A 72,089-nucleotide genomic window follows, 5' to 3' on the forward strand; every position below is an offset into this window, starting at 1 on the left:
AGACCATACCAATGGTCAAGTTAGGCCAATGTGTGCCTTGGATCCAGTAATTAGAGCAGTGCTGTGTGCTTGCTCGGGGTTAGTGCGTGACTGATCAGCAGCCTAACCTTGGTTTTTAAAACTTAAAATGAATATCCAATTCTAATGATTAGTTGAAAAGAAACTTGATTCTTTTGAATCATCTCATTTGATCATTGTTTAACCTCAGTTATCGTTATCATGACTTGCTGAGCTAGTTAGCTCACTCTTGCGAATCTTTTTATATATGTTACAGTTGAAAAGGATATGAATGATAGTGAAGTTCCTCAGTCCACAGTGCGGGCTAAGGTTCCAGTTGAGTTGGATCGAGCTAGCAGAAGCTTTATGGGGTAGAGAGATAGTCCAATTGTAAGAATACTTTTATTATCAGTTGTAAGTTAAATTAAAGGGAAATTTGGTACCTTGTAATAAAAGTTAAGGTTGTGGCTTGTTTTCATACTTTAACCTGTTGCGATCCGTGGTTTTATGAAGCAGGGTCATTATAAATAATATTTCTTATACAGGTTAATATAATGTGTTTGTGTTGTGGACCCCAAACTTCTGACCTGAGTTTGGAGGGCGCCACAAGCAGCGTCCTTGAAGGAGGGACACCCGCGGGGACAACCCAAACAATTTCGTCAACCGTGGAGGTGCCTCCACATTCAACCTATGCCGTCACCGAAGGAGGAGCCCAGGTAGAGGCAACTGAGCCTCAACCTCAAGGGACGATTCCCACGGCTCCTCAAGGTACGAATCCCTATCTTCAACAACTACATACACCTGTGAATTCTCGACCCATTGGGTACGAATATTCAACTATTGTAACCACTAACCCCCCTTATGGGATGCCCCTTTACCCCGAGGTTGGAGGAAGTGAACATGCTGGATGGAGTGAAGCACGAGGGCGATCGCCCCCTATATACAAGGTTTGGCTCCTATCCCTGAGGATCAGGAATTTTATGGTCCTTACACTGAGAGAGACTCCGAATCTTCAGATGATGAAGTGGACCCAAGAAGGAGGCATGCTGGTAAAGAGCCGATGGATGATGGTCGCCAACATCCTAGGAGCACCCAAGGGATGAATTCCCAAGAAGTGCAGGAAAGGATCAGGGCTCATGAGGCTGAGATTCAAAGGCTAAAGCGTGACTTGGTGGCACACCAGAACATCAGACCCCCACTACCTCCAAGGGGGAGGAATCCTCCCCCTATCATAGACCTGGATGGTCCAATACAGAGAAGGGTTGTTGTCCCAAGGGCTGATCCAAGCAATCTTCTTCCCCTTGGAGATCCTGATGATCCTAACCCACCATTCACTGAAGAAATAATGAATGCCCATATCTCAAGGAAGTTCAAGATGCCCAATATTAAAGCTTATGATGGCACTGGAGATCCCGCCAATCATGCCAGGACATTCTCTAATGCACTGTTGCTGCAGCCCGTGAATGATGCTATTAAGTGCCAAGCCTTTCCTCAAACCCTGTCAGGTATGGCTCAAAGATGGTATAGTCGTTTACCCCTGAACTCTATTGGGTCCTTCAGAGAATTAAGTCAGGCTTTTATTAAGTAGTTCATCAGTGGGAGAGTGCATGAGAAAAGTTCAGCATCCTTCATGAGCATTGTGTAGGGAGCAAAGGAATCCTTGAGAGACTACCCGAATCGTTTCACAAAGGAAGCTTTGAAAGTACCGGATCTTGATGACAAGGTAGCCATGATAGCACTACAACAGGGAACTAGGGATGAGTTCTTCAAGATGTCCTTGGCCAAGCGCCCCCCTGAGAGCATGTTGCAGCTCCAAGATAGGGTCGGGAAGTACATCAAGGTGGAAGAGAGCATGAGGAAGACCGTAGTGAGCAACAAGCCCGCTGGAGGCAAGAAGTGGAAAACTGATCTGGAGTATATCTCTAAGGACAAGTATCCTAGAACTGAGCAAAACCCTGATTCGACCCCTAAGAAGGGAGGACCTGGGAAAAATTTCGCCGAATACGCTAAGTTGAACGCTCCTAGAAGCCAGATCTTGATGGAAATCGAGAAAGACCAAGATATTCGTTGGCCTAAACCCTTGAAGGCAGATCCATCCAAGCTAGACAAGAGCAAATATTGTAGATTTCACAAAGCTGTTAGTCATGACACCGATGAGTGTAGGCAAGTGAAAGAGGAAATAGAGTTCCTCATTCGGAAAGGAAGATTAAACAAGTACACTGGGGAAGGAAGAGATAGGAATAACAATGGGAGAAAGACCTTCGAAGATCGTAGGAGGGACCAAGACGATCAGGGGCGGAATCCCCAACCTAGGGGACCAGTGATAAATACAATCTTTGGAGGACCACGACCCCGAGGACCTGTGATAAACACAATTTTTGGAGGACCGACTGCTGCTGGATTATCCAAGAACTCCAGGAAAGCTTATTCCAGGGAGGTTATGCATATTGTTGGAGAAGCCCCGAAGAGGGTCAGGACAGGAGTAACAATGGCCTTTGATGATTCCGACCTAGAGGGTGTGAAATTTCTTCATGACGGCCCGTTGGTCATAACACCTATAATAGGAAACAACTTGGTTAAGAGGGTCCTTGTGGATAATGGTGCTTCAGTGGATATTTTTCTCCATGACACCTTTTTAAGGATGGGATATAATGACTCCCAATTGACCCCAACCGACATGCTGATATATGGATTTGCGGGAGTGGAGTGCTCCGCGGAAGGGATAATCAAGTTTCCAACAACCAAAGGACAGGAACCAAGGCAAGCAACACAGATGTTGGACTTTGTGGTAGTAAAAGCTAGTTCAACTTACAATGCTATCATGGGGAGAACAGAGATACATGCCTTCAAGGTAGTCCCTTCTTCCTACCATTCAGTTATGAAGTTTCCCACCCGTAATGGGATTGGAGAAGAGAGAGGAGATCAAAAAATGGCTAGATATTGTTATGTAGCCTCTCTGAGGGCAGATGGAGTTGGGGGGCAAGTTCTGCCTATTGAAGATCTGGATATTCGATAGAATGATGAGAAAAGAGGAAAGCCAGCTGAAGACTTGGTTTTGATTCCTTTAGTTCCTGAGGATCCTGAGAAAGTTACTTTTGTTGGAGCCACACTAGAGGAGCCCCTTAGAGGGAAGTTAATGAAATTTTTGCAAGAAAATAGTGATGTGTTTGCATGGTTGGCAGCTGATATGCCAGGGATAGGCCCGGAACTAATTACTCACAAGTTGAATGTGGATCTGAGTCGGAAGACGGTGAAGCAAAAGAAAAGAAGTTTTGCCCCAGAAAGGCAAGAAGCTATAAAATAGGAAGTAGAGAAGCTCTTAGAGGCTGGTTTCATTGAGGAAATACAATTTCCAGAATGGTTAGAAAACCCTGTAATGGTGAAGAAGGCCGATGGAAAGTGGAGAATGTGTGTGGACTTCACTGATCTGAATGACGAATGCCCTAAGGACTGTTTCCCGTTGCCAAGGATAGATACTTTGATAGATGCCACTGCTGGACACGAGATGTTGAGCTTCATGGATGGATTTAGTGGATACAATTAGATCAAGATACACAAGGATGACATCCCAAAGGTATCATTTATCATTGACTTTGGTGTTTATTGTTATCTAGTTATGGCATTTGGTCTCAAGAATGCAGGAGCCACCTATCTTGGTAAATAAAATTTTTAAGGATCTTATTTGCAAGACCATGGAAGTTTATGTTGATGACATGTTAGTCAAAAGTCTAGTAAAGACTGACCATATAACCCATTTGAGGGAAGTTTTTGAGGTCCTGAGATACCACAAGATGATGTTAAATCCTACAAAGTGTGCTTTCGGAGTAGGATCTGGAAAGTTTTTGGGATTGATTGTCTCCAAGAGAGGAATCGAGGCCAATCCCAATAAAATAAGGGCAATCCTGGACATGGAGCCCCCAAAAACTATCAAAGATGTTCAAAAGCTCACTGGAAGAGTTGCTGCATTGGGACGCTTCGTCTCAAAGTCTGGAGACAAGTGTTTGTCGTCCTTCAAGTCTTTAAAGAAAGTTAAGGATTTTGTATGGAGTGAAGAAAGCCAGAAGGCATTCAAGGAATTAAAGAAATATATAGCTCAGGCCCCGTTGCTGGCCAATCCAGCTTCGAATGAAGTTTTATACTTATACTTGGCCGTTTCAGAGAGTTCTTTGAGCGCTGTATTGGTTAAGGAGGAACTAAAAATCCAGAAACCCGTTTACTATGTCAGTAAAATTCTGCATGGAGCTGAGTTGAATTATTCAACTATTGAGAAGTTTGCTTTAGCCTTGGTAATGGCTTCGAGAAAGTTGTGTCCTTACTTCCAGGCTCATAAGATTGAGGTGCTAACAAATCAACCTCTGAGAAATATCATTCATAGTCCCAAGGCTAGTGGGAGGTTGATCAAGTGGGCAATAGAGCTGGGAGAATTCAATATCAAGTATAAGCTATGAATGGCAATAAAAGCCCAAGCATTGGCTGACTTCGTGGTGGAATGTACCATACCCAACCAAGAAGTTGGGGGGCAGGAGGATACCATACCTCAAGACAAGGAAATTGATAAGGGGGACAAGGAACAAGATGATAAGGAGAAAGAATATTGGGTTCTCTATTTTGATGGAGCATCAAAAACAAATTCAAGTGGAGCAGGTTTGGTTTTACAAAGCTCTGATGGGTTCTTGATTGAGTATGACATGAAGTTAGACTTCCCGACCACAAACAATAAGGCAGAATATGAAGCTCTGATAGCTGGCCATGGCCTAGCAGGGACACTGAGAGTCAAGAACTTGAACGTCTGTGGAGACTCGAAGTTGGTTATATCCCAGGTAAAGGGAGAGTTTGAGGCAAGGGATGATAGATGGCTAAATATGTTCGCCAAGTAAGGGCTGTGTTGACCCAATTCGATGAATGCCATGTTGAGCACATTCCAAGAGAGGAAAATGCTAAGGCAGATGCCTTATCAAAGTTTGTTTCATCCGAGATAGAGGAAAGTTCAGTAAGTGTATACTTCCGCGTTCTGAAGACACATAGCATTGATGTTAAGCTTGTAGCTCCTATAGGTTTGGGGACATCATGGATAGATCCCATTAAGACTCATGTTCAAACCGGTTGTTTACTTAATGATGTTACTGAAGCGCGGAAGTTTGCAGTTCGAGCATCAAGATACTCCTTGATAGATGGGATTTTGTATAAAAGATCTTATGTAGTTCCTTAACTAAGATGTCTCAGGCCCGATGAGGCACGCTTGGCTCTTGAAGAAGTGCATGAAGGTATCTGTGGGCAACACTTGGGGGGCAGGGCCCTAGATCATAAGATAATCCGTTTAGGCTTCTATTGGCCAGAAATGATGGCTGATGCCAAAGAATATGTGAAAAAGTGTGACTGCTGTCAGAAGTATGCACCTGTCGTTAGACAATCCCCCGAGATGCTGACCTCCATCAACTCGACCATCCCCTTTGCTATGTGGGGAATGGATATACTGGGGCCTTTCCCCATGGCCACAGCACAAAGGAAGTTCCTGATTGTAGCCATTGATTATTTTACTAAGTGGATTGAAGCCAAACCTTTGTCCAAAATCACAACTAAGCAGGTTGCACAATTCCTGTGGGAAAATATCATGTGCCAGTATGGAATTCCCCGCATCCTAGTCACTGACAATGGAACACAATTCAACAATGAGGAATTCAAGAAGTATTGTGAGGAGAATGAAATTGAGTTACGATTCACCTCTGTGGCTCACCCGCAAGCTAATGGGCAAGCGGAAGTGGCGAATCGAATAATCCTGGATGGACTAAAGAAGAGTCTCGAGAAGTCAAGGAATAACTGGGTGGATGAAATACTCCCAATACTATGGGCCAATAGGACTACCTGTAGAGTCACGATTGGAGCAACTCCCTTCATGTTAGCATATGGGGCAGAAGCAGTTGTTCCTGTAGAGATATCACATTCCTCCCCCAGGATTCAAGCTTTCAATGCTGAGGAAAATAAGGAAGGGCAAAGGTTAGCCCTGGATCTAATTGATGAAGTGCGAGATGAGGCACATGCGAAGATAGTGGAATATCAGAAAAAGGCTACATTCTACTACAACCTAAGGGTTAATGAAAGGTTTTTCAAATAGGGTAACTTAGTCTTAAGGAAGGTGGAAGCTTCTGGTGTAGGGCAGAAAGGGAAGCTTGCCCCAAATTGGGAAGGGCCATACAAGGTCTAGAGTGTTCAAGGTAGAGGAACCTACAAGCTTGAAACTATGGATGGTTTTGAAGTCCCGAGTACTTGACATGCACAAAACCTGAAGATTTACTATGTGTGAAATGGTTGAGCACGATTCTCACTTGTCAAGATGACAACTAGGTTGAAAAGCACCTTGAAGCTTTTCTTGCTTAGGATTTACATATTTTAGTTTTGTTTTGAGGTGTAAGGGATGAATCCCAACAATTTGTGAAACTCAGAAAGTTTTCAAAATATATTTTGAATTCCAGTAACAGTACAAGTAAACTAAGTACATGAGATGAAAGCATAAAGTTCGATAAATAAAACAAGTTCAAATAAATATTACAAAGTCTGATAAATAAAGTCTCGAAGACAAGATAAAATATATAAGCCACGCAGGGCTGGAAAAGCTCTAAGGAGCAGATGTGCCCTCGGCATCCACATCATCATCTCCTCCGCTCTCACTGGAAGTCTCTGTCGTCTCGGAGGAGGAAGAGCTATCATCCTCAGCCGGCCTGGAAGATGATTTGGGAGGAGGAAGAAGCGGGTCCTGGGGGATACAATCCGAGATAACCACTCGGGTATGAAACCTCTATAGTAAAGCCTCGTCATCAGGACAGACATAGTCCGCTGGGTTAATATCAGGACATGCCTCGTTCACGGACCCAAGGGCCGTGTCCCAGCCAGTCCTAAAAAATCCAGGGAAGACTGAATCGTCTCTCACCCTCATGGACTGGGTAAACTCCTCCGAGTCCAAACAGTTGTCAATCGCCTTATCTTTCTCCGCCTTTAGCAACACCAGCTCAGCGTTGGACCCTCCGAGCTCCTCCTCCTTACGCTTCAGCTTCCGCCCCAAAACGGCGTACTTCTTCTGTTGCCTCCTGAGGGCATTATCAGCTTTGTCAGAGGCCCTCTTCCAAGATTCAGCTTGCCTCACAGCGCCTTGGAAGTAGGCATTAGACTGAAACAAAACGATAAACAAAAGTGTAAGGCAAGTGAATGCTACAAGTAAGAAAGAAAAATTTCAAGAAATAATCATACCGAGGCTAAGGACTAAGCTCCCATGAGCTTTATCCTCTCCAAATCAGGAGTAGCCACCACATCGGTGAAGTCCTTGGGAGTTATGCCATGGTAAGACCAATCCCAGGCGTGCTTCGTGGTCCAACCATGGTATCCCCTTGGTGGAATCCCCAGAGATGCTGAAAGGCGCCCGTAGCAGCAGAGACATGAGCAACAGTAGTGATAGGGGCACTGTGGCCCTCAACTCCCTCAGCCGGAACCTCCACCATGGGCTCATTATGCTTCCGTAGGAAGCTAGGCTCCGTAGCCTTTCCTCGAGTATCCAGGCCTGTAAGGCGAGCCTTCTTCATCCTGGCAGTCTCCTCAATGAGAGGCACATTATCCTCGTTGATCTCCTTAGCAGCTGCAAAATAAGAGAAAAAACAAAATAAGTGGTGTCAATAATGCATGAAACAAAATAAAAATGAGAAGGGAAGAAAAATAACCTATTGAGAAACAGAGGATAGCCACACTTGGATGAGGGAGAACTCCTCTAAAAGAGTCCTGCTGATAGTGACACCGTCATCCCGAGTAAGCTCATCATAAATGATAGTTTCCTCGGGGCTTAAGTGAATGGATTTGAGGCTACCATCACTAACCTTCCCGAAGGAAGATCTGAAGAGGATGCCCCAGTCACCATTCTCCCACCTTAACCCGACAAAACTATTCCTCCAATTTTGGTTATTGTCGGGAATGGAGGCGCTGTTAAAAATGTGCTTACACTTGGGCCTTTGTTTAAGGTAGACCCAACCATAATTACCAGAAGAACTGTTGTAACATTGAAAAACCTTCCTAAAAATAACTACAGATAAGGGAAAACCTCCCCGAAGACAACAAACCATGAAACATAAAATATTCCTCCAGGCGTTTGGAGGAAGCTGACAGGGGTTTATTTGCAAATCAGCTAGGAGGTGCGGAATAACGGGGTGAAAAGGAAACCTAAGCCCAATATCAAGGGCATCCGTGTAAACAAAAAGAGGATCGGGTTTTCAGTGGCAGGTACGGTCGCCACCAGAAACTGGAACTAGCCTAAGGGGAGGACGAACATTGTAACGGGCATTTAACTTATCATAATCTATATTGTGCCTTGTGTTGCAATGATTAAAAGAGTCGAGATGTGCAGTCGAAGGATATTCGCCCCCTAGTATTAATCACATCTATCAAAGACATGTAAGAAGAACATATTTCGACATCTTTAACTCGTTTTCAAGTCGAGGCAATCTTGGCCGCTCTCTCAGCACCTTTGTCTGTCATTGATGGAGGTTGAAGGAAACCTTAAAACTTTGGATGGAAGGAAGGAGGCCGGAAAAGGCTTGGAAATGGCTGGAAAACTCTTAGAGAAAGAAGAATGTTGAGAGTATTGAGAGAAGAGGAAGGTATTTGAGAAATGAGTGAAGTGAGAAGTGTGAGGAAAACACTCTCCCATCCCACTCTTATATAGGCACAAAGAAGGCTAATTGGGCCTAGGAAAGTCCATTTGGGCCCAAGAAAAGAATACTTTGGAAAGTTCTAGTAGATTTTGGAAAAATCCAAGTAAATCCTAGAAACAAATAGAAGATTCTAGAAAAATCTGGAGTTTGGGCCTAAAAAGAAGGCCCAACCCAAACTTTATTGGGCCTAAAAAGAAGGCCCAACCCAAACTTTATTGGGCCTAGGGGGAATAAAAGCCCAGAGTAAAAGTCCAGCTCAAGAAAAGTAATGTATTTAAATCTTGTTGGGCTTGGAAATAAACAAAGCCCAAAAAAAAGGCCCAGGAAATTGAAATTAAAGGCCCAAAGAGACAAAGCCCAGTAAAGGGTTGGCCCAACAAAAAAAAGAGGCCCAGGAAAATAGGGACAAAAAATTGTTATTTTCTAACCTAGTTCGACCAGGATTAACACTATGTTTTTGGTCTAGTGGTCTAGGTCGAAATTACCTTCGACCAGGGCTAGAAGGGGAGTATAATTCGGTCAAAACAAAAATTCCTGCTCAAAAAAAATTATATAGGGTGAAAATCCTGGCTGAAATTCGACCAGGATTCCTGCTCGAATTGGTCTTGCTCGAAAGAGCTTCGATCAGGGCAATTAGGAGCCTAATTCGACCAGATATAAATTCAGCAATCAATTGAACTAGTATGACAAACAGATTGTCATACCGAAAGTCATGCTAGTCCAAACAGATTGTCATACCGAAAGTCATGCTAGTCCAAACAGATTGTCATACCGAAAGTCATGCTAGTTTAAACAGATTGTCATACCGAAAGTCATGCTAGTTCAAACAGATTGTCATACCGAAAGTCATGCTAGTTCAAACAGATTATCATACCGAAAGTCATGCTAGTTCAAACAAATTGTCATACTGAAAGTCATGCTAGTTCAAACAGATTGTCATACCGAAAGTCATGCTAGTTCAAACAGATTGTCATACCGAAAGTCATGCTAGTTCAAATGCATTAGTTATGGAATTGTCTTGCCATTTCAAGGTAAATTGATCAGAGACATAAAAAAAAGAGAGAATTAAGGAAAAATCTCAGAATTAAGGGAAAAATTCCTGGAAATTAAGGAAAAAACCCAAAATTAAGTGAAAAATTCCTGGAAATTAAGGAAAAATCCCAGAATTAAGGGAAAAATTCCTGGAAATTAAGGAAAAATTCCAGAATTAAGGGAAAACTTCCTAAAAATTAAGGAAAAATCCCAGAATTGAGGGAAAAAATCCTGGAAATTAAAGAAAAATCCCAGAATTAAGGGAAAAATTCCTGGAAATAAAGGAAAAATCCCAGAATTAAAGGAAAATTCCTGGAAATTAAGGAAAAAAATCCAGAATTAAGGGAGATATTACTGGAAATAAAGGAAAAGTCCCAGAAATTCAGGGAAAATTCCTGAAAATTAAGAGAATTCCTAAATAATAGGGATAAAAGCAAATCGTTATAAATGTGTAGGTCGCTCCACACCTTACGCAAAAATGATACCCTGTAAGGGAACAAATGAACTTAACTTCTGCAAAACCTAGTCACTGTTTCCCAAAAGTTGGGGGGCAAATGATAGGAAAAAAAAATAAGGCATGGGTATGTAATTAATGTTGCATTAATCATATCAGAATTGGGCCAACATCTAGGCCCATTTGAGAAGGCCCAAAACCCTGAATATTAATTAATTTCGTATTTAATTAATAAGGGATAAGTCAGCTGATAAGATGAGTCCTAGTGGAGAAATAAATCCTTGTAGATTGACCTCCAAGGAACCTGGTGGGATAAGGAATTAGCTTCCTACTTCTTAGGACTCCAAAGTCCATTCTAATTCTGAGACTTGACCACCAAGTCTCCTAACCCAAGTCCAATTGAAGGACTCCCTACATCTATATAAGGGGCCTCACCCCACAAATTAGAACTACGTTTTTGACTTGATCATTAGCAATCAGCAAGGTACGTAGGCACCTTGTTAAGGCAGATTGAGTCACGAAATACAAGAGCAGTCAAATCGAGCCTCGAAGCTCACGTTCCCTAGTAATAAACACAGCAATTATTATACCTTAGTTTTTGATCCATAACAATAACGCTAGAGAGTAGCATTGTATATATGATGAGTATATTTTAGATCGAGGATCGGTCAGTATGATTTTATGAAAACTCGGAAGTATTCCAAAGGTGTTTTATTTAAGAATACAAACGCTATAGTAGAGCGTGATATATAAGTTATTGTTGGATTTTTAACGCAGCGGGGCATGACAAAACACTTTTACACATACAAAAATCCAAATAAAAGCATATAAATCGTGAATAAAAATTCGAGGGATCGAATCTAACCTTTTAAAATAATTCGGAGACAACGATCAGAGATCCTTAGCAGTTGCTCCTCACGTGTGAAGCACTCCACCGGTATCCACCAAGAAAACGATGTTAAGGAGGAGGAAGGAGGTGGAGAGAATTGGGTTTTCCAAACTTTTTGGGTTTTGTGTTTGATGTGGGTTAGAATAAAATTAGGGTCTATAATAGTGTATTTATAGGCAAAATTTTCAGCTGAAATTTTCCCATAAATAATATTATTATTATCCCATTTATTATTCTCATTAATAATTAAAACACCTTTTAATTATTAATCCTTTTTCTAAACACTTTAGGATTTAATTCTCTCTCTTGATTTAATTTCCAAAAATTAAATCCTTAATTAATAATATTAAGAACTTTTCTTAATTAATTTATAATCAATTAAATCTCATTTAATCAATTATTAAATTTACCAATTAATTATTTATTTCATAAATAAATAATTATTAGCCATTATTAATTAATTCCTCCACCATTAAATCATTCTCTTTTTATGGTGTGACCCTGTAGGTTCAATATTAAGCCGGTAGTAGAAATAAATAATAATAAAACTATTTTATCATTATTTATATAAATTCTCTAATTTATTAAATATGATTAATTAATTAATCATATTTATTCTACATCGTGAGGGATATTTCTCAGCATATCGCGACTATCCGGATAATATGAATTCACTGCTTAGAATATCAAGAACCTATTCAGTGAATAGTTACCGTACAATAACCTCCTTCTACCCTACAATGTCCCGATTAAATACAAGGCATGGATCTCGTGTCAAGCCTATCTAATTCAATCACTTGCTTACCATTTACTATGTGTAGTTCTATGCAAATTAGAAACTCCTTTCTAATTTCATTCACTCTGGCCAGAGATTCCTGAACTAGCATAAGTGGATCAGCCTTGAACATTCGCTTCCTTCACTGGAAGTGGTAGATCCTTTATTGATCATACACTATCTTCGTGTACAAATTCCTATACCCAGAAGAGCCCTAATAATTGTCCCTGGAGACTAAGAACTAAACCAAAGCATAGTTCAGTGTACACAAGATGACTATGATGACCTCAAGTCTAAGGATACTTGTACAACTATCACTATGTGAACAACTGCTGACACGTGAGTGAACTCCATCAGTTGTTCAGCTGTGCGAGTCATGTTCAGTGAACTTATTCTATAATAAGCACCTACATACTAGCTATAGTGTCACCACACAAATGTCTATAAGAACAGACATCCTTCATAATGAAGCAAGCATAGTATGTACCGATCTTTGCGGATTATTAATTACCAGTTAGTAATCCTATGACCAGGAACTATTTAAGTTTAGAGTTATCATCTTTTTAGGTCTCACTATTATGATCTCATCATAATTCATAAAAAGCTTTACTCTAAACTATGGTATATCTTATTTAAACACTTAAATAGATAGAGCCCGTAATAAAAACAAAACAAGTCTTTTATTAATATCAATGAAATCAAAACAGATTACATAAAAGTTATTCCTAAATCCTCATACATGATTGGACTTAGGACATATTCCTTTCAATCTCCCACTTGTACTAAAGCCAATCACTCTGGTATCTAATACCCATCTTGTCTTTATGACGATCAAAGTGACTTTCAGAAAGTAGCTTTGTGAGTGGGTCTGCTATGTTGTTATGTGTGTCAACTCTAATTCAATACAATACAAGAAATGTTACCGCGCTCCCACTAACCCTTTTGTAGACGCATGGTTCATCTTCGTTTTTGATAAAATCAAACTCTTTGATTGTCTCATCAAAATGAATGTTCCATCTTTCGAGAAGCTTGCTTTAAACCATATATGGTTCACAATATCTTACACACTAGGTTTTCATTTCTCTTGGAAAGAAAACCATCTGGCTATTTTCCAGATCTCATAGTCGTAGTAAGCAGCAATCGCAAGCAAAATCCGAACTGATTATAACAGGGTTATAAGTAAAAGGTTTCATCAAAGTCAATCCATTGCCTTTGTTTGAATCCTTTTGCCACAAGCCTGGCCTTAAAGGTCTCCACCTGGCCATCTGCTATAATCATTCTTTCGTATACCGTATACATAGATTCCATTCCGGATTTCATGGTACTTTGCCATTTCTCTGAGTCAACACTACTCATAGCCTCATTATAGGTCACAGGGTCGTCATCATCAATGATCGACAACTCATTGTCATTCTCAATGACAAGGCCATATTACCTCTCAGGTTGGCGAGACACTCTCCCTGACCTATGAATGGGCTGTTCCACAAAAGGTTGTTCAGTCAGAACATGTGTTTCCATTTGATCCGTAGTAGTTTGTGCTTCTTGAACTTCATCAAGTTCAATTTTGCTCCCACTGTTTCCTTCAAGGATAAACTCCTTTTCCAAGAAGGTAGCATGTCTGGAGACAAACACCCGATGATCGGTGTAAAAGTAATACCCTAAAGTCTCTTTAGGATATGGCACAAAACTATATTTTACGGATCGATATTCCAGCTTATCTGGGTCAACTTTCTTGACATAAGCTAGACATCCCCAAATCTTAACGTGTTTAAGACTTGGTTTCCTTACTTTTCATATCTCATACGGAGTTTGAGGAACAGATTTGGAAGGCACCTTATTCAGTAAATATGCTGAGGTTTCCAATGCATAACCCCATAGGAATACTGGAAGATTTGCATAGCTCATCATGGACCGAACTATGTCTAACAAAGTTCGATTTCTCCTTTCAGATACCAATCTGGAGGAGTCCACTGGGAGACTATACCATTTATTTTGAGATAATCTTGAAACACTCCATTAAAGTATTCACCACCTCGATCTGATCGAAGATTTATAATACTATATTTGGTTGTTTCTCCACTTCATACTTATATTCTTTGAACTTTTCAAAGGCCTCAGACTTGTGTTTCATCAAACACATATCTGAATCCAGATCTATCATCTATGAAAGTAATGAAGTATGAAAATCCACCCATGGCTTGCGTAGACATTGGTCCACATACATCTGTGTGTACCATTCCTAGCAAATTTGCAGCCCTCTCTCCATGTCTACTAAATGGAGACTGCAGTGCCACAACGAAGTGAGATTTTCATCATCCCTTTTCTTTTATTAGTTTGTTCAATCTGAAGTAAATTATGTAACATATATTCAGACCATTATTTAAAGTACCACGTCCATAAAGAATATTATCTCTAAGAATAGAACATTCATTATTCTCAATAATAAATGAAAATCCAGCCAAGTCTAACATGGGAATAATATTCCTCACAATCGAGGGAACAAAATAACAATTATTTAAAACAATAGTCTTGCCCATAGGCATATGTAAATGAAATAATTCTACATCTTCAGCAGCAACTCTTGCTCCATTTCCATCAGTAGAATCACCTCCTCTTCCTCAAGAGTCCTACTTCTCCTTGGTCCCTGCAACAAATTGCAGATATGAGAACCACAGGCGGTATCTAATACCCAAGTAGAAATGATATATTCACTTCTATCATGAACATACCTGAATCAGAAGCGGTAGTCTCACTACCCTTCTTCTTCAATTCTGCAAGGTAAACCTTGCAGTTCCTCTTCTAGTGCCCCCACCTTATTACAGTGAAAGCAAACAACTTTGCTCTTGGGGTCTTCAGCTTTTGGTGGAACCGGCATTTTCTCACCTACTTTCTTCTTCTTGGAAGAGTTCCTCTTCCTTTTCTTAGGATTGGAACCTTCACCAATTAGAAGAACAGAACTCTTCTTAGGGGGAAAATTTGATTCCGCAGTCTTCAACATGTTGTGGAGTTCAGGCAGGCTGACATCCAACTTATTCATGTGAAAGTTCACAACAAACTGCGAGAACGAACTCGGAAGCGATTGCAAGACCAAGTCTTGGCTCAGCTCCCCATCCATGGCAAAACCAAGTTGTCCAAGACGTTCAATCAAATTGATCATCTTAAGTACATGGTCATTCACAGATGATCCCTCAGACATCCTACAACCGAACAGCTCCTTCGATATCTTATATCGAGCTGTCCTCCCTGCCACATCATACAACTCTTGTAGATGCATGAGGATAGTGTGAGCATCAATATGCTCATGTTGCTTCTGTAGCTCAATGTTCATGGAAGCTAGCATGATGCATTGAGCAACATTTGCATCATCTATCCACTTACGATACACAACATGTTCATCATTATGTGCATCACTAGCAGGTTCAGTAGGCTTAGGTGAGTCAATCACGTATTCCAGCTTCTCAATCCTGAGAACAATTCTCAAGTTTCGAAGCCAGTCAGCATAATTAGGACCAGTCAATTTGTGAGCATCTAGTATGCTCCTGAGTGATAGTGTAGAAGACATAACGTACAAAGTAAATCTGTAAATGATAAACACATAACAACACTTAGCAAATATTCGATTTCATTTCAAAACACTATATGAATCGGGTCTTTATTCATAAGTGGCTCCCACTAGTTTTCCTAATTTATTCAACCCCTACGTGAAAAATTAAGCATTCATAATGCTAGTGGGAATAGGGATCCTACATTCCATTACACGACCCCGGCTGTAGCACGAACCGCCATGTAATGTTCAATAGGCAGTCAACTCTTGTCAATTACATCTCATGTTATTCCCTAATCAAACTTTAGCCTCTTGAATAATTGAGTCTCGGCTGTAGCACGACAAACTCAATATTCTAAGTCAAGTCTAACCCAACATTCCGTACAGTTGAATCAGTCCCCAAAGGCCCACAGCTGTAGCACGTACCGACCTTTAGATTCTTAGTCAAAGTACACATCTCTATGTAATAGACAAGTATTTCTTATTTTGAAATCAAAGCCCTCGGCTGTAGCACGAACCGACAATGATTCAAAAATAAGAACTACTTTTCTATCATGTTGGAAGGCTATGACCGACACAAGCCCGTTGTATCATTGGCCAATTACTACTTGATATTATTTAATTTTAGAGGGATTATATTACGTTACAATCATAATCATATTATAAAGAGATTCTTCCTTTTAAATTAAATATTTCAAATCAATAATCAATAATCAGATGATTCCCAGATCGGGTGGAGCATTGTCAAGAGGCGTCACTTAATAACCCTTTCTTACAGATAGAAATCTGTTGTTGACAGAATCATCCTTTCTCTCATATCGAAAATTCATATTCAATTACGTGTTTCACAAACACAAGAATCTCATGATTGTATTCATAATATTATTCTTAAGGTTATGAAACAATTTCACTATACTAGGTTGTCTAACAAACGCCTTATGTTCATTTAAGTTCACCTAAATCTATCATCGCATGATAAACTAAGCATATATCACATATATTGTAACACCCCCAGATCCGGGGTCGGGGATCCGGGTCGTCACGGTCTTTCTTTCCACAATATCACTTCACTTAATTAATAATAAATAACCTTATGCTGTGACCCCACACTAACACACACCACAACCCGTTATAGTCTCAGAGATGAAATTTAAATAAGTACAAGTCTTTGAATCCACAATTTAAAAGTTATTACAACCCAAAATGATTACTTGATAAATTTACAGTTAATTGCCATTATCTGCCACAAGTTATAATTATACATAATTGATTCTCAAAAGTAGATGGTCTGATCTACAATAGATCTACCTCTGCAGCTATAGCAGCTACAACATCAACGGGAAGACGCGGGACGCTTCCCACGCGCTTGCGCTGGGTCTGCTGGAGTCTGGCCATCTTTCCTAACTGTTGTTGTGTGATGAAGAAATAAAGCAAGGGTGAGCAGCAAGCCCACCAAAATAATATGTATAATGATTTACAATATATGAGCCTACTCATAATACTCATGAAAGTCTTGGTCAAAAGAAATGAACCAAGTTTGATATCTTAATGCGATGAAGTCGCAAAATATTCAGTATATATACATATATACTTTTCAAAATATTGGAAGTCCTCTTCCATGCATAATATACACAAAATCCCAGTGTATAACTGTATATATAAAAAAAATATCGTTGCAAGGTGATCTCATACATCTAACCTTGTCTCAACGTTTTTCTGAAAATCTTTGTCATTCATAAGACAATTATTAACTAGATATAAGTTTAAAAGATGAGGTTACCAAATACCCCAATATACTTATATCTTTCCCAATACTACTTGAACTACCACCGTTCAAGTTATAATCAGTTTCAAAAGTTCATCACATAGATGAGACTACAAGACAAGATTTGAATAGATTCAATCTTTGAAATATTATTGAATGAAAAAGTTATGAGATACTTTATTTAGTCCCGATATATATATATCCACATATATATCTCTAAAACATTTCCTGGAACCTCTGTTATGTAAAGTATGAACAGAGTTGCAATATCCAATGAATTTGGAAGGAAAAGAAAACCTTTGGCATAAACCAGATATCTTGCTGATCATGCAAAGATACCCATAAGTAACCTTTTCTACTAGTAGATGGACGAATTCCCCACTGGTCATCACCCTGGTCATAATTAGGACCTTATGCTGGACTGCCACTCAGCCACTTATGCATTTGATGGACTCCCACTGAGCCACTTACACTATCATGGACGCCCACTGAGCCCATGTTGCTTATGCCGACTCAATAGATGGACTTACTTCCCGAACGTTGGGTAAGTAATCAATTCATTTACCAAAACTGCAACCTTGTTGCGAATATAAAATACACCACAGAGCCGGATCCCTCAGGTTTTAAGCGAGTATTTAAATCCCCTTAAAAAGGAAGATCTTAAATATAAAATTTAGTTTTGGGATCCGCTCTAACTTTTAAAAATCATTTTGAAGACTCGAAAACACTTTATAGAGTGTTTGGAGTAAAGCTGATTTAATGAAGTAAATCAGTCCCCAGAATATTTAGAAAATGACTGAATATTATTATTTAAATAATATTCCCATAAGAATAATCTTTATAAAAATAATTGAAGTAGAAGTTTTAAAACTTATACTTGAAACGAGTATAAAATAACCAAAGATATACTTATATGAAAGTATTATCTTTATTTGAATAATCGAAAATAAGTTTGATTATTAACACCTTATTCTTTAATAAAATAAAGAATATATTTCAGCAAATAATCGGAGTCATAGATCCTCAAATGAATATTCAAATAATATTCATTAAATAGTATAAACTGAGTCATAAGCCTTCGAATGAATATTCAAATAATATTCAATAAATAATATAAAAGAGTCATAAGCCCTCGAATGAATATTCAAATAATATTCAGATAAATAAATAAAAGGAGTCATACGCCTTCGAATAATATTCAAAATAATATTCAGATAAATAAATAAAAGGAGTCATAAGTCCTCGAATGAATATTCAAAATAATATTCAATAATAAAATAAAGTTAAAGTTATCGAATAAACCTTATTCGATTAATAGTTTTAAAAACTATATCCATATATATATATATAAATAAATATATATATATATAATATACTCGGGAACATCGACTCCCGGTTTAGAAATATGTTCACCCTTTATCCCCTATACTAAGGGTATACGCAACTACTTGCTTATTTCTAGCATAGGTATTATGCAACTATAAGCATTGAAATCAACAGATAGATAACCAGATTACGAAACAGACATGCATATATACCATATTAGCATGCTCCAATATATCGCAAAATTTGCTAATAACAATCATGCAATATCACAAGATAATGCATATACATATATTTACATCACAGCAACAGTATAACGGGTAGAAAACTTGCCTGAGCGACTGGGGTTACGAATGGCTCGGGACGAGTTTGGTAACCTATAAACAACAAGTAAGTTGGAATTAAACCAAAGTCACTTGTAAATCTATACTTTAACTAACTTAGACTCTAACGCTTGTTTTGCGCTCACTGATTCGCTTAAGTCACTCGGGTACCCTCGGCTCCACCATTTTTAATAATTTAACCTTTACGAGTTTTAAAGCGATTCCTTCGCGAGTGTCTTACCAACTACCTAACACACTTACCATAAATGTTTCATACATTAATTAACCCTTTTTGGTCTTTAACCTATGTTTCAAAGTAAGGCGAGGGAAAAAGTTTCGTTCGCGAAACGCCGTTACTTGAAACGGTCGTTTCTCCTAAACCGTGCATCGGAATCGAACGTACTACATATCAAAACGAAGCTCGTAACATGAGCTATCTAAACATGGCAGTGGTCATAATCTAACAGGGGGTTCTCGGGTCCTAATGCTATGCACAAAAACAGTCCAAAGAAAATCAGACATTACGACGGCTATGTTTACGCGATTACCAATATTTATACCACTCCAATTCTTTACCAATTCACTACAAACCACCCAACCATCATCAATACATCAAACACAACTTATATCAAGGCAAAGTCAGTCCATAATCTCAAGGTTTTCCAACTTATTCAACCACAAACATGATCTACTAACCATAACTTAAGATTCATTAACCATTAACCAAGATTCATATCCAAAATCACCACAAATCCAACCAAACTATCTAACATACATGGATCTTGCTATATATACATGGATATTTCTATATATACATTAATCCATCCATAAACTCATCAAAACTCAAAGTTCAAACTATAAGTTAAAGGTGAGAGTTGTTTATACCTCCTTGAAGCTTCCTAACACAACCCAAGAGCTTTGAATGCCTAAAAGAACCTTGATCCTTGCTTGTATAACCTTAATCTTTCATAAAATTTCAAGAAAACTAAAGTTATTTCTTGAAGGTTACTATTCACCATCTTCTTCCTTGATTTATTGGAAGAGATTGTGAAGGAATTAGGAGCTTAAACTTATAGCATATCCATATCTATGTACAAGGAAGCTTAGATAATTACCTTGTGATTTAACAATGCTTGGAACTTGATTTTTGAAATTCTTGCCCTTGAAAAAGATGAAAAGCCGAGAGCAAGATGATGAGAATGAAATGATTTTGTGTTTTTTGATTTGTTTGGCTTAGCTTGGTTGTTTTTTTGTTTTGTTTTTGGTTAATTACCTTAATAACCTTATATTTGTGTGGTTATAAACCAACCACACCTCCTCCTTCCCTATGTCATGCTTACATCACATTGCTATGTCATCCTCCCTTCCTTGTCCTCTTCTCATTGGTTGGGTGACATCACTTCCTCTAATCCCTTTGCTTAACTTCCTAATTGTTTGCCTAATGACCGCTGATCTGTTATACGGTTCGCTTAACTTTCGTTTTCGTTTATCGTTTGAGGGATCATGCCCGGGATCTTATTACTTAGGTTCCCTTAACCTTTCTCAATATATTATATTCCTTTTATGATCCTCTCCTATAATCCTTTAATTTAAATCCTTTTTATCCTGTTACCTTATACTCAATTCTCTCCGTATCTAGTGGATTTCCGGGAAAAATCAAAGTGTTCGGATTTGGATTCTGACGATCTTTACATACACTTATATCCCATATAAAGTACTAATAAAATCTCAGAATATCCATATCAGAACCCCTACATAGTGTGGCATGAAAAGTTTTCTCATTCAGCAAAAACACTATTCATAAGGGTTTCAAAAATTTTCCAAAAATTGGGGTTATTACAGTCTCCCCTTCTCAAAAGGATTCCGTCCCGGAATCAGATAGAAATGAATAGGGATACTTTCTTAGTATTGCACTTTCTAACTCTCAAGTCAATTTTCCCACATTGTGGTTCTACCATCAAACTCTGACTAGTTTGATAACCCTTCTCCTAAGCACTTGTTCCTTTTCACTCTATAACCCTTCCTGGTTGCTCCATATAGGTTACGTCGGGTTGCATATCTATGCGCTCATATGCCTCTATTTATCTGGCATCTGAATTACGCTTCCTTAACATTGATACGTGAAACACGTTACGACCTGCTACATGTTCGAGGTTAGGGCTAGCTCATATGCTAACTTCCCAAACGTCTTAATATATCCAAGGGTCCAACAAATTGTAGACTTAGCTTTCCTTTCTTTCCGAACCTCATCAATCCTTTTTCAAGGGTTTCCAAGGGGATACCTATAACATTACTAGGCCCCCTATTTCATACTCTTTATCCTTTCGTGTCAAATCAACATACTTATCATGTCCATCTTGGGCTACTACCAGCCGTCCTCTGATTAGATCTATCATATCCTTGGTCCTTTGGACTACTGCGGGTCCGAGCATCTTACGCTCTACAACTTCATCCTAACATAAGGGAGATCGACATTATCTTCCCTCAAGAATCTCATAAGGCGACATCTCGATAATGACATATGATCTATTGCTACGAGTCGTTAGGGTTTCCTCATACCCAACTCCCTTATCATACCTCAAACTCTATTGCCGTTATATTCCTTTCCACTTCAATTTCTTTTTTTTTCCTTCTCTTATCATTATTTCATGAACCAACACAACATAAGCATTGATTTCAAACATCCCGTCATTCTAGATTCGTGTCTTCAGAACGAATCTTGATAACTTTTACCACTTAGATTCATAATTCATCATACTCGTCTGCCTTTGTTCTGGCTCTAAAGCTTTTACACTATTCCATAACCTTGGGAATTACTTTCCCGAAAACAATTGGCTGAACTTTAATCAGTTTATTATAATCTCTTGCTCCGTGCCTTCCTTGGCCTTTCACCAGCGGGTGGTCTCTCTCTTGGGAGGGTAAGTGACAAAACAGTCTTTTGTGGTTCGTCAATCATTTAGAATCTCAAATGATTCATCTATTTCCTTTAGCCAGGCTCTTGCCTCGACTGGGTCAGCTTGTTCCTTGGAACTCTGAGAGCTTAGCGACTTAAAGGTCATGAAAGAATTTCCTACCGCATTGTTTCCTCAAGGTGGTGGTTAGGGATAATAGTCTAAGTTCTTTTTAGGCAGGTCCATGAATTTCCGTATAGGAGTACCGTCTCGGGTCTCCTTATCTCGCTCGACTTTTGTTTTCTCCGTCTAAATATTTCTTCCTACTCCCCATACTTGGGGTTATCTTATACGTTAAAATCCTCATTTTCCACTTCATTATGTTATGGGTTCCTTCTATCTTGATGGCGTCCTCCCTGACTATCACATTCAGGGTTTGCCCTTAATCTTATTCCTTGAACTATGACTTTCATCTAAGATCTCATCTTTAAGCTCTTGAACATTTGGAATCCAAATTCTATAGGAATACCTCATTATTCCCTTATCATCTTTCTCGGTATTAATCTCATATTTATTTGTTGGCTCTCTGCCTTCATTCATCACCTTTCTCTGGCACCGTATGCTCTTTTCCAATAATTCGGTCTCTATTGCAATCTCAAACAGCTTTTCGGTACCGGCTCCGGTTACCTTCACTACTATTTCCAAAATCTCTTATAAACTCTCCCAAAGACATTATCATCTTGAGTCTCTCCTTTTTACTAAGGGCATCAGCCACCACATTGGCTTTCCCCGAATGATAAAGAATCTCCCAATCATTATTCTTGATTAGCTCTAACTGCCTCCTCTGGCATATGTTGAGCTCTTTCTACGTGAAAATGTACTAGAGCACTTATGGCTTAGGTAATTCTCGCACTTCTCTCCATACAAGTAGTGCCTCCAATCTTTAGGGTAAAACTATTGCCACGAGCCTAAGCTCATGGGCGGGGATATCGAACTTCATATTACCTTAATTGTCTTGACATGTACGCGATTATCTTGTTGTGCTGTATAAGAAGCACCCTAATTCCTTATGCGAAGCGTCTCTTCCAAATCACAAAATCTCCTTTTTCCATCCGGCAACGCCAACATAGGGGCCGTCACCAACCTTTGCTTCAGTTCTTAACAGCTGTTCTCGCATTTCTCTGTCTATTCAAACTTCTCATTCTTATGAGTAAGCCGCGTCAAAGGGGCTGCGATCTTCGCAAAGTCCTGTACCAATCTACGATAGTAGCCGACCAATCCTACCTCTGGGAGTTGCCCTAACCATGGTCATCAATTCCTCAGTGGTCCTTTATTCATTCTTGTCAGGATCCTTCACGGAATCCTCCTCAGCAACAATCCCTTCTAGGATAACATCCTCAACCGTTACATCCTCAATATCAACATCATCCGGTCCTGCGTTAGGACACTCTATCGGATCCACAATCCGATCTCCAATTAGTAATAAAATATCATCGCACTGTTGCTCCTCAACCTCAGGGTTCGGAGTCCCGCTACCATATACGATAACGAACTACGCTCCTATCACGATATTTATAAGGGTTCCCATAAGGGTTTTAACTGTCAGTACTACGTTAGGTAGCCCGACTATGAACTTGGCAAGAGTTCTTATTATCTTAGTGAACTTATTATCTTAACGTCCCATCATCTCTGAGGTTTATAACGCTTAGCTCTGATACCATTTCTGTAACACCCCCAGATCCGGGGTCGGGGATCCGGGTCGTCACGGTCTTTCTTTCCACAATATCACTTCACTTAATTAATAATAAATAACCTTATGCTGTGACCCCACACTAACACACACCACAACCCGTTATAGTCTCAGAGATGAAATTTAAATAAGTACAAGTCTTTGAATCCACAATTTAAAAGTTATTACAACCCAAAATGATTACTTGATAAATTTACAGTTAATTGCCATTATCTGCCACAAGTTATAATTATACATAATTGATTCTCAAAAGTAGATGGTCTGATCTACAATAGATCTACCTCTGCAGCTATAGCAGCTACAACATCAACGGGAAGACGCGGGACGCTTCCCACGCGCTTGCGCTGGGTCTGCTGGAGTCTGGCCATCTTTCCTAACTGTTGTTGTGTGATGAAGAAATAAAGCAAGGGTGAGCAGCAAGCCCACCAAAATAATATGTATAATGATTTACAATATATGAGCCTACTCATAATACTCATGAAAGTCTTGGTCAAAAGAAATGAACCAAGTTTGATATCTTAATGCGATGAAGTCGCAAAATATTCAGTATATATACATATATACTTTTCAAAATATTGGAAGTCCTCTTCCATGCATAATATACACAAAATCCCAGTGTATAACTGTATATATAAAAAAAATATCGTTGCAAGGTGATCTCATACATCTAACCTTGTCTCAACGTTTTTTCTGAAAATCTTTGTCATTCATAAGACAATTATTAACTAGATATAAGTTTAAAAGATGAGGTTACCAAATACCCCAATATACTTATATATTTCCCAATACTACTTGAACTACCACCGTTCAAGTTATAATCAGTTTCAAAAGTTCATCACATAGATGAGACTACAAGACAAGATTTGAATAGATTCAATCTTTGAAATATTATTGAATGAAAAAGTTATGAGATACTTTATTTAGTCCCGATATATATATATCCACATATATATATCTCTAAAACATTTCCTGGAACCTCTGTTATGTAAAGTATGAACAGAGTTGCAATATCCAATGAATTTGGAAGGAAAAGAAAACCTTTGGCATAAACCAGATATCTTGCTGATCATGCAAAGATACCCATAAGTAACCTTTTCTACTAGTAGATGGACGAATTCCCCACTGGTCATCACCCTGGTCATAATTAGGACCTTATGCTGGACTGCCACTCAGCCACTTATGCATTTGATGGACTCCCACTGAGCCACTTACACTATCATGGACGCCCACTGAGCCCATGTTGCTTATGCCGACTCAATAGATGGACTTACTTCCCGAACGTTGGGTAAGTAATCAATTCATTTACCAAAACTGCAACCTTGTTGCGAATATAAAATACACCACAGAGCCGGATCCCTCAGGTTTTAAGCGAGTATTTAAATCCCCTTAAAAAGGAAGATCTTAAATATAAAATTTAGTTTTGGGATCCGCTCTAACTTTTAAAAATCATTTTGAAGACTCGAAAACACTTTATAGAGTGTTTGGAGTAAAGCTGATTTAATGAAGTAAATCAGTCCCCAGAATATTTAGAAAATGACTGAATATTATTATTTAAATAATATTCCCATAAGAATAATCTTTATAAAAATAATTGAAGTAGAAGTTTTAAAACTTATACTTGAAACGAGTATAAAATAACCAAAGATATACTTATATGAAAGTATTATCTTTATTTGAATAATCGAAAATAAGTTTGATTATTAACACCTTATTCTTTAATAAAATAAAGAATATATTTCAGCAAATAATCGGAGTCATAGATCCTCAAATGAATATTCAAATAATATTCATTAAATAGTATAAACTGAGTCATAAGCCTTCGAATGAATATTCAAATAATATTCAATAAATAATATAAAAGAGTCATAAGCCCTCGAATGAATATTCAAATAATATTCAGATAAATAAATAAAAGGAGTCATACGCCTTCGAATAATATTCAAAATAATATTCAGATAAATAAATAAAAGGAGTCATAAGTCCTCGAATGAATATTCAAAATAATATTCAATAATAAAATAAAGTTAAAGTTATCGAATAAACCTTATTCGATTAATAGTTTTAAAAACTATATCCATATATATATATATAAATAAATATATATATATATATAATATACTCGGGAACATCGACTCCCGGTTTAGAAATATGTTCACCCTTTATCCCCTATACTAAGGGTATACGCAACTACTTGCTTATTTCTAGCATAGGTATTATGCAACTATAAGCATTGAAATCAACAGATAGATAACCAGATTACGAAACAGACATGCATATATACCATATTAGCATGCTCCAATATATCGCAAAATTTGCTAATAACAATCATGCAATATCACAAGATAATGCATATACATATATTTACATCACAGCAACAGTATAACGGGTAGAAAACTTGCCTGAGCGACTGGGGTTACGAATGGCTCGGGACGAGTTTGGTAACCTATAAACAACAAGTAAGTTGGAATTAAACCAAAGTCACTTGTAAATCTTTACTTTAACTAACTTAGACTCTAACGCTTGTTTTGCGCTCACTGATTCGCTTAAGTCACTCGGGTACCCTCGGCTCCACCATTTTTAATAATTTAACCTTTACGAGTTTTAAAGCGATTCCTTCGCGAGTGTCTTACCAACTACCTAACACACTTACCATAAATGTTTCATACATTAATTAACCCTTTTTGGTCTTTAACCTATGTTTCAAAGTAAGGCGAGGGAAAAAGTTTCGTTCGCGAAACGCCGTTACTTGAAACGGTCGTTTCTCCTAAACCGTGCATCGGAATCGAACGTACTACATATCAAAACGAAGCTCGTAACATGAGCTATCTAAACATGGCAGTGGTCATAATCTAACAGGGGGTTCTCGGGTCCTAATGCTATGCACAAAAACAGTCCAAAGAAAATCGGACGTTACGACGGCTATGTTTACGCGATTACCAATATTTATACCACTCCAATTCTTTACCAATTCACTACAAACCACCCAACCATCATCAATACATCAAACACAACTTATATCAAGGCAAAGTCAGTCCATAATCTCAAGGTTTTCCAACTTATTCAACCACAAACATGATCTACTAACCATAACTTAAGATTCATTAACCATTAACCAAGATTCATATCCAAAATCACCACAAATCCAACCAAACTATCTAACATACATGGATCTTGCTATATACATGGATATTTCTATATATACATTAATCCATCCATAAACTCATCAAAACTCAAAGTTCAAACTATAAGTTAAAGGTGAGAGTTGTTTATACCTCCTTGAAGCTTCCTAACACAACCCAAGAGCTTTGAATGCCTAAAAGAACCTTGATCCTTGCTTGTATAACCTTAATCTTTCATAAAATTTCAAGAAAACTAAAGTTATTTCTTGAAGGTTACTATTCACCATCTTCTTCCTTGATTTATTGGAAGAGATTGTGAAGGAATTAGGAGCTTAAACTTATAGCATATCCATATCTATGTACAAGGAAGCTTAGATAATTACCTTGTGATTTAACAATGCTTGGAACTTGATTTTTGAAATTCTTGCCCTTGAAAAAGATGAAAAGCCGAGAGCAAGATGATGAGAATGAAATGATTTTGTGTTTTTTGATTTGTTTGGCTTAGCTTGGTTGTTTTTTTGTTTTGTTTTTGGTTAATTACCTTAATAACCTTATATTTGTGTGGTTATAAACCAACCACACCTCCTCCTTCCCTATGTCATGCTTACATCACATTGCTATGTCATCCTCCCTTCCTTGTCCTCTTCTCATTGGTTGGGTGACATCACTTCCTCTAATCCCTTTGCTTAACTTCCTAATTGTTTGCCTAATGACCGCTGATCTGTTATACGGTTCGCTTAACTTTCGTTTTCGTTTATCGTTTGAGGGATCATGCCCGGGATCTTATTACTTAGGTTCCCTTAACCTTTCTCAATATATTATATTCCTTTTATGATCCTCTCCTATAATCCTTTAATTTAAATCCTTTTTATCCTGTTACCTTATACTCAATTCTCTCCGTATCTAGTGGATTTCCGGGAAAAATCAAAGTGTTCGGATTTGGATTCTGACGATCTTTACATACACTTATATCCCATATAAAGTACTAATAAAATCTCAGAATATCCATATCAGAACCCCTACATAGTGTGGCATGAAAAGTTTTCTCATTCAGCAAAAACACTATTCATAAGGGTTTCAAAAATTTTCCAAAAATTGGGGTTATTACATATATCAACATGAATAAACATCAAGGTAGGCATGTTAAATCATCTAGCACATTAGTCTAAGCATTATACATCTCTATGTATCACATGAAGCATTTAAAAGCAATTAAAACAGTCAAAAACAGCTTTAAAACACTTCATGGAAATATAAACAGTTCAAAACTTTTATATAAACTAAAATTGATCACTCCATTAGATCCGTCTCGGAAAAACGAATCCAACGGTATATTGCACGCCCAAAACGGAGTTACGAAACTCCCAGAAAATCAATTTTAAAATCAACAAAGGGCTGTAACGCATTACAGGAACGCGTTACAAGCCCTGTAACGCATTTCGGTGATGCGTTACACCCCTTTTAAGCCATTAAAGGGTGTAACGCATTCCGTGAATGCGCCACAGGTGTGTAACGCATTCCCGGAATGCGTTACACCCCTATATTTTTATTTTTTTATTTTTTTGCAGCCGCCGTTCCTTTTCTGTCTCGAACTGCGTGCATGACAGACATCTGTGTACCTGACTTCTCTTTCTTTCCGTGCATCACACAAACAGCAGACAAAAGCAGCAGATATATACAAACATACTTACAATTTATATTTTTATATATATGATTATTTAATTACGAATTTAATTGCAAGAACTTCAAAAATTCATAATAAAAAATCTATACATCATAAAATTATGAAAAAAACCCAGACGATCTACAACACTTGTAGAACCCAGATCAACATTCAAAATTATTCTGAGAAACGATTTCTCATCAGACAAAATTAATCCATAATATAACTTGTAAAAATCATAATTAATTCATACAAGCACATAAAATTCTGAAATTTTTACCACAGATCTATATGCATACAACCTATGCTCTGATACCAATGTTGGATTTTTAACGCAGCGGGGCATGGCAAAACACTTTTACACATACAAAAATCCAAATAAAAGCATATAAATCGTGAATAAAAATTCGAGGGATCGAATCTAACCTTTTAAAATAATTCGGAGACAACGATCACAGATCCTTAGTAGTTGCTCCTCAAGTGTAAAGCACTCCACCGGTATCCACCAAGAAAACGATGTTAAGGAGGAGGAAGGAGGTGGAGAGAATTGGGTTTTCCAAACTTTTTGGGTTTTGTGTTTGATGTGGGTTAGAATAAAATTAGGGTCTATAATAGTGTATTTATAGGCAAAATTTTCAGCTGAAATTTTCCCATAAATAATATTATTATTATCCCATTTATTATTCTCATTAATAATTAAAACACCTTTTAATTATTAATCCTTTTTCTAAACACTTTAGGATTTAATTCTCTCTCTTGATTTAATTTCCAAAAATTAAATCCTTAATTAATAATATTAAGAACTTTTCTTAATTAATTTATAATCAATTAAATCTCATTTAATCAATTATTAAATTTTCCAATTGATTATTTATTTCATAAATAAATAATTATTAGCCATTATTAATTAATTCCTCCACCATTAAATCATTCTCTTTTTATGGTGTGACCCTGTAGGTTCAATATTAAGCCGGTAGTAGAAATAAATAATAATAAAACTATTTTATCATTATTTATATAAATTCTCTAATTTATTAAATATGATTAATTAATTAATCACATTTATTCTACATCGTGAGGGAATTCACTGCTTAGAATATCAAGAACCTATTCAGTGAATAGTTACCGTACAATAAACTCCTTCTACCCTACAATGTCCCGATTAAATACAAGGCATGGATCTCGTGTCAAGCCTATCTAATTCAATCACTTGCTTACCATTTACTATGCGTAGTTCTATGTAAATTAGAAACTCCTTTCTAATTTCATTCACTCCAGAGATTCCTGAACTAGCATAAGTGGATCAGCCTTGAACATTCGCTTCCTTCACTGGAAGGGGTAGATCCTTTATTGATCATACACTATCTTCGTGTACAAATTCCTATACCCAGAAGAGCCCTAATAATTGTCCCTGGAGACTAAGAACTAAACCAAAGCATAGTTCAGTGTACATAAGATGACTATGATGACCTCAAGTCTAAGGATACTTGTACAACTATCACTATATGAACAACTGCTGACACGTGAGTGAACTCCATCAGTTGTTCAGCTGTGCGAGTCATGTTCAGTGAACTTATTCTATAATAGGTACCTACATACTAGCTATAGTGTCACCACACAAATGTCTATGAGAACAGACATCCTTCATAATGAAGCAAGCATAGTATGTACCGATCTTTGCGGATTATTAATTACCAGTTAGTAATCCTATGACCAGGAACTATTTAAGTTTAGAGTTATCATCTTTTTAGGTCTCACTATTATGATCTCATCATAATCCATAAAAAGCTTTACTCTAAACTATGGTATATCTTATTTAAACACTTAAATAGATAGAGCCCGTAATAAAAACAAAACAAGTCTTTTATTAATATCAATGAAATCAAAACAGATTACATAAAAGTTATTCCTAAATCCTCATACATGATTGGACTTAGGGCATATTCCTTTCAGTTATAAGACCGAGAGTCAGTCAGTTTTTATAAAGTATAAACTCGGGAATCATCCCAGAGATGTTTTGGACCATTAAAAATCTGTACTTATTTTAATCCAAGGGACTCGATGTCCATTTGCAAAACATTAAATACCTCGAACTTTTATTAAAATGATTTTTGTTAGAAATATGTGTATTAGTTTGATGATAAGTTAAACAAAACACTTAAGTAGAAATCTAGTGTTTGTAGCCTCAACGGATAAGACCATATTGGCTATCCGTTGAAGGAGTAGCTTTACTTAGAAATGAGTTTAGTATTGTAGCACATTTCAGCCTCTGTATTTAAGTTGTACTTCTTAGATGTTGTGGGAAATTATCAGTCATGTTGACTACTAGTGGATATGCAAATAGGAGGGCTAATTGTAAATATTTTATGCCTTGTAATTTTGTATAAGTGAAATAGCATCAACTGATATTAAAGGCCTTCAACGGATGAGAAATAAAGCTTCAACGGATGTCTCTAAAGTTTCAACGGATAACATCCATCAACGAATGAGTGTTTCAACGGATAATGCTTCAACTGCTAATGCATCAACGGATAAAAGCTTCAACGGATGCCTAGTTCAAATAGCAGTTGATAGTGACATTTCATAAGCTGACAGAGGCACATGGGTTGACAGAGACAAACTGGAATGTGGCAGCCTCTAGGAGGAATCAAGAAAATGCAGCATTTCCATTCTGGTGCAAACAAGGAAGTATTCAAAGATTCACAGCCAAACCTAAATTACATTGGATAGAGAAATGAAGAAGAAACATGTGAAGAACCTTTTTAATTGTATTTTACAGTTTTGTCTTCACTTGTAAACTTGGTGATATATAAACCAAGTAGCAGCTAGTAATTAGATGTGAATTTTGCAGAGCTGTTTAGAAAAATCCAGAGAGAAAATCATCTAGATTGTACTAGGAAGCAGTTGTGATTTAATTCTTTGAATCACAGATTTTCTGAAATAACACATCTCTGGTGGAACAACAAATCCACCAGAAAAGTTTTTAAGTCTGTTGTGTTCTTTACATTTGTGTTTGAATATATATATCTGTCTGCATTAGCTCAAAGCAATTCACACACACTTGCTCATCAAAACACATAGACTAGAAACTGTTCAAAACTTGAAAAAGTTTTGAGTTTTACATTCAACCCCCCTTCTGTAAAACTCATTGTTAGTTCACTGGGAATAACAATTGGTATCAGAGCTAGCTCTTAACATACAAAGAGTTTAAAGATCTATTCTGCTAACATCATGAGTGCATAGAAGAATCCTCCTGCTACCAACATGAGTAGGAAGGATATTGGTATAAAGATTCTAGTCCTGGAAAAAGATAACTATCATCACTGGAAAGTGAAGATGCATTTACATCTACTGTCTCAGGATGAAAGCTACATCAACTGCATTGAAAATGGTCCTCACATTCCTCACAAAGTGGCCACAGCTGCTACTGCAACAGTTGCTGTTGGACAGTCCATTCCCAAGCTAAAAGTAGAATGGACTATTGAAGACATGGAAGAAATTCGCAAGGACAAGAAAGCCATGAACATTCTGTTTAATGGCTTAGATCAAGATATGTTTGACAATGTCATCAATAGCCAAACTGCAAAGGAAGTTTGGGATACTGTGCAAATCATCTGTGAAGGTACTGAGCAAGTTAGAGAGAACAAGATGCAGCTTCTTATTCAACAGTATGAATATTTTTACTTTGAAGAAGGAGAATCATTAAATGATACCTTCAACAGATTTCAGAAACTGTTAAATGGATTGAAGCTGTATGGTAGAGTGTACCAGGTCAAAGATTCCAACTTAAAATTTCCGAGGTCTCTACCAAAGGAATGGAAGCCTATGACTGTTTCTCTAAGAAATTCTCAAGATTATAAGAACTTCACACTTGAAAGATTATATGGAATTTTGAAGACTTATGAACTTGAGATGGAGCAAGATGAGCTGTTGGAAAAGGGAAAGAGAAAAGGAGGATCAGTTGGACTTGTAGCTGAAAATGAGAAAATTGAAGCCAGGAATGAGGAGAAGATAATGCCAAGTCTCAAAATTGGCACAAACAAATCAGAATCAAGCAAGGGAAAAGAGCAAGTAGCTGAAGATGAAGACAATTCCAGTCAAGATGACTCTGATGATGTTGGTGAACATCTGGCTTTTCTGTCCAGGAGGTTTGCAAAGATGAAATTCAGGAAAAATACAAAATTCACTAAGTCAAACAAAAACATGGTGGACAAATCTAAGTTCAAATGTTATAACTGTGGCATTAGTGGACACTTTGCAAATGAGTGCAGGAAGCAAACCTCTGATAAGAAAAAATTTGAGCAAGTTGATTACACAAAGAAGTACTTTGATTTGCTCAAACAAAAGGAAAGAGCTTTTCTCACTCAAGATGATTGGGCAGCTGATGGAGCCAATGAAGATGATGATACGGAATATGTCAACCTAGCCCTGATGGCTAATTCTGATGAAAATGAAACTAGTTCATCAAGCAACCAGGTAATTACTACTGACCTCTCTCAGCTTTCTAAAAATGAATGCAATGAAGCCATAAATGATATGTCCAATGAATTATATCATTTGCGTGTTTCCCTTAAATCACTAGCTAAAGAAAACACTAGGATCAAAGAGAATAATGTGTTTTTAAGTGATAGGAATGCTGTGTTAGAGGATCAGGTTATTGAGCTTGAAAAGATTAAACTTAAATGCTTGACTGTTGAGAATGAACTAGAAGAAGCTGTTAAGAAAGTAGAAATTCTTTCTAAACAGTTAGAAAGTGAGCAAGAGGTAATCAAGGCCTGGAAAACATCTAGGGATGTTAGTGTTCAGATTGCCAAAGTTCTGGGAATTGAGTCATTCTGTGAGAATGCCTGGAAGAAAAACAAAAAGGAGTTAGAATTAATTGATGGATTGTCAACGGATGTGGAATCAACGGATGATGAAAGTTATCCGTTGAAGGAAGAAAAAGAGCATCCGTTGAAGGCTCATCAATTAAAACAGGCAAGTGGTTCTAAAAGAAAAAATTTCAATAAGAAGGATGGTTCAACTTTCAAGAACTTTGTCAAAGAAGGAGCTAGCACATCCAAAGATGTCTGTAAGGTGAACATAGGACACATGACTTTAGATCAGCTGAAAAATAGGCTTAAATTGGTTGAGGATAAAAAGGAAACTAAAAGAAAATCTAATAGAAATGGGAAGGTAGGGATTAATAAACATAAAAATTACACACCTGATAAGTATGCTCCTAGAAAAAGCTGTGTGCATTGTAAAAGTGTTAATCATCTATCTGACAACTGCAAATTTTTTAAGAATGCTCCCATGCCTTTAACTCCCTCCATGCCTAACATGTCTATGTCACCTCTGCATGCTATGCCTGTTATGTCTCATCAGAATCAGTATGCCTCAGATGCCATACAACATGCTTATGTGGAATAATATGTTTGCACAATCCATGCCTTATCAAATTCAATCAAATGTGCTAAATGATTCTGTGACTAACCCTACTCTTCAACCAACTACATCTAAGATCTAGGTTGACCCAAAGTTACCTAAGTCAAAAGATGCAGGAGGAATGAAGTCTAGGAAAAAGACTAACAAGGCTGGACCCAAGGAAACTTGGGTACCAAAATCAACTTGATTGATTTTGTTGTGTGCAGGGAAAAAGAAGGAATCTATGGTACTTGGACAGTGGCTGTTCAAGACACATGACAGGAGATTTCACCCTGCTCACAGAGTTTAAGGAGAGAGCTGGCCCTAGCATAACCTTTGGAGATGACAGCAAAGGGTTCACTATGGGATATGGCTTGATTTCAAAAGAAAATGTCATCATTGATGAAGTTGCATTAGTTGATGGTCTCAAACACAATTTATTAAGCATCAGTCAACTATGTGACAGAGGGAACACTGTTTCCTTCAATTCTAAAGCCTGTGTTGTCACAAGTAAGAAGGACAACAAAGTGGTTCTAACTGGAGTTAGAAAAGGGAATGTGTATTTAGCTGACTTCAACTCTACAGATGCAGAATCAATTACTTGTCTTTTCACCAAAGCAAGTCCAGTTGAAAGTTGGCTATGGCACAAGAAGCTGTCCCATTGGAATTTCAAAACAATGAATGATCTAGTCAAAAAGGACTTAGTTAGAGGATTGCCCCTAGTAGAATTCACAAGGGATGGGCTATGTGATGCTTGTCAGAAAGGAAAGTAAAAGAAAGTATCATTCAGTAAGAAGCTTGAATCTGCAATTGATGAACCACTACAACTGCTACACATGGATCTTTTTGGACCAGTCAATGTATTGTCAATTTCAAGGAAAAGATATTGCCAAGTGATTGTAGATGATTTCTCAAAGTTTTCATGGGTTCATTTTCTTGGATCAAAGGATGAAGCTAGTGAAATCATTATCAATCATATCGAGCAAGTCAACAATCATCCTGATTTCAAAGTAAGGAATATTAGGAGTGACAATGGAACCGAGTTCAAGAATTCAACCATGAAGTTGTTCAGTGAAGAAAATGGGATCATGCATGAGTTCTCAGCTCCAAGGACTCCACAACAAAATGGTGTGGTGGAAAGGAAGAACAGATCACTAATTAAAGCTGCAAGAACAATGCTTGAAGAGTCAAAACTCCCAACATAATTTTGGGCTGAGGCTGTTAACTGTGCATGTTACACTCAGAATATTTCTCTAATTAATCAGGCAAAAGGCATGACTCCCTATCAATTGTTCAAGAGAAGAAAACCAACTTTAAACTTTCTGCATGTCTTTGGCTGCAAATGCTACATTCTAAGGAATCACCCTGATCACAAAGGAAAGTTTGATGCAAAGGCTGATGAAGGAATATTTGTTGGTTATTCTGCTGGAAAATCATATAGGGTCTACAATCTAAGAACCAACATTGTCATGGAATCTGTGCATGTTATGTTTGATGATAAAAAGATTGATGGACTGACAGATGAGGGACATCATGAAGCACTCAAATTTGACAACATTGAGATATATTGTGATGATAGTGAAGATGAGAATGATGAAGAAGGCACCTCGAGAAGAATACAAAATCTGCCTTTGGATAATGCACAGAATGCTGCATCCATTGAAAGTCCTATTTCAGCTTCTGTTGAAAGAAGCAATGCAGCATCCGTTGAAAGACAAAGTGCATCATCCGTTGAAGTTCATAATGAAGCATCCGTTGATCATAGTCTGTCAACGGGTAATCATTTCACTTCATCAGTTGATAGAACTCCCAATTCTTTTCAAAGGATCAGCAACTCAGGGGAGTTTCAACCAATCAACATTCTATCTCACATCATGACAATACTGAGGCAACCTCATCTAGAGCTAATCTACCACCTCAAAGGAAATGGACCAAGTATCACCCTTTTGAACTGATCATTGGTGATGCTAATCTAAAGTGCAAACTAGAAGGGCTACTCAAGATGAATGTCTGAATAGTAGCTTTCTGTCACAGGAGGAACCTAAGAGAGTGGAAGAAGCTCTATTGGATCCAGATTGGATTTTAGCAATGCAAGAGGAGCTAAATTAATTTGAGAGGAACAAAGTATGGAAGATGGTACCCAAACCAAAGAACAAGAGTTCTATTGACACAAAATGGGTATTCAGAAACAAGATGGATGAAAATGGCATTGTCATAAGGAATAAAGCCAGATTGGTTGCTAAAGGCTATTCTCAACAAGAGGGAATAGATTTTGATGAGACATTTGCTCCAGTTGCCAGACTTGAAGCCATCAGAATCTTTCTAGCCTATGCAGCCCATGCCAATTTTAAGGTCTATCAAATGGATGTCAAGAGTGCATTTTTGAATAGGGAATTGGAGGAAGAAGTTTATGTAAGCCAACCTCTAGGATTTGAAGATCCAAATTTTCCAGACTATGTGTATTATCTGTTGAAATCACTCTATGGACTAAAGCAAGCACCTAGAACCTGGTATGAGACTTTGTCAAAATTTCTTCTAGATAATCACTTCACAAGAGGTACTGTTGACAAAACTCTTTTCTTTAGAAATGTTAATGGCTCTACAATACTTGTTCAAATTTATGTAGATGATATTATATTTGGATCTACAGATGATAAGCTTTGTAAAAAGTTTGCTAAGCTAATGCAAAGTAAATATGAAATGAGCATGATGAGAGAGCTAACTTATTTTCTTGGCTTACAAGTTAAACAAGTTAGTGGTGGAATTTTCATTAGTCAAACTAAATATATTTATGATCTTTTAAAGAAGTTTGACTTAATGGACTGTTCATCTGCAAAAACTCCCATGGCCACTGCCACCAAGCTTGAATTAAACAAGGCTGAAAAGTCTGTGGACATTTCAAGTTATAGAGGCATGGTTGGCTCACTTTTATATCTAACTGCTAGTAGACCTGATATAATGTTTTCTACATGTCTCTGTGCTAGATTTCAAGCTGACCCTAAAGAATCTCACTTAGTGGCTATTAAAAGAATTTTCAGATATCTTAAAGGGACTCCAAATCTAGGAATTTGGTACCCTAGAGAGTCTGGTTTTGATCTAATTGGCTACTCAGATGCAGATTATGCAGGCTGCAAAATAGACAGGAAAAGCACAATTGGCACCTGTCAATTTCTAGGGAATAAGCTTGTGTCATAGTTCAGCAAGAAGCAAAATTCTGTTTCTACATCAACAGCTGAAGCTGAGTATATTGCTGCGGGTAGTTGCTGTGCACAGATACTATGGATGAGGAATCAACTATTTGACTATGGACTAACTGTTGACAAAATTCCTATATTTTGTGACAACACAAGTGCCATTGCCATTACTAAAAATCCAGTGCAACACTCAAGAACTAAGCACATTGACATCAAGTACCACTTCATTAGGGAACATGTGATGAAAGGTACAGTGGAACTTCGTTTTGTTCCAAGTGAAAAGCAGATTGCAGACATATTTACCAAGCCACTTGATGAATCAACATTCACAAGATTAGTAAGTGAGCTAGGTATGCTTAATTATTCATAAATTTATGTCCTCTTTATAATCTACTTTGAAGCCTGAAATGAATTTGCTGCAAGAACAAAGTTGGCTTTAAGTAAAGATTATTCTATCCATGGATATTCCCTATCCGTTGAAAGCCAAAATTGTTCTATCAACGGATGTTCATTATCCGTTGAAAGATAAATACATTTCTGGTAATTTTATCCTTCAACGGATAAAAACTGTGTTAATCTTCAACGGATAATTATTTACCTCATCTGTTGAAGTGTCACATCAGTTACTTTAAGTGAGTCACAGCCGTTGATTCTTTTACTTACCCATTGATACATATATACACAGGTGTATGTATTTGTATTAAAGGCAGTTTTCAGAATTTCTACAGTTTTCTTTATTCTCAAACGGCTGTAATTTATTTAAAAGTATCATTTAATCATTTTATTTACGTTTTAATTCAAGAAAGTATAAAAGGCCATTGAATTCTTATTTTCACTTTACGCTTTCTTGCAAATTTTACTCTCTTTCTCTCCCAAAACTCTCAAGTTTTTCTCTGCAACCTCTACTCACAACAATGGCACCAGTAGTCAAAATTATGTCTCAGTCTAGATTTGTTTATGAAAAGAACAATTTCGTAGCCTTGGTTGAAAAGAATGAAGCCCACTCTGATTATCACAAGATGATGGACTTCATCAAAAACTGCAAACTAAGCTATGCAATGCTGGAAGCCCCAACCATTTACTGTGAGGTAATTGAGGAGATTTGGACAACTGCAGAGTTCAACTCCACAGATATGACCATTGCTTTCTCTCTCAAAGGTAAGGATTACTGTATTAACTGTGATGATATATAATCTTGCTTTAATTTGCCTGAGAATAATGCCATGACACCACACACTGATAAAGATGTATCTGCTATGTTAGAATCCATAGGCTATTCTTTTAATTCTGCTAGTTTAGGAAGCATTAGAAGAAAGGGCCTTAGGAAAGAATTGAGCTTTCTTGGAGATGCCTTTATCAAGGTTTTCTCTGGGAAGATTAGCAATTTTGATTCCATAACTTCATCTCTTGTTAATATGCTCTACATGCTAGTTTCTGATAGGTACTTTAATTTTAGCAACTATGTCATGCTAGAATTAGGTTTCAGGTTAGGTAACAAAGCTAATAGACCTCATAACATCTACTATGCTAGATTCTTTATGTTATTGGCTAACCATATTGCTGAAGGTTTGGTCATAACTAATGAGAGCAATAAACTAAAATGTTGGGCACAAGAGAAAAGGGTCCTTGCAGACCTTTTGAGAATCAACCTTAACAGCCAGGTGCCATTGGTATATTTACCAATAATGAATGCACCTCAGGTAAGTGAGGTAAATACTTCTGCAACTCCTACTTTTTCCAACCCCATTGTTTATTTGCCTTCTAGTTTGGCCATGGAATCTGTGTCTTTGTCCCAACAGATTCCTACCAAAGCCACCAAAACTAAAATTCCAAAACACAAGTCAAAGAAAATCACTTCTGTTGTTTCTCAAAAGACAACAGTTGTAACAACTACCAAAAACCCTGAAGGGAGTGAACAGGGTGTGAGTGGTGAGGGGAGGGGTGAACATCAAGAAACCCCCCAGGATAAGGTGGGAGAGGTGAGTGGTACCCTAACCAGCCAACCCACAGTCTCTCAAAAGGCTGTGGTGGTTCAAAAGGAGTCAAACACATCCCTAGTTGCATCCTCCCAAAAGGATGCAACTATTGAAAATAGTCCCCAACCAGGGACACGGAACAAAAGAGGGAGGGACACTGAAGCCACACATTCACCTATCAAAGCTTTTTCAAGAAGAAAGAAGGCTAAAACCCTAGTTTCCACACAGGGGGCACACACTGCACAGATACATCCACCTGTATCTTTGCCTTCTCAAATTCAGCTTGATGTGGCTCCAACAAATGTGGAGTCACAACCCCATTCTCTCATAATAGACACACATCAATCACCAAATTCTCCATCACCCTCTCTGGATGTGGATATGATATTCACATCAATTCCTAATTCTCCCTCTTTAAAACTAAGAGAGAAACCCCACTCAAATCCTGGTGATCATCATCTGTTAGATGACTTGTTGGATCATCATCCAATTCTTTCAGACTCAGTTGAAGACTCTGTGTCACCTCACTTAAAATCAATTCACACAGATTCAACAATTATGTCTCTTTCAATATCTACATCTTTTCCTTCTTCAATGGATATCTCTCATCCGTTGACAAGTGGTTGTTCTTCGACGGATAAGCTTAACAACAGTTATCCGTTGATATCATCAGTTTCCACTTCAACGGATACTCCCTATCCGTTGATGGTCTCTACACACATAACTGATTCAATTCCAAGTGTAGAAGACATGGTTACTGTACAATCACTTCTAGGATTGAGGGAAGGGAGTGATAATTTGAGTGAGAGGCTGGGTTGCTCCCAGGCAAAAGGAGAGGATGAGAGTCAAAACATGCATGCTATTTCTTCCAGCATGGCAAAAGTAAGTGAGGGGAGTGCCACCTTAATAGGTGAGGGTGAGGGTGTGAGGGTGTGTGTGAGCCAGGGGGAGCCCCTGATGCAAGAATATAGAGAAAATGAGAGAAAGGCAGGTACAGAAGCTATAAGGGTGGATCCAGCCATTGCTAGTGAGTCAATGATTGTGGATGATGCTGACAAGGGAAGACAATTTCAGCAACATTACAAAGCTGAAATTGATAACATTTCCTTGGATGCTGACACTTTTACTCATCCTGTTTCAGCCTATCAACTGTTGGCTGCTCAGGGCAATGTGGAGGCAGAGCAGACTTTGAACATTGTACACACTTCAGAATCTCTTCTAAGAGACAAAGCTGCTGTTAATAGCCTGCCTTCTCAAGCTGGTGAGCCATCTGAAGAATTTGGAGCAAATTCTAATGATGATGACTCTAATTCTTTGGATGGGAGCATGAACTTAGGGGGAGATGCAGGCCCAAGTTCTGTTCCAAATCTACCTGAATGGGCATGGGCAAAGGAATCACACCAGGACAGTTTGGTGTAGCTTTGGTCAAGCAAGTAATAACTATTCAAAAGGCCCTTCAGGAGACTACAGATGCTGGTACAAAGGCTATTCTTCAAGCTCATCTAGACTCTCTGCATCTCTTGTAGTTGCAGCATATCAGACAGAATCTAAGTGTGGATGAACTCAAGCAGGATATTGCTGATCTGAAGTCCTACAATGCTGAGAAGTTGGATTCAGTTATGCCTTATGGTACTATGCAAGATTTGTTGGTGAGATTGAGGAGAGAATCTGATGCTGACAAGAGGCTGGCCAGGTTGGAAAACAGAGTTCAAATCATTGAAGACTCTATGGTCACCATTCTTCAGAATCAACAATCTCAGACATATCTACTAATGCAGCTGGCAAAAGCACAAGGCTTGACCCATATCCTTGATGATAACAAAAAGGGGGAGAATAAAAGGGAAGGGGAAGGAGAGCCATCAACAACAGTTCAAATATCTAAAGTGTTAGTTCCTGCCATCACCACTTCTCCAACTCTTCAAATCAAAGGAAAGCTTGATGGAATTGATCTAATCCAGATAGCAGTAGCTGAGATGAAAGTCAAAGAGCAAAGGAAGAAAATTGATGAAAGGATGCAACAAATCTTTGGTTCTACAACTTCTAAATCACAATCTGTGAAGCAAAGCACAAAGGTGGAGCCAATCATTATGGAGCTCAAGCCAGTTAGGAGGAATAAGGTTGGAGAGACTTCTTCCAAGAATCTGAAACCTATGGTTCTCAAGCCCAACAACAAATCCAATAAGGACTCTACAAAGAATCCTCTAAGCCTTGCTCAGCTAAAAGAAGTGGACTTTCTTCTTCCAAAGCCTGATGAAGTCAAGGTTTTGGGTGGTAATATCATGAAGCACAAGGAGACCAAGGATGTGGTTGAAAGGAGGAACATGGCTATTATCTTTAGAGAGGGAAAGAGTATCTGTGTGATACAAGGACATCCCAAATTCTCAATAGCCAAGAGGGAAGAAGCCAGAAGGTTGAAGGAAGAAGCTAAAAAGCTAAAGGCTGACAAAAGAGCACAAGCAAAGCTTGAAAAATAGCTAAAGTCAAGTCAAGCTGAAGATAAGAAAGAAATTGAGGACAAAAGTGAAGATGCAGGTATGGGGGACATGATTAGTGATGATATGGAAGAAAGAAGTAAGGAAATAAAGGAATGGTAGAAAGGGAACAGAAAGAAGGCCAATGCAAAAAGAAAGATGGTAGATGAGACTGAAGAAACCCAATCAAAATCCAAACCACTACCTTCTATTCCTGAACCCATTGTGCCTGACCCCTTCATAAACATCCATGGTGAAACAATCACTCCTAAGGAGGAACCAATTGATTGGGACACCATCAAATTGCCCACCTTCGTAACCACTTCTCCATCATCAAAGAAACAGAAAAGGAAAATCAAATCAACACCTCCTCTAACCTTAATCAAATTCACTCAGAAGCCTAAGCCTAAGCCACAAGCCTCTAAGGATGATTATGTTCACATTTGTGACATAAAAGAATTTTCAGACATTGAACTCTATCTGGATGAGCTGGAGGAAGTAAGGGGAATAGATGCCGACAGACAGCTTCTAGAAAGACTAGTGTTCAAATACAAAGGAAGTGGGGAAAGGACTTGGCCTCTCTACAAGATTCTGAATGAAGGCTACTCTACCTTGGTTAGAGTCTACTCAGCCATAAAAAGGGATTCTGGCTTTAGCAGGACTGCCAAGACTGAGATTCTCAACAAGATTGCCAACATAAGGAAGACTTGGTGGGAGCCCAATGCCTTGCCTAGAACATTACTCATCCAAGAAAGAGGAATTACAGTTCATAAATCACCTCACTGGTTGATGGAGTTCAGAGACAATAAAGGAGTTAGAAGATTTTTCAGACTTGAAGATCAGCTCAAGATTGCCAGTAATGAAACTCTCAAGGATATGCAATCTAAGTTGGACATCAATGAAGAAGATGATGCTGAGTTCTACAGACAACTCCAACTCCAAATGGAGGAGAATGACAGGAGGCTAGGAAAGAAAATAAGGGGTCAAAGGAAAAGAAATTAATCTGCTCAGGTTAAAGGAGCACCCTTGGAAACAATGTAATTCTTCAATTCCATCTCAGCATAGACATTTTTGCAGCACTTTTGAATTTCTGCTTTATTACAGTTCATAGGTTTATTAATTGTTTTGTTATCATCAAGTTAAACCCAAATTTATGCCTACAATTCTAGTAGACATAAATAGGGGGAGATTGTTAGGAATATGTGTATTAGTTTGATGATAAGTTAAACAAAACACTTAAGTAGAAATCTAGTGTTTGTAGCCTCAACGGATAAGACCATCTTGGCTATCCGTTGAAGGAGTAGCTTTACTTAGAAATGAGTTTAGTATTGTAGCACATTTCAGTCTATGTATTTAAGTTGTAATTCTTAGATGTTGTGGGAAATTATCAGTCATGTTGACTACCAGTGGATATGCAAATAGGAGGGCTAATTGTAAATATTTCATGCCTTGTAATTTTGTATAAGTGAAATAACATCAACTGATATTAAAGGCCTTCAACGGATCAGAAACAAAGCTTCAACGGATGTCTCTAAAGCTTCAACGGATAACATCCATCAACGGATGAGTGTTTCAACGGATAATGCTTCAACTGCTAATGCATCAACGGATAAAAGCTTCAACGGATGCCTAGAAATAGCAGTTGATAGTGACAATTCATAAGCTAACAGAGGCACATGGGTTGACAGAGACAAACTGGAATGTGGCAGCCTCTAGGAGGAATCAAGAAAATACAGCATTTCCATTCTGGTGCAAACAAGGAAGTATTCAAAGATTCACAGCCAAACCTAAATTGCATTGGATAGAGAAATGGAGAAGAAACATGTGAAGAACCTTTTTAATTATATTTTACAGTTTTGTCTTCACTTGTAAACTTGGTGATATATAAACCAAGTAGCAGCTAGTAATTAGATGTGAATTTTCCAGAGCTGTTTAGAAAAATCCAGAGAGAAAATCATCTAGTTTGTACTAGGAAGCAGCTGTGACTTTGAATCACAGATTTTCTGAAATAACACATCTCTGGTGGAACAACAAATCCACCAGAAAATTTTTTAAGTCTGTTGTGTTCTTTACATTTGTGTTTGAATATATATCTGTCTGCATTAGCTCAAAGCAATTCACACACACTTGCTCATCAAAACACATAGACTAGAAACTGCTCAAAACTTGAAAAAATTTTGAGTTTTACATTCAACCCCCCTTCTGTAAAACTCATTGTTAGTTCACTAGGAATAACAATTTTCAAAAATCGTATTCCCTAAACCCTATTTTACTTGAACAACGAATATTATTTCGGTTATTAATTTAATATAGGAGAAGTATTCTCCAACGATTATTCATTTCACACTCGACCAATTATTAAAGATTACTTTAAATTATTTAAACATAAATAAGTTGAGGAATATTATTTCAATACTCTTTTAAAATATAACTATTCGAGGTTTAATTATTTAATGATTAATGTTTAATTATTAATTATGTATTTAATGATTTATTTATGATTTAAAAATCATAAAACCTGATTTAAAATACTTTCTGATTTTCGGAAAATCATTCGAATAATTTCAGATCGTCGGAGAATATTATCTCGACTTATTTTAAATATTTTGAATATAGTTTCAAAAAAACTCCTCATTTAATTAATCTGTTGACAACGGTCAACTCACATCCTTAGTACTTCCTTCGAAAATTCTCGGAAGTACATATACATACATACAAATCAAAGTGTACCTATCAATAAGCAATATTCTTGGGGAATAATATAAGTTTCAGATATATGATGAGATTCTTACGAGGACAAGGAGGGGTAGACTCCAGTACTTCATGAACTGGGGAGACTACCAATTTACTACCACATGAGAAGGTATCTTACATACTGATGAACATGTGGAGTATGCGTACCTGAGAGGGATGGACGCAAGACCGTGTCTTAAGAGGGATAGACACGAAGTGTATACCTGAGAGGGATGGACACAGAAAATGCCCGAATGTGGCCAGGGTGTTAACCGATAATAAAAAGGGAATCGTCCTTCTACTAGTAGAAAAGGTTACTATTTCCGTAGTACGACTGATCATCGTATGCAGTGGCTCCAGTGAATGTTCTAAATTCTTCCAATTAGAATTGAGATGCAATACCATAACCCAAGCCTAGGTGTTGGGTTTACCATTAAGGTATTCGCAAGATAATAAGTCCATAAAAGAATTGTTTTTGAAATAAGGTGTGTATCACCGAGGAAAACTATTTTTGAATAAACATATTTATCGTATATGGAATTATACTTGAATTTCTCATACAGTCTTTTCATACTGTACATTATTATGGCGGAGCATTATTGCTCACTCTTTCTTTCTTTTAAATGTCACAACACAACAGATTACCAGTATGCTGGCGTGTGACTTAGTCACTTGAAATCGTGGGGAGAATCCCTTACAGCTTTGTCTCAGGTGGACCAGAGTATCCAGATAGGTATAAGATGTTAGTACTAATTATTGTAATTTCGTGTAGAGGTTACGAATAATTGTTTAAGATCCTATAAAGTACATTTGAGCGTAATAAAAGAAGATAAAAGAAGATTACATTTTGTACATCATTTCTAAGGCTATAACTTGTGTGTGTGTGCGTGAGATTGGGGTCTGTGGATTATTGAATCAATACAGGTTACACATGAGTGAATGATGGCATGACGACCCAGATTCCTGACCCCGGATTTGGGGGCGTTACAGAAATGGTATCAGAGCATTAAGTTATAGTACTCAGAGATGAGAGTGTTAGGAGTCTGTCTAGATGCGAGATTACGTAAGAGCTCATATAGAGTTCTTCACTTGACTACTGGATGTAGCACCAATGTGTAGGTTATGATAACTGCATATTTGAGGTATTAAAGTATGACTAATAGGACTATTGGAGATTATCAGAATGATGAGAAGAAAAATTAGAATCATATATAATTTGGCAAGGATGTGGATGTAGAACTCGGAGCTAAGTCTCCAGGGCATTTGGGGTAAAGACGGTATTACCAATACCATATGTTCATTTTGATAACACGAGTTTGGTTACTCGTAGTTCTTTATAGGTTGCCCTTGAAGGGGCATCACATGTGAGGACCATGAAGTCTAATTATTAATATACAGTTGAGGTTACTACCCAACTAGTTAAAGGTATTATTTTTTAAAAATAAGGATATGAATACCGTATGAATAGCAAATTCAGCAGAGATAGTGTCTGATATACCCTTGAGGATTTTATTTCCATTAAGGAAGATTTGAATATAATATATGAATGTCATTATAAAATAAGTACACTACATGATATTATTAGTGCACTTAACATGTAAGGTTATGATGGTTTAGCTTAGAGATCGAAAGCATCGAGAATTGATGGCATGTCTATAATTGAATGGCGTAAGATTACAACGAGTGATAGTTCGATCTTAGAACCTTTTAAAAGGATAGACCGGTGAGTCTAGAACGGAATTCTTCGGTAGAAATGATGTCAGAGACTACGTATATATACTCGTAGACCTCTAATATTATTCGGTAATGTATGTTCACTTACACACACATGCCACCGAACTTATGGACTGCATTGAGATCCCTAAGAGATCTGTTTGATCTGTTCCCAGGGAGAACTGGCCACTTGTAGTTAGTAACGGATGCGTGTAGCAGGCCCCTATCAGCTTAAAAGATGCTTTTGGAATATTTTTGAGTAAAGTCTTCGAGGTAAAACACCTGAATGACAGATATACGCGCGAAAGTCAAGTTAGTAAGCGATTTTAAAATGATGTTGAAAGAGAAACTATTTGAAACATGAAATTATGAAGAAGAAGAGGTGGGATCATCTTCAGATGGATAATGACGAGAGTTAGGATAATTAGTGAAATATTTTGGCACCTACTCACTGTCACGTTACTCCCTCCAAATTGTTGATCATTTGTATTGCCTTGATAAGTCATATTAGGCAATTCTTTTCGTTCCCTACTTTGAACTTCTGATGTGATCATCTTGAATAGTCTTTCTCCGCATCAGGACTTGTTCAATTCTTTTAGTTAATCCATGAACTTTCATTCATAAATTATGATCTTCTTGTTCAACTCAGAGATATTTATACTTCATTTCAATTATCCAAGAGATTTTTTTATATATAAATTTTCCCTCAATTCATCAATGAATATTCATAATGAGTATCTTCATTTGATTCTTATTTCATACTTACTCTTCTCAGTCGAGATTGTAAATATCTAACAAATTGTTAAAAATATAGATGATCTAATATCCATATATTCCTCGGGAATCCTTTTCTTCTAATCGGGATGAAACTATATATTGAACTTTGAAATCTTAGTAAGGGTATCAATTTGATATTGGTATTCCGAATTCATTTCTATTTAAAGATCTGATAAAGTATGTGAACTAGGGCACCTATGAGTGTACCCTTTATTTGAAAAGAAATATTTGATAAGAGGCTATCGATTGTTCCGATGCCAAGACCACTCGATTCAGAGTTATAATTATCTTTCTCGGCCCAAATTTAAAAACTCTTTATTTCAAAATCGTCATCCAGGTAGCCACAATTTCTTCAGTGGTTACGATATTGAGATTTTTTTACAAACAAACTGAAATATGCCTAGTTGCATATGTTCTCATGAATGACTAGTTAATTGTCCTAACTAGTCAAAATTTTACTTTATATGACGAAAGCCTAGCTAACCATCCTAGCTAGTTGCTATGGGCCAAACCAATTGTGTTGGCCATTTTCTTAGCCGGTTGATAATATTGCTTGATATGGACTAGCTATTATTTTGCTAGTTCCACTTCTAATCAAATTTTTGTTATTCCATAGTGCATTACATATGCAAAATTTAATTGTTAATAAAATTTTCAAAGAATGATTTAATTGAGACCTAACTAGGTCGCCCACTCAAACGAGAATTCATATTCAATTTTATGAAATATTTTGTTCATGAAATATTCTATACTTTCGTTTATATAAAGAATAACTAATTAAAATCATAAAGTGATTGAAGAACAATATACTTCCTTATTTGTTAATCATTGAGTAAAATTCCTTCCTTCAAAATAACATCATTTTGAAACCTCAATGATTAACCTTTGGTTGAGAATGTTATTTCAAATTTCCTTGGTTATTCGAAAAGAAAGGTATTCTTTCAATGGGAAAATCTTACAAGTATCATTCGTATGATGTTATTATTCAGCAATCATTGCTTTCAATGGATATTCTCTATAATATCACAATATAAAATTCTAAAGACATGGAAGGATAATCCTTGTTGTATTCTTCCAAGTTATAAATTTTCTGAGTGTTATGACTCTTTTATTTAGAGCTCATTATTTGTTCAGATGTTAGATTTTGAAATCTTGTTAAGATTGTCTAAATTTCATCGATATCGTGACAATCATTTTTCCAAGGATAATTGCCTTCCGAACAAAGAGAGGTATAAATGAGAACCGATTGTTGTATTATGAGACTGAAAGCTCAGTGCTATGATGGTGCAATCGGAGCATCGTGATGAGTAAGTTGTTTTAAAAAAGGAATACCATGTTTAGTTATTATCATAAGGATCTTTAACATGGTTATAGAAGAACGATAATAGAGATATAACGTGATTAGTGAGGTACGCTTTTGTGAAACACTATTGGGATAAGAACTAATGAATTCGGGAAAGACCAATCATGTATGAATTCGAGGAATAAGACTTTCAAAAAGTGAACATAAGATTAATCATAACCTCTTGTTAGAAATACCCGACGATAAAAACAGGATTTTGTATGAAATGTAATGATAATCTACGCAGCTTAAGGACCGTGACATAAGGAGTCCTAATAATGATCTAGAATAATTGCGATAAGGTTCGGACTGAAAGGGACAATGAGTTTACTTATGAGAAAATTTTGGATTTTTTTTTCTTACACTGAACATGAGATAGAGGTTATAGTCAAATTGATCAAAGGCTATGATTGAGAAATCTATTATCATAAAAAAAAGGCCAATATGGTGGCCGACACTAAGTAGGAAAAGATATATTGAGGATGACAAATCTCAGAATAACTGATGAGAAGGATCGCATGAAAAGAACCCTTTATTACTTAACAGGAAGACTTAAAGATGCCTAAAAACGTAAACGGATATTAGTCAAAACAGAATATGAAAAGGGATATCATTGAGTAGGTAAGTAAGTATTCAACATGGTTGAAAATGAAAACGGAAAGGCGAGGATTAAAATTATAGCGATTACGACTTGTAGATGACCCAAATAGGAGTAAGAGTTAATTATAATAAATTTTGAAGGAGGATTATCAAGAACCAAGTTAGCCGTCGTGCTATTTGAGGATTTTGAGTGATAGATTAAATAAGACCGCTTATTTTATTATGCAAATGATATATGTCCACTCTACAAAATTGTTATGAACGCAGAAGAGATAATTGGGACAGAGAGACCCTGTGATGACTGCGCCGCGCAAGGACCCAAAATTTAATTAACGGGACTATTTCCCAAGATATTTTATGAAAAAGGATGGAAAAAGGAATGACTTAGAGTTCTCAAATCGACAAGTAGAATGAGAGGACTATCCAGACCATTGAAGATACGTCTAACGGCTTACCTTTTATTTGGAACGGTTTGGGAAATTGCCTATTGTTGACAGATAATTCGTGTAGATGTACTTACCATGCTAGCATACGAAAAATAGTCGTCGATATCCCTTACGAAGGACAACGTGAAAGAATGAAGGATGTCATTGTTAGAGCTGATAGAAGGCAAAGAAGATCGTACACGCCCTATAAAGGCCACTGGTAGCAGGTACCAATAAACGTGAATACGTCTAAGGCGCTAGCGAGAATAACAAGTACGACCCAGAAGGTATCGTAGTACTATAGATATTATACGGGGAATGATTAAAGAAGTCCGACCGACGACGGAAGCTGAACGTTCCACGATCCTAAAACGTGTCAATTAATTGCGTATGAAATGGTGCTTCCTTCAAGATGGCAACATGACGATGATGTGCCTTACATTACTACGGGAAGAAATGTTAAATCTGACGCTAAGCATGTAACATGAGACGAGCGTGTAGAAATGCGACGAGAACTTCTTACATAAAGTAATCGACATAAATGATGCGTAAAAATGGGAAAACGTTAAGGAACGAAACTCTAGTACTAGTAAGAGTGATGGAGGGGAAACAAATAAGTTGAAGGAGCATTCCAAACACTAGAAGATGCACTAATAGTCCTAAGGAAAATGAAGTGACCAATTGACGTTAATCGAATTACTGATAATAACGAGTTATCGTACAAGCATTGAAACGGCTACAAAGCTTTGTACGAAAGAAAGAATCATTCTCCCTTAGGTTGGGAAGAAATTGGTAAGTAGAGGATGCTGGACTATAGTTGAGTCTACAGACCAAAGAAATTCCTAGAACTTATCAGAACCCGGCTAGTGGCAGCCCATGATGAACAATAGAGATATGCAGACTAGATCTATAAAGATGAAAAGTACGAAGTAAAAGACCAAGTATTATTGAAAGTGCCTCCCGGGGAGGGAGTGATGAGATTCGAAAGGGAAAGAATGTTGAACCAAGGATTATTGGACTGGTTGAAATCTTTAAAGGAATAAGAGATTTGGCGTATAAATTAGCACCAACATCGAACAGTCACCAAGTTTAAAACGAGTACCCGGAAATATATTTGACAGATGAGTGGAAATTATATGAAGAGATCCAATACTGTGAAGTTAACATGAGAACTCGAGGTGGTCCTGTGAGAAGCGTGTCCCCGTCTATTTCCGAACTGATTCCGGGACAGAATCCTTTTAAGGGGGGAAGACTTTAAGAACCCAAATTTTTGACGTCAGTAAAAAAACCTTTAGGAATAGTAACCTTGCGGTTTATTAAAACTTTTGCGACCACACCGTATACGAGTGTTTCATTTAAGTTTCCGAGTTCATATTGTGGTTATACGTACTAAATGAGTGTATGCAAAAGTCGTGAGTTTTTGAAGAAAACCAATAGTCCAAATGATATTATTTTACGAGCCATCGAGGAATAAGAGAATTATACTACGACCAAGAAAATATTGAGAATTATAATTTCATAACTCATAACCAAGTACGAGCACTGGAAATGGTAATGATTTACGATTAGCGGAATTCTTCGACGTAGCATTTACGGGAATTGATTTAAACATACGTGAACGAAAGCGAGATAATGTAGGATGACAAAATCAAGTGATAACCTAGGATATTAAGTATTTTATAAATTTATTCAACAAGTAATTAATTTGGAAGCTAGTTACAAAAATTAATAAATAACAAATTTTGATAAAAATAAATTCAAGGAGCTTATCATGCAAGCTTTGACAAATGAGACACCTAGCTAAGCCTATCCTTTGAAAATGAGATGCATCTTGTCCTACACACTTTCTAAAGTCACAAAATCCTATTTCCACCACATTTCCAAGAAGCAAGCAAGGCAATTCTCTCTCTCTCCAAAAACCCAATGCTGATTTCCAAGAACACCGTGGGAAGAAAAAAATCATATCTCATGATCTATTCAGTCAAAAATCACCAAATTTTAACCAAAGCTTCCTCGTACCATATAAAAGGTACGTTCAAAATTTCATGGCCATTGAATTAGTATAGAATAGTCAAATCCTTGCTCAAAATTGGTGGTGAATAGTAACTCAGAGGATCACTAACTTATTTTCTTGATTTTTCATGAAAGTTTAAGGCTCTTAAAGCTAGACTAAGGCTTCATCAAGGATCTTAGGACTTTATTAAGTATTAACAAGTTTCAAGGAAGGTATAAAAATTCATCCAAGAACATGATGTTATTGAGAGGAGTTAGTATTGAGATGATGATTTGATGATTGTTGATGGTGGTATAATGATTTATGACATAAACGAAACTCGAATCGTAATCGTAACCTCGTTAAAATGAACAAAACTCAAATTAAGTTTCTGTAGAAGTTTCCAAATTTATAAACTGTAGTTTCATGAAAATTGAGACTTGATTATGATAGACAATTTTATGAGGATCGTTTAGGCGCTTGAATCGCTTGATTCCGATTTACGGATTAAACGTTATAACCGTTTTAGTAAAATGGATTTACGCGACAAAACTGCTACAAATTACGAACTTTGTAAATATAAATAATTGACTTAAAATATTTAAAAATCATGAACTTTTTACAGAGAGTAAAAAATAGAGTTTATTAGCTTCCATAAAAATTTCATGTAAAAATGATGATTTTTCAATTTTATAAAAATGTCGGAGCCGAGGTCGCGCGGAGTACGAATGTCAAAAACAACCCCTGTTAGGAAACTGCCACTTCGGGATTTTCACCCCTGTTACCAGAAAACCCTTTTCAAATGATGTGTTCTAAATTTTGTCTATATCGCACATGCAAAAACAGTGTGTTAATTGAGTTAAAGGTTTGAGAGATATCAACATTTTAGTTAAAGCGGTTTGAATAGTAAAACTCCGTAGTTGACCGAACTTTTGAAATGCTTTTCACCTAATTAAATTCATTTTATCAAAATGAAAATTTTAGGATAAATATTAAAAGGACTCAAGAAGCTCCTCGAGGTGGTTTCGTATTAAAATATTAAATTTACGATATATTAAAAATGATAGAGTGTGAGTCGCGTAATAGTAATATTCGGTAAAGTCAAATCTAGAAGACCACTTTGACTGTCCGTTTCGACCAAGGAGTGATACTTATTTCGAGTCGGTCGAATGATGAAAGTTATGAAGTATTGAACTTTTAGAAATATAAGTTGGTGATGAGAGTAGGAATACTGATTAAATTATGATGTTTGTTGATTAGAAAACCCGGAACGAGAGGAAGTCGGGAAACGTGTCTTGGACTCCAAACAAGTTTTCAAACCCTACCTTTTTGAAATTGTTGTGTTGTATTTATTTTCAAATAATGTCGATATATACATGATGCTATATTAACAATATTTTACGAATTGTGTTACATAATATCATACGATATGATAATGATTTTGGTATATGAATATTATCGAATTTCAATCGATAACGCTAGAGAGTAGCGTTGTATATATGAGGAGTATATTTTAGACCAAGGATCGGTCAGTATGATTTTTTAAAAACTCGAAAGTATTCCGGAGGTGTTTTATTTACGAATACAAATGCTATAGTAGAGCATGATATATAAGTTATAAGACCGAGAGTCGGTCTATTTTTATAAAGTATAAACTCGGGAATCATCCCGGAGATGTTTTGGACCATTAAAAGTCCGTACTTATTTTAATCCAAGGGACTCGATGTCCATTTACAAAACATTAAATACCTCGAACTTTTATTAAAATGATTCCCAAAGATCATATTCCCTCAACCCTATTTTACTTGAACAACGAATATTATTTCGGTTATTAATTTAATATAGGAGTAATATTCTCCAGCGATTATTCATTTCAAACTCGACCAATTATTAAAGATTACTTTAAATTATTTAAACATAAATAAGTTGAGGAATATTATTTCAATACTCTTTTAAAATAAAATTATTCGAGGTTTAATTATTTAACGATTAATGTTTAATTATTAATTATGTATTTAATGATTTATTTATGATTTAAAAATCATAAAACCTAATTTAAAATACTTTCTGATTTTCGGAAAATCATTCAAATAATTTCAGATCGTCGGAGAATATTATCTCAACTTATTTTAAATATTTTTAATATAGTTTCAAAAGAATCCCCCCTTTTTTAATTAATCTGTTGACAACGGTCAACTCACATCCTTAGTACTTCCTCCGAAAATTCTCGGAAGTACATATATATACATACAAATCAAAGTGTACCTCTCAATAAGCAATATGCTTGGGGAACAATATAAGTTCCAGATATATGATGGGATTCTTATGAGGACAAGAAGGGGTAGACTCCAGTACTTCGTGGACTGGGGAGACTACCAATTTACTACCACATGAGAAGGTATCTTATATACTGATGAACATGTGGAGTATGCGTACCTGAGAGGGATGGACGCAAAACCGTGCCTTGAGAGGGATAGACACGAAGTGTGTACCTGAGAGGGATGGACACATAAAAGGCCCGAATGCGGCCAGGGTGATAACCGATAATAAAAAGGGAATCGTCCTTCTACTAGTAGAAAAGGTTACTATTTTCGTAGTACGACTGATCATCGTATGCGGTGGCTCCAGTGAATGTCCTAAATTCTTCCAATTGGAATTAAGATGCAATACCGTAACCCAAGCCTAGGTGTTGGGTTTACCATTAAGGTATTCGCAGGATAATAAGTCCTTAAAAGAATTGTTTTCAAAATAAGGTGTGTATCACCGAAGAAAACTATTTTTGAATAAACATATTTATCGTATATGGAATTATACTTGAATTTCTTATACAGTCTTTTCATACTGTACATTATTATGGCTGAGCATTATTGCTCACTCTTGCTTTCTTTTAAATGTCACAACACAACAGATTACCAGTATGCCGGCGTGGGACTTAGTCACTTGAAATCGTGAGGAGAATCCCTTACAGCTTTGTCTCAGGTGGACCATAAAGGGTATTTTGCACATAAACGCAACGAAAACGTAAATTTAAATCTTAAAAAAAAACCGAAACCCTCCGCAGGATCCATGCGAAAAATAATATTTAATTTGTAGTTCAGTATGTTTACCTTAAGAAGCTTTACGTTAATGAAAAGATGGAGGTCTTTAATAGCGATCCAAGAACGATGAACGGAAATCCCTACCAGCTGCTCCTCAAGTGTGAAGCACTCCACCGGTATCCACCAAGAGTACAATGTGATGGATGAGGAAGAGGTTGAGAGAATTAGTTGCCTCCCTCTCGTTCTACTTTAGAATTAGGGTTAATTATTTGGGTTGAGGCAAATAGGGTTTATAATAGTATATTTATAGGCAAAATTTTCAGCTGAAAATTTTCCATAAAATATTATTATTATTAACCCTTTAATTGATTATTCTTATTAACCAATTAACTAATAATTAAAACACCTTTTAATCATTAATCCCTTTTCTAAACACTTTAGAAAAATAATTCTCTCACTTGATTTAATTTCCAAAATTAAATTCTTAATTAATAATATTAAGAATTAATTAAATCTCATTTAATCAATTATTAAATCTGCTAATTAATTATTTATTTCACAAATAAATAATTACCAGCCATTATTAATTAATTCCTCCACCATTAAATCATTCTCTTTTATGGTGTGACCCTGTAGGTTCAATATTAAGCCGGTAGTAGAAATAAATAATAATAAAACTATTTTATCATTATTTATATAAATTCTCTAATTCATTAAATATTATTAACTAATAAATTAATCATATTTATTCTACATTGTGAGGGATACTTCTCAGCATATCGCGACTATCCGGATAATACGAATTCACTGCTTAGAATACCAAAAACCTATTCAATGAGTAGTTACCGTACAATCAATTCCTTCTACCCTGCAATGTCACGATTAAAAACAATGCATGGAACTTGTGTCAAGCCTATCTTATTTAATCATTTGCTTTCCCATTCACTATGCTTAGTTCTATTTAATGTAAATTAGAAACTCCTTTCTAATTTCATTCACTCTGGGCAGAGATTCCTGAACTAACATAAGTGGATCAGTATTGAACATTCTCTTCCTACACTGGAAGGGGTAGATCCTTTATTGATCATACACTATCTTCGTGTACAGATTCCTATACCCAGTAGAGCCCTTATAATTGTCCCTTGAGACTAAGAACTAAACCAAAGCATAGTTCAGTGTACACAAGATGACTATGATAACCTCAAGACTAAGGATACTTGTACAACTATCAGTATGTGAACATCTGCTGACACGTGAGCGAACTCCATCAGTTGTTCAGCTGTGTGAGTCATGTTCAGTGAACTTATTCTATAATAAGCACCTACATACTAGCTATAGTGTCACCACACAAATGTCTATGAGAACAGACATCCTTTATAATGAAGCAAGCATAGTATGTACCGATCTTTGCGGATTACTAATTACCAGTTAGTAATCCTACGACCAGGAAATATTTAAGTTTAGAGTTATCATCTTTTAGGTCTCATTATTATGATCTCATCATAATCCATAAAAATCTTTACTCTAAACTATGGTATATTTTATTTAAACACTTAAATAGATAAAGCCCGCAATAAAACCAAAACAAGTCTTTTATTAATATCAATGTAATCAAAACAGATTACATAAAAGTTATTCCTAAATCATCATAAATGATTGGACTTAGGACACATCTCTTTCAATCTCCCACTTGTACTAAAGCCAATCACCCTGGTATCTAATACCCATCTTGTCTTTATGACGATCAAAGTGACTTTGAGAAAGTGGCTTTGTGAGTAGGTCTGCTACGTTGTTATGTGTGTCAACTCTCTTGACGTCTCCTCTTTCAATACAATACAAGAAATGTTACCGCGCTCCCACTAACCTTTTTGTAGACACATGGTTCATCTATGTTTTTGATAAAACCAAACTCTTTGATTGTCTCATCAAAATGGATGTTCCATCTACGAGAAGCTTGCTTTAAACCATATATGGTTCGCAGCAGCTTACACACTAGGTGTTCATTTCCCTTGGAAAGAAAACCCTCTGGCTATGTCATATACACTTCATCTTCAAGTTTCTCATTGAGGAAGGCCGTTTTCACGTCCATTTGCCAGATCTCATAGTCGTAGTAAGCAGCAATCGCAAGCAAAATCTGAATTGATTTTAACAGGGCTACAGGCAAAAAAGTTTCATCAAAGTCAATCCCTTGCCTTTGTCTGAATCCTTTTGTCACGAGCCAGGCCTTATAGGTCTCCACCTGCCCATCTGCTCCAATCTTTCTTTTGTATACCCACTTGCACCCAATAGGCTTAACACCTTCAGGCGCCTCAACCAGAGTCCATACTTGGTTGGTATACATAGATTCCATTTCGGATTTCATGGCACTATGCCATTTTTCTGAGTCAACACTACTCATAGCCTCATTATAGGTCACAGGGTCGTCATCATCAATGATTGACAACTCATTGTCATTCTCAATGACAAGGCCATAATACCTCTCAGGTTGGCGAGATACTCTCCCTGATCTACGAATGGGCTGTTCCACAGAAGGTTGTTCAGTCTGAACAGGTGTTTCCACTTGATCTGAAGTAGTTTGTGCTTCTTGAACTTCATCAAGTTCAATTTTGCTCCCACTGTTTCCTTCAAGGATAAACTGCTTTTCCAAGAAGGTAGCATGTCTGGAGATAAACACCCGATGATCGGTGTAAAAGTAATACCCTAAAGTCTCTTTAGGATATCCCACAAAATTACATTTTACAGATCGAGATTCCAGCTTATCTAGGTCAACTTTCTTGACATAAGCTGGACATCCCCAAATCTTAACGTGTTTAAGACTCGGTTTCCTTTCTTTCCATATCTCAAATGGAGTTTGAGGAACAGATTTGGAAGGCACCTTATTCAGTAAATATACTGAGGTTTCCAATGCATAACCCCACAGGAATACTGGAAGATTCTCATAGCTCATCATGGACCGAACCATGTCTAACAAAGTTCGATTTCTCCTTTCAGATACCCCATTCAACTATGGAGTATATGGAGGAGTCCACTGGGAGACTATACCATTTTCTTTGAGATAAGCTAGAAACTCTCCATTCAAGTATTCACCACCTCGATCTGATCGAAGAGTTATAATACTATGTTTGGTTTGTTTCTCCACTTCATACTTATATTCTTTGAACTTTTCAAAGGCTTCAGACTTGTGTTTCATCAAATACACATATCTGAATCTAGATCGATCATCTATGAAAGCAATGAAGTATGAAAATACACCCATGGCTTGCGTAGACATTGGTCCACATACATCTGTGTGTACCAATCCTAGCAAATCTGTAGCCCTCTCTCCATGTCCACTAAATGAGATTTGGTCATTTTACCCAATAGACAAGACTCGCATGTAGGATATGATTCAAAATCAAAGGGGTCAAGTAACCATTCCCTATGTAATGTCCGCAGTCTATTTTCACTAATATGACCAAGTCCGCAGTGCCACAAGAAAGTGAGATTTTCATCATCCTTTTTTTCTTTTATTAGTATGTTCAATTTATAGTAAATTATGCTCTACGTCACATACATACAGACCATTGTTTAAAATATCACTTCCATAAAGAACGTTATCTCTAAGAATTGAACATTTATTATTCCGAATAACAAACGAAAATCCAGCCAAGTCTAACATGAAATAGAAATAATATTCCTCACAATCGAGGGAAAAAAATAACAATTATTTAGAACAATAGTCTTTCTCGTAGGCATATGTAAATGAAATGATCCTACAGCTTCAGCAGCAACTCTTGCTCCATTTTTGTAACGCCCCCAAATCTGGGGTCAAGGGATTTGGTCGTCACTATGAAACCTCAATCTAAATCAACCTGTTTAATCAATAAATAAATGTCAGCGGAAGATATTTAACATTTATGACCCCAAACTAATCCAAGATCTTTTAAGGTTACAGTTCTAGAAACAAGATATCCAAATTCCACAAATAAATTTTTCACTTTCTTTTAAAACTCTTTTCAACAAATCTCAATCTCAAAACTTAACCCGCTAGTATAACTTCGAAAAGAAGTATACTAGGCCCAACTATAAAATACACAATTATAATATAATATAATATAAACAACTTTACACAAAAGATCTTACACTAATTCGCAACCCTGGACCAACCACCTTCCAAGAGCTTCTTCTTTGCTTCCTCGAATTACGCAGCTAAACAGCAAGCTAATCCTCACTGGAGGTTAAATTTAAAAACAGGCAAGTATGAGCGGAAGAAATGCTCAGCAAGATCATTATAGTAAATATAGGGTCATTTTGATATAAAATCGACATCTGCCTCAGAGCAGAACATTTAAAATCATAATTGCTGAATCATAAAACTCTTTTTGATATTTTCAAACGACAGGCTTCAGCAATACTTTGAATCTTGACGAGAGCAAAGCTCGTAAAACAGTGTTTACGGAAATATCGTAAACAATAACAACAAGAAGCAATGATTATGGGATGAATCACAAACTTTACTCAAAACCGAACTCTGGAAATTAATACTTATTTTGCTGTCATATCAAATTAGATATTAATACGAACTTTGATGCTCACAACACCCATACTGAAGTCAACATCAATCATCTATACTAATACCACATTTGATATTTAACAACAACGTAAGTATCAGCATAAATCAGAATCTGAATCAAAACTGCATTTCACCATTATTCCAAAACAGAAAGAGTTGATAAATTATTTATTCTATGAATATCAAAAACAATATGATAATTTAGATTAGGATCATCCTCCGACGGACGTACTATCACATGTTGATCAGCCCGTGTGATAGCACAAGGTCATGATTCGTAGAAACGTGACCCCAAAAACACGAGTACTCAAACAAAAAGGCATAACTAGCCTGTGGCAAAATGGTGTCATAATATTTCATATGGCACTTAGAAATAGCCCTCCGCTGGACCGTCCGTCCCGGTCACTTACGCAATTATGATCCAATCTTAAAACCTTTTATTGAAATGGGGTCATAATAACCGACACCCGAAATAATTTTATTCCCCCAATTCTTGGGTAGGAATATTCGCAACCAAATCACTTTTCTCAAAATCCAAAACATTTGTAAATCCGATAATTGGATAAGTAAAATCACTTGACTATTCTGAACATAGAATAGCAGAGGGTACTTGCATAAAAAGAATTATTTAATTCGGCGATATGTAAAACATTTATCTATTTCGAACTGAGAATAAGGAAAGCAATACTTGCATGATACGATTCAAAATAAATATCACTTGAACAATAAGTGATAATATAAATACTTGCCTAATACGATTTGAAATAAACATCACTTGAACGATAAGTGAAGTCAGGGTACATGCCTTTGGGTTTTTAGCAGTTAGTCACACTCGCAAACACGCATCTATTCTGACATTCTGTCTTAAAGTATCACCGTCTTTCTTTTCAACACTTCACCGATATGCTGCTCCTGCGATTGCTAGAAGCCAGATATCCAATACCATTCCATTTCATTCTTTATCCAACGTCTTGTCCTGATCAACTCGAATGATCCGTATCTATATTTAAAAGATACAACTTTAATCGTCTAAACAATAATCACTCGATGAGCTGCGCGTCAAAATCCCATCGTCTACCCATACGATAGCCCACACATAATTATATCAGCCAAACACAGAAATCTTGACCCACATATGTATTTAATTCACATAGCACGTAAGCACATAGTCCACATATCACATAATTCATATCACATAAGACTCGGTTCATCAGAAGGGTCGACTCGGTACGTTTAAAACTGAAATCAAGTCAAAAATATGATTTATCGATGAATTAACGACTTAGAATCATTCGTAAAACAAGCGACCTTTCGAAACCAAAGGATTTGGGTCTCGAAAGTATTTTTATTGAAAGCGGAATATTTTTCTGAGTCTGTACGCGTTTGTTTCGTATTAAACGGACGAACGGTTTATTTATTATGAATTTTTGAACATTTTTCGGAATAAAAACAACCTCCGAATCATTTAATAATTAAATAGTAGGGCTCGAACACTCAAAAATAATCTTATAAAAATTATCGAGCTTGGAAAATAATTTAAAATAATATTTTAAAGCTTGAAACTATTTTTTTCAAAAATTTTAAATCAAAATAAATAATTAAATCTAATTATTAAATCAATTAAAATAATTAATAACTAATTAAATTAATTAATCAATCAATATTTAAATTAATTGACTAATTAAATAATTAAGATTTATTTTTAAATTAAAATTAATTTTCAGAATTAAATATATTGATTTTTTTGAAATTTTAAAATAATTAAAAACAATTTTCTAAAAATAAAATAAACAGAATATCATTTTTAAAACTTTTATAAATACAAATCTAATTTCGATTTTGGAATAAAAGAAAACAAGTTTCAGAAATTAAAATAATTCACCTAATTATTTAAAATAATTAGCGAAATAAAATTTTGAATTAAAAAAAATTTCTAGAATTACAATCAGATTTTTTTTTTTCATAAAATTTCTGCATAAACAGAAATTGGGGTGGGGTTGTCTTCCCCGAGGGATCAACAGGCGGCATGAGGGGCGGCCGGACCACGGCGGTGGCCGGACTTCGAAGAAGTTGCCGCCGGATTCTGGAAATTCCAGAAAACGGCCGGCGAAGCCTCGGTCTTTGGTCTAAATCACTCTATTCATCCTGTTTTCGACTCGTTTTCGCTCGACAAATCCTCCAGCAATCTCAAAATCGGAATCGATTACTCCGATCGAAACAATCAAGAACTCGAGTAAATTCCGGCGAAACGCAATTTTACTATTTACTGAACCAAATTCAACAATTAACATCTTAAAACGAAGCTTGTAACATGTATAATCTAACACAATCAATTATACAAGCTAACAATCAGCAAATTAAAAACCCCTAAATCCGAATAAGAACCCTAAAAATCGATTTTATAAATTACTAGTCCTCTGATAATTTTGATGAGCAAATATGAAAGTGGATGTTGAGAGCTTCAATACGGATATTCATACTTGTGATTTGGTGTTCAATAACACCTTCAAAATTGACTTTGATTTTCAGAATTCTCCAAGAACACCAAGAACACATATTCAAATAATTTTCAGAAAATCAAACCTTAATTTCTATATGATACTGAACCCTATTTTTGAAGTATAATATACCAAATCGACCAGAAAAACATGTTCTACAACATGGAAGCATCAAATCACATCAACAACATCAAGAACAAATTTTTATAATTTAATTACTAAATAATTCGAATATAAATAAATAAATAAGAAAATTACCATGATTTCTGGGAAGAAACTGATGATTGATTCAGAAAGAAGATTTCGAGAGCTTCGTTTTGATATGCTACACGCCCGAATCGGAGTTCGATAACGCCTTCGTTCTTGTGTTTGATTCTCAGGAACGTATCGGTTTCTCGGGTTTTTCTCTGTATTTACGGTATTTTAACTGTTTGCAAATTAATAAACGGAATAAACGAAATAAGAAATAGGCTATTTATATTTATGGAATTATTGGATCATTCTGGATCGTTTTGGATCGTTAAATTAGTTGCTTAGCCGCTAAGTAACTATAAAAACGATACAATTCAATACCAGAATTGGATAATTATCGAAACCGAGCTTTTTATAAAACACTATATATGAAAATAATATAAAAAATATCTCGTCTCTCGAGAATACGGGTTTTGTTGATTACCGAAATGGTTATCGTATCGAAAATATTGCGCCGGGCCGCGCACGGGTCAAACCGTAATCCGGATCGAAAAAGTCAAAACACGGAAAATGTCTGGAATTACCAGATTAGGTTAGAAAGTAGTTTTCGGAAGAGTTTCGGGTTATAAAAACGCAAAAACGGTTGAGGTTGGATGATTCCCGGCTTTATAAAATAATTTTGGTAATTATTCCGAAAATAATTAATAATACATAAATCATATAAAATCATCTAACAGTCCAAAAATTACCAGAAAAATATCACAATTATCTATATTTTATTCTGGACATATAAAAATTCAAATATTCAAATAATGTCACATATAAACATCCAAACATCAATTTCACTTATCATATAATTCACTAAAATTCACATAAATAATTCCAAATAATTATAAAAATTATATCTAAAAATATGGGATATTACAATTTTCCATCCGTAGAATCACCTCCTCTTCTTCAAGAGTCTTACTTCTCCTTAGTCCCTGCAACGAATTGCAAATATGAGAACCACAGGCGGTATCTAATACCCAAGTAGAAATTTGACTTAGTGACATATTAACTTCGATCATGAACATACCTGAATCAGAAGCGGTAGTCTCACTACCCTTCTTCTTCTTCAATTCTGCAAGGTAAACCTTGCAGTTCCTCTTCCAGTGCCCCACCTTGTTACAGTGAAAGCAAATAGCTTTGCTCTTGGGGTCTTTAGCTTTTGGTGGAACCGGCTTTTTCTCACCTACTTTCTTCTTCTTGGAAGGGTTCTTCTTCTTTTTCTTAGGATTGGAACCTTCACCAATTAGAAGAACAGAACTCTTCTTAGGGGGAAAATTCGATTCCGTAGTCTTCAACATGTTGTGGAGTTCAGGCAGGCTGACATCCAGCTTATTCATGTGAAAGTTCACAACAAACTGCGAGAACGAACTCGGAAGTGATTGCAAGACCAAGTCTTGGCTCAGCTCCCCATCCATGGCAAAACCAAGTTGTCCAAGATGTTCAATCAAATTGATCATCTTAAGTACATGGTTATTCACAGATGATCCCTCTGACATCCTACAACCGAACAGTTCCTTCGATATCTCATATCGAGCTATCCTCCCTGCCACATCATACAACTCTTATAGATGCATAAGGATAGTGTGAGCATCCATATGCTCATGTTGCTTCTGTAGCTCAATGTTCATGGAAGCTAGCATGATGCATTGAGCAACATTTGCATCATCTATCCACTTATGATACACAACATGTTCATCATTATGTGCATCGCTAGCAGGTTCAGTAGGCTTAGGTGAGTCAAGCACATATTCCAGCTTCTCAACCTTGAGAACAATTCTCAAGTTTCGAAGCCAGTCAGCAAAATTAGGACTAGTCAACTTGTGAGCATCTAGTATACTCCGGAGTGATAGTGCATAAGACATAACGAATATAGTAAATCTGTAAATAATGAACACATAACAACACTTAGCAAATATTCAATTTCATTTCAATACACTATACGAATCGGGTCTTTATTTATAAGTGGCTCACACTAGTTTATCTAATTTATACAACCCCTAAGTGAAAATTAAGCATTCATAATGCTAGTGAGAATAGGGATCCTACATTCCATCACACAACCTCGGTTGTAGCACGAAACGTCATGTGATGTTCAATAGGCAGACAACTCTTGTCAATTACATCTTATGCTATTCCCTAATAAAACTTTAGCCTCTTGAATAATTGAGTCACGGCTGTAGCACGACAAACTCAATATTCTAAGTCAAGTCTAACCCAACATTTCGTACAATTGAATCAGTCTCCAACGGCCCACGGCTGTAGCACGTAACGACCTTTAGATTCTAATTCAATGTACACATCTCTATGTAATAGACAAGTATTTCTTATTTCGAAATCAAAGCCCTCGGCTGTAGCACGAAACAACAATGATTTAAAAATAAGAACCACTTTCTACCATGTTGGAAGGCTATGACCGACACAAGCCCGTTGTGTCATTGGCCAATTACTACTTTATATTATTTAATTTTAGAAGGATTATATTATGTTACAATCATAATCATATTATAAAGAGATTCTTCCTTTTAAATTAAATATTTCAAATCAATAATCGATAATCAGATGATTCCCAGATCGGGGGGAACATTGTCAAGAGGCGTCACTTAATACCCCTTTCTTACAGATAGAAATCTGCTTTTGACAGAATCATCCTTTCTCTCAATATTGAAAATTCATATTTAATTACGTGTTTCATAAATACAAGAATCTCATGATTGTATTCATAATATTATTGTTCGTTAATACTGGCATTGCTTAAGAATAACTAGTTATACATGTGTGAATTATAAGTATTAAACAGATATATATGAAATTAACAATATTCACATAAGTAAACATGAGAAGAATATGAACAGTCATGTGTTTCATAAACACAAGAATCTCATGATCGTATTCATAATATTTATTGTTAAGGCAAGAAATGATTCCTATTCTAGATTTTCTAAAGCACGCCTTATATTGATTTAAGTTCACCTAAATCTATCATCGCATGGTAAACATAGGCATATATCTCATATATAAAATTAAATAAACAAGTAAATATAAAGTGCAATAAAGTAAATGTGTTCGGTTATGGCCCCATCCTATGTGATCTTTATCAAGCTCATGATAAAGATCAAGGTCAATCTAATATGGTGATGGAAATAAATACAACTACTTATTACATAAGTATTCTTCTTTGTTTAGACTTCTTGTATGCCTCGTCTTCTTTTTTGTATCACCTCCATTGGATAGCCTTCTTGAGTCTTCAATTACATTACATATATTGACAGTAAAACTAATCTAATGAACTTACAAGAATAACTCGAGTTATATTCGAGATTTATGATTACAAAGATTGACGACATGCAAGTCGTATTTAAAACCAAAACCAAAACCAAAACCATTACACTAAGGTCGAAAGGCCATAACCATCCACCATGCTCATACAACACATAAAAGCATGTTAAAACACATAATCTGATCTTAACATATCATATTATCCATGATCTAATCATAAAAAAAAAATGACAAAAATCAGAAAAATCAGAATCAAATCAGAAAAACAAGAATCACTGTTTACGGGCAGTAAACGATGTCAAACGCCTTACAGACGAGTCGTTGATAGCTTTTTCTATCAGTTTTGTTCAGACGCTCGTTTACCTATGGAATAGGGTATTCGTTTGCGTATATCGGACACCAGACCCAGATTTCAGCAAATCTACATCAGCCAATTCAAAATCCGTATCTAATATGATTCTCATAATTATAACAAACATAAATCATGTATATATCAGTATATATACATATTACATAATCATCTTATGATTATACAAGTCACATGAATATCATATATTCAAAACCATACATATATAAGCATATTATATCAACATCAAATCATGGCGAATCACGTACATGCTCATATATCGAAATAGTTAAACACATAAATGAATTAAAAACTTTTCGCAAGTAGCTCTAATGCCATTGAAAGGTTTTTAGCACATAAACACAACGAAAACATAAATTTAAATCTTAAAAAAAAACCCAAAACCCTCCGCAGGATCCATGCGAAAAATAATATTTAATTCGTACTTCAGTATGTTTACCTTAAGAAGCTTTAAGTTAATGGAAAGATGGAGGTCTTTAATAGCGATCCAAGAACGATGAACGGAAATCCCTAGCAGCTGCTCCTCAAGTGTGAAGCACTCCACCGGTATCCACCAAGAGTACAATGTGATGGAGGAGGAAGAGGTTGAGAGAATTAGTTGCCTCCCTCTTGTTCTACTTTAGAATTAGGGTTAATTATTTGGGTTGAGGCAAATAGGGTTTATAATAGTATATTTATAGGCAAAATTTTCAGCTGAAAATTATCCATAAAATATTATTATTATTAACCCTTTAATTGATTATTCTTATTAACCAATTAACTAATAATTAAAACACCTTTTAATCATTAATCCCTTTTTAAACACTTTAGAAAAATAATTCTCTCACTTGATTTAATTTCCAAAATTAAATTCTTAATTAATAATATTAAGAATTAATTAAATCTCATTTAATCAATTATTAAATCTGCTAATTAATTATTTATTTCATAAATAAATAATTACCAGCCATTATTAATTAATTCCTCCACCATTAAATCATTCTCTTTTATAGTGTGACCATGTAGGTTCAATATTAAGCCGGTAGTAGAAATAAATAATAATAAAACTATTTTGTCATTATTTATATAAATTCTCTAATTCATTAAATATGATTAATTAATAAATTAATCATATTTATTCTACATCGTGAAGGATACTTCTCAGCATATCGCGACTATCCGGATAATACGAATTCACTACTTAGAATACCAAGAACCTATTCAGTGAGTAGTTACCGTACAATCAATTCCTTCTACCCTGCAATGTCACGATTAAATACAAGGCATGGAACTTATGTCAAGCCTATCTTATCTAATCATTTGCTTTCCCATTCACTATGCTTAGTTCTATTTAATGTAAATTAGAAACTCCTTTCTAATTTCATTCACTCTAGCCAGAGATTCCTGAACTAGCATAAGTGGATCAGCATTGAACATTCTCTGCCTTCACTGAAGGGGTAGATCCTTTATTGATCATACACTATCTTCGTGTACAAATTCCTATACCCAGTAGAGCCCTTATAATTGTCCCTGGAGACTAAGAACTAAACCAAAGCATAGTTCAGTGTACACAAAATGACTATGATGACCTCAAGTCTAAGGATACTTATACAACTATCACTATGTGAACAACTGCTGACACGTGAGTGAACTCCATCAGTTGTTCAGCGGTGTGAGTCATGTTCAGTGAACTTATTCTATAATAAGCACCTACATACTAGCTATAGTGTCACAACACAAATGTCTATGAGAACAGACATCCTTCATAATAAAGCAAACATAGTATGTACCGATCTTTGCAGATTACTAATTACCAGTTAGTAATCCTACGACCAGGAAATATTTAAGTTTAGAGTTATCATCTTTTAGGTCTCATTATTATGATCTCATCATAATCCATAAAAATCTTTACTCTAAACTATGGTATATCTTATTTAAACACTTAAATAGATAAAGCCCGCAATAAAACCAAAACAAGTCTTTTATTAATATCAATGAAATCAAAACAGATTACATAAAAGTTATTCCTAAATCATCATACATGATTGGACTTAGGACACATCTCTTTCAGACCAGAGTATCCAGATAGGTATAAGATGTTAGTACTAATTATTGTAACTTCATGTCGAGGTTACGAATAATTGTTTAAGATCCTGTAAAGTTCATTTGAGCGTAGTAAAAGAATATTATATTTTGTACATCGTTTCTAAGGCTATAACTTGTGTGTGTGTGTGCATGAGATTGGGGTCTGTGGATTATTGAATCAATACAGGTTACACATGAGTGAAGGATGGCGTGACGACCCAGATTCCTGACCCCGGATTTGGGGGCGTTACAAATAGGATCATATACCTTAATAAATCTTTCTGTATGATTGTAATGGAAGTTCTGATCTTGATGAACCATAGCAGCCCTCCTTACGAAGATCTGCTCTCCAAGGTGTAATATCCGGGATATAACGTATAATTATTTTCGTCAATAAATGAATATTATGTGATTATTATATGAATTTTTGGTGAATTATCTTTTAATTGGTATTTTTGTTTGATGTTTATATGTGATAAATATTTGGGAATTTAAATTTTTATATGTCCCAAAATAAAGTATAGATATTTTGATATTTTCCTATTAATTTATATGTTTTTATATGATTTTATAAAGGATTTATAGGCTTAATAAATTATTTTTCAGATTAAATAAAAATTATTTTGGATAATCAGGAATCGTCCAACTTCAACCGTTTTTACGTTTTTACTGCCCGGAAGTCTCGGGAAAACTCCTTTCTAACCTAATATGATTATTCCGAGCATTTTCTGTGTTTTAACTTTTTAGATCCGGAGTACGGTTTTACCTGTACGGTTCCCATTACAAATTTTACGAAACTATTTCGTTTCGATAAACCGATAAAAGCCGTATTTTTCAAAAAATGGGATATTTTTTTATTAAACTATTATATTATCTTCTCGTAATTCATGTAACCAAAGTGATGAGACCAAGACTGTATTTACAAAAAGCCCGGTTTTGATAATTATCCAAAAACCGGTACCGAATTGGATCAGTTTTATTAATACTTAACGATTAAGTATTTTATTTTTATATCCGATATGATCCAACGGGGTACCAATATTTCATAAATATAAATAGCCTTACCTTATATTATTTTGTACAACTAAAAACAATTAAACAGTAAATTTATATAAAATCCATAGAAAAATCCTAGAATTCATAGTGTTCTTCGTGATCAAACCAAGAATCGGAGGTGTTAGCGAACTCGGATTCTGGCGTATGAGTAACCAAAACGAAGCCTCGGAAGAGTAGAATCAAGTTTCACAATACTTACAACTGCAAAACTAAACGGTATTTTTTCTATATTTTTATTTATTTTTGAATTAATAATGATTAAATTATGAATTTTTTATTTTAATGTTGTTTATGTGATTTGATGCTTGCATGTTGTAGAGAATTGAATTCTGATCATTTTGGTATGTCATAATAGTGATTTAGAGTTTAATAACATTTTCAAAAGTGGGTTTGATTCTCTCTAATTAAAATTAGGGCTTATATTCGGTTTGAATGTTCTTAAATTGAAATTAGGCATTTTTGATCTAGGGGTTTTTAGTGAAATTGATTGATACCAGTGTGTAGAACTTGTAAAAAGGAATCGATTGGTGGTGGTTTGAAGTACAAACGAAAGCAGAGTTGGGCTGGTCGGAGCAATGAAGAACTCGTCGTCTGACAAGTTTTCTTCTAGTTATTTCGGCCAACTCCGGGATGATTTGTTGGATTTGATTGCATGGTTGTGTTCCTGGTGAATTGTAGTTTAATTCTGGAGCTTGTGGTGGCTTGAGGGTACCAAGATCGTCTTCTCCGGCAAACCCCGACCATTTTCCGGCGAAGCCCTGTGAAATTTGCAGTTTAGTCCCTGAAGTTTTAAAAACAACACAGTTTAGTCCCTATGGTTTCCAAAGTTTGCAAATTTAGGATTCCTGTATCAAAATTATTTAAAAATCATATTTTCTATTTATTTTAATTTCAGAAATTTATTTTTAATATTTAAAAATTTCAAAAATCATTATTTTAATTCGAAAAATTATTTTTAATTCAAAAATAAATCTGAATTAATTAATTAATTAATTTAGTTAATAATTAATTATTTAATTGGTCAATTAATTTAAATATTAATTTATTAATTGATTTAATTAGTTATTAATTGATTTTAATTGATTATTTAATTAGATTTAATTATTTCTCTTAATTTAAAAATTCAGAAAAATAGTTTCGAGCTTTAAAATATTATTCTAAATTATGTTCAAGGCTCGATAATTATTATTAAATGATTTTAAATTCAGATTCGGGTATTCGAACCTTGTTATTTATTTATAAATAATTTTGTTACCCATTTTAAGCCCGAAAAATGTTCAAAATTTTTTTATTAAATACCAGAAAAATCATTTTAACCCCGAACCTTCTTTGGGAAATTATTTTTATCGAATACCTTACATGCTATATGCTATGTGTGATCTGTTTGATGTATAATATGCCTACGTGTTCATTTTTTTACGATTTTCGTCGTAACTTTCAATCCGTACGTCGAATTTGGGTGAAACGAAGGGTAGATAGAAGCCTGTAACGTCTACATGATGATTAGAATAAGATGAAAATAAGTATTGATAAATACTTGTAATGTCTAGAAGAGGAAGAGAGGTGTAGAAAGGGGAAGCAGGTGGTCAGTGAATAAGAATCGATAGACGTGTGCAAGTATAGTGGAAGTCAGTAAAGATAAGGCAAGTATTTCCGAACTTTATTGATATATTGCAAGTACTCTGAGTTGTTTTATTTTATATCGCAAGTGCATTGAAGTGTTTAACCTTAAACCCTGATTCCACTTATTGATATTTGAGCCGTGAGCCTTCTTTTTTGTAAACCATTGATTGTTGGATTCCCAAACACCGAACCATATACATATGATACTACTCCATAAATGATACATATACACCATATACCAGTTCCTAAAATGGATTTGCTTAAAGTACAAATGCTTATACTTTCTACAATACCTTGTAACATCAGAGAACCAAATCTTGTAAAACCATTAAACCATTATTCTTTTATTACCTGATTCTTTTACAGGCTTGAAGCCATTCTTCATAAATACCTTGTTATACCTTTATGGTGCTCACGAATCACCCTGTACTTTGATACGAATATCTTATCAATGTTGTTTATGATTCTGTTTATTGAATTATATTGTTTATTATATTGTTATTATAGAATTGGATGGTTTTCTAAAAACGTGGGCTTGATTCGTGGTCAGACCAGATTTGTGGTCATATTAGGCCAATGTGTTCCATGGATCCAGTTTATGGAGCAGAGCTGTGTGCCTTGCTCTGGGTTAGTGCGTGACTGATCAGCAGCCTAACCTTGGTTTTTAAAATAAAAGTAAATATCCAATTCTAATCATTGTTTAACAAGAAACTTGATTCTTTAAATCTTTTCACTTCAACATTGTTTAATCTCAGTATTGTCACTGTGACTTGCTGAGCTAGTTAGTTCACTCTTGAGAATCTGTTTATGTTCTTTTCTAGTTAAGAATGAAGTTGTTGGTAACGAGGATCCCCAAACTAATATGCGAGCTAGGATTACAGGTTGAGACGGAATAAGCTAGAAGGAGCTTTTGCTTTAGTTTTGAGTGTTTAAAAGTTTGTAAGAATGTTTTATTATCCAGTTGTAAGTTAAACCAGTTGGATTTTGGTACGTTGTTTTGTAATTAAGGTTGTGGCTTGTGTTCATACTTTAACTTATTGTGATCCGTGGTTGTGTAGTGTAGGGTCATTGAATATATTATTTTATAAACATGCTTATATTGTTTTTATGTGTGTATGCTGTGAACCCCAAGCTTCTGACCCGGGTTTGGAGGGTGTCACGGGGTATCAGAGCTACATGTAATAAGTCACTGACACAAGACTAGATTGTCAGGAATGGGTAGAGGGCTAGGATTATGAATAAGAAATAGAAAGAGAGGACGTCGAGTGGATGAGTGCGACTATATAGTAGGTTTTTGGTATGGTATTAATTTTCAGATAGCAGCGATGACATATCCTATTATTCTTGTACGATCTGACCATTCGTAGCCTTCTTTTCTAGGACCTTCATCTCCACCAAAATCTAATCTACACCCTATTCTTCCACCAGTGTTAGCTATACTACCTCATGTTGTGACAGTTGCACCTCCTCGAGCTATTCTGCCACCCCTGATGTGAGACTACCTATTCGAGGACCCACACCTGCTGGTTCTGACTCTACCGGACATTCAGTTGTGGGTGCATCTTTCCAGTTTACTCCATGCCATGTTCCATATCATCAGATTGAGGCTTTCTTATTGAGTAAGAGACCCTGTTGGAAAATATTCATGAGTTACAGCATATTGTGAGGACCACAGATGTTGACAGGAGTGCGAGGGAGATTTGCAGCGAGATTCAAGTGGAGCGGAGGGTAGCTGAGGCTAGATTACATAGAGCTACTAGTGAGTATGCGACCCCAGATGCTCTTTTGGAGTCGGCCAGAGAGATGTTAGAGGAGCTTGCAAGGCTTGGAGGTCCAGAGTTTCCATGAAGCTAGACGACAGATTTGTTGTGACCGTTGTTATATGTGTATTAGTGGTGTAGTGTGTATCACCAGAATTTTATTTTGTATATATAGACTAAACTTGTTGACTAGTGGGTAGGCTAGTTGTACTTTTGCTTTTGCTGAAGCGTTTCATGCTTGTACTACCAAACTTTGACATATATATATATATATATATATATATATATATATATATATCAGTACCTTTTCTTTTCCAGTATTGTCATTTACATTACTGCACCTGTTTTATCTTACTTTATTTACTGCACCAGTTATAAACTCTTGTGATAACATATACCCTTTCCCTTGATTGTTTACATTCTGTAAAGAAGCATGCAATTTACTTAGTTGAACAATTAAAAATGTTTTCAAAAAGAAATACTTATGTTTTATAAACACTTTTCATAAAAAGGATTTGATTTAAAGGCTAAATAAGTTGTTTGATTCTTTACAGAAGATGCCTCCCAGAAGAAATACCCGTTCTACCACCCAGAATGAAGACACCAACAACAAAAACCAAGACACCAATAACCAGAATGCAAATCCAGGTCCCTTAGGCCCAAATGTGGCCCAGATTCTTCAGATCTTGGCCCAATAAACAATCAACCTGACTCAATAACAACAGAGACAGGCCAATCCCCAGGTAACTTTAAAACTTTTCAGGTGG

The sequence above is a fragment of the Apium graveolens genome, chromosome 5, assembly GCF_009905375.1.
Source record: "Apium graveolens cultivar Ventura chromosome 5, ASM990537v1, whole genome shotgun sequence".
In the NCBI taxonomy this organism is placed as follows: domain Eukaryota; kingdom Viridiplantae; phylum Streptophyta; class Magnoliopsida; order Apiales; family Apiaceae; genus Apium; species Apium graveolens.